Below are 72089 nucleotides of genomic sequence, written 5' to 3'. Positions count from 1 at the left end.
CTAACCCGCATGTCTTTGGATGTGGGAGGAAGTCAGAGCACCCAGAGGGAACCCACGCAAACACAGGGAGAAGATACAAACTCCACAGTAAACAAACATTAAAAAAAAAAAAATTCCAATCTCTTATTTCAAACATTTAATTATTGTTCCATCCACAGTATTTTGCCAAACTGGTGAATAATTATACTGTGTTCAGCCAGTGGGACACAGAGGACTGTGCGCACAGTTGTCTGTATGCGTTCCACCAGCAGAAAGCAATCTAGACTCCCTTGTTTACTGTAGTACAAGAATAAAGAAGGGATTTTCTTCTTCTTCTTGTTTGCCCCAGTTGCCACAGTGAACTGATTCCAGATTCACATGAAGATTTGCAATGTTTTAGACCAGATGCCCTTCCTTATGCAACTCCTATTGGAGAAACACATATATAGCTCCTGGTCTTCCCAAGCAGTCTCTCCCAGTCAAGTACTATTCAGAACCTACTCTGGTCAACTTCTGAGAGCTGACAGGATCAGGTGTGCACAGAGAGGAACAGCTACTCCAGTAGACTATTGACTAAGTCGTGGCCACGTCACTGTCAGTTTACTTCTGTGGCTGATATGAAAGTACGCGGTTGTTGATGTGTTTTACCACAGAGATACACTGTGTATTTACTCTTGAATTCCAGATGTAAGTAATTATTTGTTTGAATTTAGTTATATTTCTGGTGTTGGGACCTTAGTGTGGCCTTCAGCTATTCAGATAATATCGGCCGGGACCGATATGAAACCAAATTAGAAGCAGCAGGATTGGCATCTTGTCCGCACCAACTTGAAGATGGACAATGGAAAAATGATCCTACACAATGGCCGGATGTTCAATATCAAATCAAAAATCAAATCAATTTTATTTATATAGCGCCAAATCACAACAAACAGTTGCCCCAAGGCGCTTCATATTGTAAGGCAAAGCCATACAATAATTATGGAAAAAACCCAACGGTCAAAACAACCCCCTGTGAGCAAGCACTTGGCGGCAGTGGGAAGGAAAAACTCCCTTTTAACAGGAATAAACCTCCATTAGAACCAAGCTCAGGGAGGGGCAGTCTTCTGCTGGGACTGGTTGGGGCTGAGGGGAGAGAATCAGGAAAAAGACATGCTGTGGAAGACAGCAGAGATCAATCACTAATGATTAAATGCAGAGTGGTGCATACAGAGCAAAAACAGAAAGAAACACTCAGTGCATCATGGTAACCCTCTATTCTATTGCTCTATTGGGGTGATATGGTACTATGAGGTCCCTAAGATAAGATGGGACCTGATTATTCAAAACCTTATAAGTAAGAAGAAGAATTTAAAATTCTATTCTAGAATTAACAGGAAGCCAATGAAGAGAGGCCAATATGGGTGAGATTTGCTCTCTCCTTCTAGTCCCTGTCAGTACTCTAGCTGCAGCATTTTGAATTAACTGAAGGCTTTTCAGGGAACTTTTAGGACAACCTGATAATAATGAATTACAATAGTCCAGCCTAGAGGAAATAAATGCATGAATTAGTTTTTCAGCATCACTCTGAGACAAGACCTTTCTAATTTTAGAGATATTGCGCAAATGCAAAAAAGCAGTCCTACATATTTGTTTAATATGCGCATTGAATGACATATCCTGATCAAAAATGACTCTAAGATTTCTCACAGTATTACTAGAGATCAGGGTAATGCCATCCAGAGTAATGATCTGGTTAGACACCATGTTTCTAAGATTTGTGGGGCCAAGTACAATAACTTCAGTTTTATCTGAGTTTAAAAGCAGGAAATTAGAGGTCATCCATGTCTTTATGTCTGTAAAACAATCCTGCAGTTTAGCTAATTGATGTGTGTCCTCTGGCTTCATGGATAGATAAAGCTGGGTATCATCTGCATAACAATGAAAATTTAAGCAATGCTGTCTAATAATACTGCCTAAGGGAAGCATGTATAAAGTGAATAAAATTGGTCCTAGCACAGAACCTTGCGGAACTCCATAACTGACCTTAGTCTGTGAAGAAGATTCCCCATTTACATGAACAAATTGTAATCTATTAGATAAATATGATTCAAACCACCGCAGTGCCTTTAATACCTATGGCATGCTCTTATCTCTGTAATAAAATTTTATGTTCAACAGTATCAAAAGCAGCACTGAGGTCAAACAGAACAAGCACAGAGATGAGTCCACTGTCAGGCCATAAGAAGATCATTTGTAACCTTCACTAATGCTGTTTCTGTACTATGATGAATTCTAAACCCTGACTGAAACTCTTCAAATAGACCATTCCTCTGCAGATGATCAGTTAGCTGTTTTACAACTACCCTTTCAAGAATTTTTGAGAGAAAAGGAAGGTTGGAGATTGGCCTATAATAGCTAAGATAGCTGGGTCAAGTGATGGTTTTTTAAGTCCTGGTTTAATTACTGCCACCTTAAAAGTCTGTGGTACATAGCCAACTAATAAAGATAGATTGATCATATTTAAGATCGAAGCATTAATTAATGGTAGGGCTTCCTTGAGCAGGCTGGTAGGAATGGGGTCTAATAGACATGTTGATGGTTTGGAGGAAGTAACTAATGAAAATAACTCAGACAGAACAATCAGAGAGAAAGAGTCTAACCAAATACCAGCATCACTGAAAGCAGCCAAAGAGAACGATATGTCTTTGGGATGGTTATGAGTAATTATTTCTCTAATAGTTAAAATTTTATTAGCAAAGAAAGTGATGAAGTCATTACTAGTTAAAGTTTAAAGGAATACTCGGCTCAAAGAGCTCTGACTCTTTGTCAGCCTGGCTACAGTGCTGAAAAGAAACCTGGGGTTGTTCTTATTTTCTTCAATTAGTGATGAGTAGTAAGATGTCCTAGCTTAACGGAGGGCTTTTTTTTATAGAGCAACAGACTCTTTTTCCAGGCTAAGTGAAGATCTTCTAAATTAGTGAGACGCCATTTCCTCTCCAACTTACGGGTTATCTGCTTTAAGCTGAGAGTTTGTGAGTTATACCACGGAGTCAGGCACTTCTGATTTAAGGCTCTCTTTTTCAGAGGAGCTACAGCATCCAAAGTTGTCCTCAATGAGGATATAAAACTATTGATGAGATAATCTATCTCACTCACAGAGTTTAGGTAGCTACTCTGCCCTGTGTTGGTATATGGCATTGGAGAACATAAAGAAGGAATCATATCCTTAAACCTAGTTACAGCGCTTTCTGAAAGACTTCTACTGTAATGAAACTTATTCCCCACTGCTGGGTAGTCCATCCGAGTAAATGTAAATGTTATTAAGAAATGATCAGACAGAAGGGGGTTTTCAGGGAATACTGTTAAGTCTTCAATTTCCATACCATAAGTCAGAACAAGATCTAAGGTATGATTAAAGTGATGGGTGGACTCATTTACATTTTGAGCAAAGCCAATCGAGTCTAACAATAGATTAAATGCAGTGTTGAGGCTGTCATTCTCAGCATCTGTGTGGATGTTAAAATCGCCCACTATAATTATCTTATCTGAGCTAAGCACTAAATCAGACAAAAGGTCCGAAAATTCACAGAGAAACTCACAGTAACGACCAGGTGGACGATAGATAACAACAAATAAAACTGGTTTTTGGGACTTCCAATTTGGATGGACAAGACTAAGAGACAAGTTTTCAAATGAATTAAAGCTCTGTCTGGGTTTTTGATTAATTAATAAGCTGGAGTGGAAGATTGCTGCTAATCCTCCCCCTCGGCCCGTGCTACGAGCGTTCTGCCAGTTAGTGTGACTCGGGGGTGTTGACTCATTTAAACTAACATATTCATCCTGCTGTAACCAGGTTTCTGTAAGGCAGAATAAATCAATATGTTGATCAATAATTATATCATTTACTAACAGGGACTTCGAAGAGAGAGATCTAATGTTTAATAGACCATATTTAACTGTTTTAGTCTGTGGTGCAGTTGAAGGTGCTATACGAGGTCTGTCAATAAAGTATAGGTCTTTTTTATTTTTTTCAAAAACTATATGGATTTCATTCATATGTTTTTACGTCAGACATGCTTGAACCTTCATGCGCATGCGTGAGTTTTTCCACGCCTGTCGGTGACGTCATTCGCCTGTGAGCACTCCTTGTGGGAGGAGTCATCCAGCCCCTCTTCGGAATTCCTTTGTCTGAGAAGTTGCTGAGAGACTGGCGCTTTGTTTGATCAAAATTTTTTCTAAACCTGTGGGCGGATTGCAGCGTCGGCTCGCAGCCGCCTCGACGATCCGCCACAGGAAAACACTCTGTTGGAAGCTTAAGGACGAGTTGGAACATGTCCAGCTGTTAAACAATTTCTCATATACTCACTCCACGAAAGCCATCAAAAGCCGCCGGGATTTTACAAATGGTTATCAACCATAGAGGTGTTTTTCCTGTGCCGCCCGCACCGCGCCGGCTGCGTCCCGATGACGGACCCGTCCGCACGTCTTTCATTAAAAAATCTCCTTTAACAGTGGAATATCGGATAAAATGCTAAAAACCAACTTCTTCTGAAAATTCTCTGTTCTCTCACGATGTCCTGAGATCAATAGAGCCTGAAATGTGGAGGTTTTCAGCTTGAAAAGGCTGACGACGGCGCCTGGGACCGCTGCGCGACGTCTCGCTCCGTGGGAAGTCCTTAAAGCGACAGTATCACCCTCAAAATCTCTCATCAGCTGTTAAAATTTTCACGGAAAACCAGCTTAATTTTTCGAAACCGTGTCCACTTCAATGTGCCTCACAGGTTTAGAAAAATTTTGATCAAACAAAGCGCCAGTCTCTCAGCAACTTCTCAGACAAAGGAATTCCGACGAGGGGCTGGACGACTCCTCCCACAAGGAGTGCTACAGGCGAATGACGTCACCGACAGGCGTGGAAAAACTCACGCATGCGCACGAGGGTTCAAGCATGTCTGACGTAAAAACATATGAATGAAATCCATATATTTTTTGAAAAAAATAAAAAGGACCTATACTTTATTGACAGCCCTCATATTATTTTTTCTTTTTGAATTTTTATGCTTAAATAGATTTTTGCTGGTTATTGCTGGTCTGGGAGCAGGCACCGTCTCTACGGGGCTGGGGTAATGAGGGGATGGCAGGGGAGAGAAGCTGCAGAGAGGTGTGTAAGACTACAACTCTGCTTCCTGGTCCCAACCCTGGATAGTCATGGTTTGGAGGATTTAAGAAAATTAGCCAGATTTCTAGAAATGAGAGCTGCTCCATCCAAAGTGGGATGGATGCTGTCTCTCCTAACAAGACCAGGTTTTCCCCAGAAGCTTTGCCAATTATCTATGAAGCCCACCTCATTTTTTGGACACCACTCAGACAGCCAGCAATTCAAGGAGAACATGCGGCTAAACATGTCACTCCCGGTCCGATTGGGGAGGGGCCCAGAGAAAACTACAGAGTCCGACATTGTTTTTGCAATGTTACACACTGATTCAATGTTAATTTTAGTGACCTCTGATTGGCGTAACCGGGTGTCATTACTGCCAACGTGAATTACAATCTTACCAAATTTCATGCTTTAGCCTTAGCCAGCAGTTTCAAATTTCCTTCAATGTCACCTGCTCTGGCCCCGGAAGACAACTGACTATGGTTGCTGGTGTCACTAACGTCACATTTCTCAAAACAGAGTCGCCAATAACCAGAGTTTGTTCCTCGGCGGGTGTGTCGCCGAGTGGGGAAAAAGCGTTTAGAGATGTGAACGGTTGGCGGTGTACATGGGGCTTCTGTTTAGGACTACGCTTCCTCTCACAGTCACCCAGTCGGCCTGCTTTCCGGCTGCTCGGGATCTGCCGGAGGAGAACTAACGGCAGCTAAGCTACCTTGGTCCGCACCGATACAGGGCCTGCTAGCTGTAGGATTTTTCCAAGGTGCGGAGCCGAGTCTCCAATTCGCCTAGCCTGGCCTCCAAAGCACGAATAAGCTACACTTATTACAATCAATCAATCAATCAATTTTTTTTATATAGCGCCAATCACAACAAACAGTTGCCCCAAGGCACTTTATATTGTAAGGCAAGGCCATACAATAATATGTAAAACCCCAACGGTCAAACGACCCCCTGTGAGCAAGCACTTGCCTACAGATGGGAAGGAAAAAACTCCCTTTTAACAGGAAGAAACCTCCAGCAGAACCAGGCTCAGGGAGGGCAGTCTTCTGCTGGGACTGGTTGGGGGCTGAGGGAGAGAACCAGGAAAAGACATGCTGTGGAGGGGAGCAGAGATCGATCACTAATGATTAAATGCAGAGTGGTGCATACAGAGAAACAAAAGAGAAAGAAACAATGCATCATGGGACACCCCCAGCAGTCTACGTCTATAGCAGCATAACTAAGGGATTGGTTCAGGGTCACCTGATCCAGCCCTAACTATAAGCTTTAGCCAAAAGGAAAGTTTTAAGCCTAATCTTAAAGTAGAGAGGGTTGTCTGTCTCCCTGATCTGAATTGGGAGCTGGTTCCACAGGAGAGGAGCCTGAAAGCTGAAGGCTCTGCCTCCCATTCTACTCTTACAAACCCTAGGAACTACAAGTAAGCCTGCAGTCTGAGAGCGAAGCGCTCTATTGGGGTGATATGGTACTACGAGGTCCCTAAGATAAGATGGAACCTGATTATTCAAACCTTATAAGTACGAAGAAGAATTTTAAATTCTATTCTCGAATTAACAGGAAGCCAATGAAGAGAGGCCAATATGGGTGAGATATGCTCTCTCCTTCTAGTCCCGTCGTACTCTAGCTGCAGCCATTTTGAATTAACTGAAGGCTTTTTAGGGAACTTTTAGGACAACCCTGATAATAATGAATACAATAGTCCAGCTAGAGGAAATAAATGCATGAATTAGTTTTTCAGCATCACTCTGAGACAAGACCATTCTGATTTTAGAGATATTGCGTAAATGCAAAAAAGCAGTCCTACATATTTGTCTAATATGCGCTTTGAATGACATATCCTGATCAAAATGACTCCAAGATTTCTCACAGTATTACTAGAGCTCAGGGTACTGCCATCCAGAGTAAGGATCTGGTTAGACACCATGTTTCTAAGATTTGTGGGGCCAAGTACAATAACTTCAGTTTTATCTGAGTTTAAAAGCAGGAAATTAGAGGTCATCCATGTCTTTATGTCTGTAAGACAATCCTGCAGTTTAGCTAATTGGTGTGTGTCCTCTGGCTTCATGGATAGATAAAGCTGGGTATCATCTGCGTAACAATGAAAATTTAAGCAATACCGTCTAATAATACTGCCTAAGGGAAGCATGTATAAAGTGAATAAAATTGGTCCCTAGCACAGAACCTTGTGGAAACTCCATAATTAACTTTAGTCTGTGAAGAAGATTCCCATTTACATGAACAAATTGTAATCTATTAGACAAATATGATTCAAACCACCGCAGCGCAGTGCCTTTAATACCTATGGCATGCTCTAATCTCTGTAATAAAATTTTATGGTCAACAGTATCAAAAGCAGCACTGAGGTCTAACAGAACAAGCACAGAGATGAGTCTACTGTCCGAGGCCATAAGAAGATCATTTGTAACCTTCACTAATGCTGTTTCTGTACTATGATGAATTCTAAAACCTGACTGAAAGTCTTCAAATAGACCATTCCTCTGCAGATGATCAGTTAGCTGTTTTACAACTACCCTTTCAAGAATTTTTGAGAGAAGGAAGGTTGGAGATTGGCCTATAATTAGCTAAGATAGCTGGGTCAAGTGATGGCTTTTAAGTAATGGTTTAATTACTGCCACCTTAAAGCCTGTGGTACATAGCCAACTAACAAAGATAGATTGATCATATTTAAGATTGAAGCATTAAATAATGGTAGGGCTTCCTGAGCAGCCTGGTAGGAATGGGGTCTAATAAACATGTTGATGGTTTGGATGAAGTAACTAATGAAAATAACTCAGACAGAACAATCGGAGAGAAAGAGTCTAACCAAATACCGGCATCACTGAAAGCAGCCAAAGATAACAATACGTCTTTACAAGTACCATTACTGCTAAGGAGGCCGAGGAATAACTAAACATTTCACACCCAGAGCAGAAAAGTGCGGGAGAGACAGGAGAAGCTGCCATGCTAAACCGGCTAAGAGCTAGTATCTGCGCTAAGCTTGCGGATTCCTAAAAACACACAAAGTAAATAATGTGTAAATAATTTAGAGGTGATTCAGCAGAGGGAGTGCTTTAGTTAAGGCACGTGAAGATTACACTGTGAAACAAATCGTTATCTAGGTAACTAGATCAATCTAACTGCGCAGATTAAACAGCTAACAGATACAGCAAAACACTGCTGTGCTCCGGAACAGGAAGTGATACAATACCGCAGTGAGAGCCAACCTGTCCAGCCAAATATCCTGATATTTATTCCTACCTCACAGACACACCAGGTATTTTTGTATTTTACATCATTTATGTTGTGTACACATTGTGAATTGCTGGTCTGCCCCAGGAGGGGGCCAGCTGCTGACTATTTCCCCAAAGTAACGCATAATACTGAGCGATGTGATGCATAATCCTCTGCATGATGGATCTTAATTTTCTTTCTCGCTTTGTTGGTACAACCCACTGCCTGGCATTGCCCAGGCATTAAAAAAAATGTGGTGAAAATGAAAAAAACTTGTCCGCTACTCATTGTTTACACCCCAGCCGACGCTGCCAAGAGCTCACAGACAGACTGCATGGACGACCGAGTCAATAGAAATACACGATACAATATGTCTTAATTGAACTTTATGAAAATCAGTGAAGCCTATATCAATACACATTTTTACAACATCCAAATGATACGTATTGTTATGTCACATAGGTTTAAATGGAACATTATTGCATTAACTAGCCTTTCCTTTGTGCCTAACTGGTTCAAGAGTGGTCATTTAAGGCGGAAGACAAAATTAGAACATGAAAACATGGATTGTGCTTGGAATGAACCAAACTGAAAAATAATCTAGTAGATAATAAGTGACTGCGCCCGGATCCAGCTCATCGCCTAAATGTGTTTGCATATAATTTGAATTTGCAAAAAAAAAAAAAAGGTTACTAGACAGTTGTTTGTTTCTGTGTTGTATGGTTCAGACTGTTATGTAACAGTTGTGTAACAGAGTGTGCAAATGTACTGATGTAACATCCTCTGTGTTTTTGCTGAAACTGTGTTGAAACAGACTTTTACTGAGTCACTCAGAGAATTGGATCATTGGGGTGATCAGGCAATCATTGCATGATTAACATCCTGGGGAAATAAAAATTCTACACTTCTTGTCAGACAAGCAAACATTATACATGAAGAAAAGAAGTGAGAATAAAGATTTACATGTACATACGTATAAAGACAAACCACTTAAATGATTAACATGCCACAACTCTGTGCACCAGCCTTTACCAAACTGCACTCATCCTTGTGTGCGTTTGGAAACGAAAATAGATGGGCAAAGTCACAAAATGTGAAATACACACACATAAACCAACACATTTGCCTTCACAGACATGCACAAAGCACTGACATGAAAGCATGATTTGGGGGTTTTAAGTGATTTATTTTTCTGCCATTTCTGCATGTGTCTGTTTGTGAGCAAGATAGCTCAAAAATAAAGAAAGAGGACATTAAATTTTAGTAAGACCTAGATCATTGATCAAAAGCAAGTGGTAGGAACTGAGTGACTTAGAGTAACTGTAGACGTAACAAACGTAACTGAGTCTTGTAACTGATGGGCTGCAGGTGACTGTGTAGACATAACTGGGATGAGAGTACCTGTAATTGAATGATGTAAAGAAATGACAGGTCTGTAACTATAGCGCATCCGGAAAGTATTCACAGCGCTTCACTTTTTCTTATGTTATAGTCTTATTCCAAAATGGATTAAATAATTTTTTTTCCCTAAAAATTCTACACACAATACCCCATAATGACAATGTAATTATTATTTTTGCAAATTCATTAAAATTAAAAACAACAAGAACAAACGTAAAGAGCTCAGGTGCATCCTGTTTCCACTGATCATCCTTGAGATGTTTCTACAGCTTAATTCGAGTCCAACGGGGGTAAATTCAGGTGACTGGACATGATTTGGAAAGGCACACACCAGCCTACATATAAAGTTCCACAGTTGACAGTGCATGTCAAAGCACAAACCAAGCATGAATTCAAAGGAATTGTCTGTAGACCTCCGAGACAGGATTGTCTTGAGGCACAAATCTGGGGAAGGGTACAGAAACATTTTTGCTGCTTTGAAGGTCCCAATGAGTGGCCTCCATCATCTGTAAATAGAAGTCATTCGGATCTACCAGGTCTCTTCCTAGAGCTGGCCACCTGTCTAAACTGAGCAATCAGGGGAGAAGGGCCTTAGTCAGGGAGGTGATCAAGAACCCAGTTGTCACTCTCAGAGCTCCAGCATTGCTCTGTGGAGAAAGAAACTTCCAGAAGGACAACCATCTCTTAGGACAACAATAAAGGATCAGCTGTCAAAGATGAGTGATACCTCATTGATCAGAATCAAAGGTCACTAATCATGATCAAATGTTAGGATTAATGGGCAACAATCAGGATCAAAGAAGAGTGATCAGGAACACTGATAGGAAGTACATCAATGGAATAACTGGAAGACATAAAGAGAAAACTGTTGGACCTTCACAAAGGAATGCACTCTCTGAGTGCCTTTGTAGTTACTATTAAAACTACATAATTACTAAATTGTTATTTGTTAAATTGCTACCTCATCCAGCATATTCAAAATCTCTTGTCGATAGTGATAATAAAGTTCACAATTCCCCTAAAATTCCAATTAACCAGATCATTAAAAACAATAAAAATTCTTTTTTTTAATCTCACAATATTTTTATTGGGAAATCCAAACAATCTAAAGTTTTACTATATTACTATTTACTATATTATATTATATTATATTATATTATATTATATTATATTATATTATATTATATTTTTAAAAAGTGGACAGGTTTTTAGTTGTTCTTATTTGGTTGAATCTAGTTTTGATTTGTCCCTGGAAGACACTGTGATGGGCATCCATTTACAGACAAAGAGGAAATTATTATCTATTTATGTAAACAAGAAAGTAGAAGCAACCTTCTTTGGGCATAGAAATAACGGAAGTGTCTGGCTGTGTCCCATGACAAATGTGATGTACTGGGAAAAATGCAATATGTAAAAAGAGAACTTTTTTAAAGGCTGATTGCATAAAGAATTCTGATAATGTATACAATGAACATCTGGACATCATGATTATGATCATGTTTTATGGTTTATGTTTGATTGGGATTCTGTCATGTAAATAGCACCTGTGGGCATGAAGACCTATAATACCTATGGGCTATGGTACATAGAGTAAGCGTAGCATCAATAAGGATGCCTTTACCTGGCTTAGGATCTAATATTCTAACAACAGAATTCATCCCCTGGTGGAAATATGATGTTTGAGCGTATGACCTTGACCTTAGACTTCAACAACACTGATCTTCACCTAAATGACTGACGTTTGGCTGACCTTGCATAGGTATTTCCAGAATTCATCTAGAAATGTATGCCACGTTTGGCCCAAATTGGACGAAAAATCTAATTTCTTTGACCTTTACTGAACTATCGAAGGGAAATTATAGGGTTGACCTTTATCCATGTACTAAAATTGGTAAAAACTGAGCAAAGGACCTGAGATGAGTAGGCCAAGTGACAGAGAGAAAGACGTTACCCCAATAATTAAACTTTGGCAAATTTGACCTCATTTGACCTGAGTTATGTGCCAAGCTTGATGCTGAATCAAAAGTTTCAGCTTTGACTTCCATGACCTTGACAAAGTTTTGTCATAGCCTGGAACAGAAGCACTACCATGCTTCTTTGCAGCCTCTGTTGTGTTTGAGTTAGTTGATGGGGCTGTTCTATGGGATATCTGACAATTTGTTGAATCCCCAAGAAGCTGCTGTACATCATAGCTCACCCTTGCACAGGTACTGTGAATGCTGGGAAGAGTGAGTACAGAGTCTCTGACTTTTTTCCAATGAATAATGGCATTCACTGGGGATGAGTTCTGGCTCTGACACTCTTCAATGCTCGCATAGATTGGGTATTTGGTAGGGCTGTGGAAACCAGCAGCTTTGGTGCCTTTGTTGGAGAGGAAAGGTTTAACTTTAGGGCCCCTTCACACATAATACGAATAAGTACAACTCAGGATGACTCACGGCAGAACAGCTCGTATGAGCGAACCATGAAAACATTGCAGACGGGCAGGCATGCATGATGCCTCTGCGACGGTTCGTGCATGCAGGAACACAGTACGAGCAGCTGAGCGATGTGGTTACACATCGCGCAACTGCTGTAAAGAAAAAATTATTTTAAAAAATGACATGCTGCAATGGTTTCGCATAAGCGGGAACACAGTGCAAGCCAAATAAAAAAAAAAATACATGCCACCCATGGGATTCAAACCTGCACATTCCAAAAGCTCTGATTGCCAGCCAGAAACTTTACCACTGAGCTGCCATCGCTGTCCTGTAATTGGTGCAGAAAAATGCCTGAAATCAACAAGGTCACGAAGGAGGTGCGCTGTGTCCAGCCGCTGCAGCCCAGCGCAAAGGTGAAAGATGTTTAATATATATCCACATGAGGACAGCAGGCAGAGACACACCTCAGAGGAATGTTGTAAGTTTATTTCCTTCCAAACATTTAGCGTGTCCTCCAGTTGGGACATCCAGGAGCAGAGATCTTTACAGCCGCAGCTGTTGACGGACATGCCCCCCCCCCCCCCCCCCGTCCGTTCAGCACCCAGACCACCGTGTCACCCTGTGTTATGTGGTCATTCATTTTTGTTATTTGTTATGTAATTGCGTATGTAGGTATTGTTGGAATTATTTATATAACTGTCCTGGGAGTGGATTCTGTGTTTGTGTGCACTGAGCCGTCATCCAGCTGTCAGTCTGCTGTGATCAGCTGATGGACCCCTCCCCATGCTGTGTGTGATCATACCTCACTGTCCGGCCCCCATTTGATCAGATCTGTACATACATATAAGCATTTTATGCAAGTGTGCATAAAGTGGGGTACGACACACGCTCACATGTGCGGGACACATGCACCACATGTGTGTGGCTTTTTGCAAAGCCACAGTCTTGGGACACTTAGACAAGTTTCTCATCTAGCTCAGAAGTGATCATCTGCTGACTGTTGTCATGCTAATAGTGCGCATGGCCACACGAGTGCCAAACGAACGGTGTTAGAGATGTTCATCCATGTCACCTGGAATTTGGCCGACACCTGCCGCGAGAGGGTTCGATGGGCTCTCACAGCGCACACTCTGTCTTTCAGCCGCTGGTGTGCGCAAATACACTCAACAAAAATATAAACGCAACACTTTTGGTTTTGCTCCCATTTTGTATGAGATGAACTCAAAGATCTAAACCTTTTTCCACATACACAATATCACCATTTCCCTCAAATATTGTCCACAAACCAGTCTAAATCTGTGATAGTGAGCACTTCTCCTTTGCTGAGATAATCCATCCCACCTCACAGGTGTGCCATACCAAGATGCTGATTAGACACCATGATTAGTGCACAGGTGTGCCTTAGACTGCCCACAATAAAAGGCCACTCTGAAAGGTGCAGTTTCATCACACAGCACAATGCCACAGATGTCGCAAGATTTGAGGGAGCGTGCAATTGGCATGTGACAGCAGGAATGTCAACCAGAGCTGTTGCTCGTGTATTGAATGTTCATGTCTCTACCATAAGCCATCTCCAAAGGCGTTTCAGAGAATTTGGCAGTACATCCAACCAGCCTCACAACTGCAGAACACGTGTAACCACACCAGCCCAGGACCTCCACATCCAGCATGTTCACCTCCAAGATCGTCTGAGACCAGCCACTCGGACAGCTGCTGAAAGAATCGGTTTGCATAACCAAAGAATTTCTGCTCAAACTGTCAGAAACCGTCTCAGGGAAGCTCATCTGCATGCTCGTCGTCCTCATCGGGGTCTCGACTTGACTCCAGTTCGTCGTCGTAACTGACTTGAGTGGGCAAATGCTCACATTCACTGGTGTTTGGCACGTTGGAGAGGTGTTCTCTTCACAGATGAATCCCGGTTCACACTGTTCAGGGCAGATGGCAGACAGCGTGTGTGTCGTCGTGTGGGTGAGCGGTTTTCTGATGTCAATGTTGTGGATCGAGTGGCCCATGGTGGCGGTGGGGTTATGGTATGGGCAGGCATCTGTTATGGACGAAGAACACAGGTGCATTTTATTGATGGCATTTTGAATGCACAGAGATACCGTGACAAGATCCTGAGGCCCATTGTTGTGCCATACATCCAAGAACATCACCTCATGTTGCAGCAGGATAATGCACGGCCCCATGTTGCAAGGATCTGTACACAATTCTTGGAAGCTCAAAATGTCCCAGTTCTTGCATGGCCGGCATACTCACCGGACATGTCACTCATTGAGCATGTTTGGGATGCTCTGGACCGGCGTATACGACAGCGTGTACCAGTTCCTGCCAATATCCAGCAACTTCGCACAGCCATTGAAGAGGAGTGGACCAACATTCCACAGGCCACAATTGACAACCTGATCAACTCTATGCGAAGGAGATGTGTTTCACTGAATGAAGCAAATGGTGGTCACACCAGATACTGACTGGTATCCCCCCCCAATAAAACAAAACTGCACCTTTCAGAGTGGCCTTTTATTGTGGGCAGTCTAAGGCACACCTGTGCACTAATCATGGTGTCTAATCAGCATCTTGATATGGCGCACCTGTGAGGTGGGATGGATTATCTCAGCAAAGGAGAAGTGCTCACTATCACAGATTTAGACTGGTTTGTGAACAATATTTGAGGGAAATGGTGATATTGTGTATGTGGAAAAAGTTTTAGATCTTTGAGTTCATCTCATACAAAATGGGAGCAAAACCAAAAGCGTTGCATTTATATTTTGTTGAGTGTAGTTGTAGCAACAGGTGTACGAGGTGTTAGAGGCAGCTACAATTTTGCACGTATTGCATACAATTCCTGCTTCATGCGTACTTCGTGCATAATTCGACCACATTCGCACTATGTATGAAGGGGCCCCTAGAGACTGTTCCTGTTATCTCTGTGGAATCAATGGATTCCTTGATTGATTGTCCAGTGTCAAGATTAAGATCCAGGCAATTACTTTGTGGACTCAACTATCAGAAACATATCTTTATGTAGTAAAAGTGGCAAACAGAGACATTTACAGATCTAAGCAGTGACACTCATGTCTCTGGGTCCTTGGCCTTTAAGAATCGAGAGAGAGGCATGAAGTCATAGTGCAGAGGTGTTTGGTGATGCTAATACCTTTACAGAAGAATGAACATCATTCTTTAGGGCCATGGTGCTTCCTGTCTTATTGCATTGTTATGACACTTGGCCAATCACCAGTGACCTAAGCCAGTGACTACTGTAGATGTCTTTGGTATTAGCTCCATTCAGAGAATCCCTGGGTGAAGCTGGAGTTGCTGTCTTAAATGAACAGCTACTTGGAGAGACTCAAATGAATTGTATCACTTGGATTGTGAGGGAACATCAGCTTTGGCATTCTGGCCATGTGGCGCATATCTCTTGAAATGATCTAGTGTGCAAGTACCTCTGTGTTGAGGACCAAAGTGGCTGGAGAAGGCCAAGAGGACTTCGACTGGCTGTGGCAGACAGATGGCTACTTTCGAGAGGTGGAGATCTAACAGTTCCCTGCATGGGTTGTTGCCAACCAGCACTCAGGATAATTCTGTGATATGATGGAAGCAGTGACATGGCATTTCGTCTCCACGGAACCGTCATTTTTCGTGGCCAAAAATGCTACTTTTTGAAAACAGGTCCCAGAGTGGATAAATCTGAAAACACATCTTTGTGTGGACAAGTAAGACGGAACATTTCTGAAACAGTGATGTCACAGCCCCACCTCTCTAATCTCAGCCACTCATAATGAATGACACGTTGTTGTCTTTTTTGTTGTTGTTGTTGTTGGATCCTTAATGGGATTTTTCTTTTTTTTTTCATTGCTAACAGAATGCTGAAGAGACAAAGAATGGCTGTGGTGAATGTGATAATGATGAATAATAAAATAATTGAGAGAAAAGATGTTCAGCTTTTAAAATGTTATTTTTTTCTTCTCGATGGTGGAGGGACAAAGCGATAGCTTCCTCTGGTTCAGGTTGAGAAACTAACACGGAGCAGACAAACACAGAGGGACTTCTGTAAAATCCTGTTTATTCACAAACAGTCTCCACAATAACAAATTAAAGTATTTCCAGACGTCATATTCCAAAACAAGGCTGTCTTATATTATTATTCGGCTGATTATGAATCTGGCTGAATGGATGCAACAGGTCAGATTATAAGACGTTATATTTACTCGGTGTGCGCATGTTCCACATCTTCATTCCTGTTTTTTGTGGAAGCGTTACAGTGTCATATGCAGCCCTGGCATATGTAATTCTCAATTTCAATTTCATTTTTTTATGTAGTAGAGTGTTTTCAAGTAGTTTCACTCGGTTTTATGTGGACAGGGATATTTCTTGAAGTGGTGCCGTGTTTATGAAGCACTTTCCTAAAATGACAAAGAAGAAGATCGTGTAGGGAAAGTTCGGTTTCCATGTGTACAAGGCCTGAGTTTGTCTAAAGGTGTAGTCACACTGTGTCAGATTGCGTTACCTGATTATTAAGAGATCAAAAATAATTTGTTCAGTGGCAAAAATCGCCTAATCTGTTTGTCTCTGTTGCATTTGGGGCTCTGATGACATGAGTGGACAACCACCAAATGCGGGTGCACATCACTTCCAGATGTGAACAGAAGATGAACAGATTACATGTACAGACAAAACTAACGTATACTGAACGTCCACTGGCAAGCTAACAAACAAGTACAGGATAAATAAAACAGTAAACAAATGTGCAGAGAGGCTCTGCATCAGCTGACAAGGAATGCATGAGAAAGCGATTTGTACAGGACAAAAACGGATATCTGTATCTTGTTTCTATTGATCATACGTTTCCTCGATCTGTCTCAATGTGACAGCTGCCTTCCTGAGCAAGCATGAGTCCACATATGGACTTCTTCTGAAAAAATTGTACATGCATAGTTAGACAACTGTGGGACTTTTGAGCATTTTAACAAAAAACTCCAAACACTTTTAACCATAAAAGGTAAACATAAGTCCCTTTGACTACTCCCTTGTTTGGACTCGGGGTTACCACAGCAGAGTCAAGGTGATGTTGAATTGGCACAATTTTTACACAGAATGCCCTTTCTGACGCAACTCCACATTACATGGAGAAATGTGGCAGGGGTACATAGGTAAATATATATATATATATACACTCAACAAAAATATAAACGCAACACTTTTGGTTTTGTTCCCATTTTGTACGAGATGAACTCAAAGATCTAAAACTTTTTCCACATACACAATATCACCATTTCTCTCAAATAATGTTCAGAAACCAGTCTAAATCTGTGATAGTGAGCACTTCTCCTTTGCTGAGATAATCCATCCCACCTCACAGGTGTGCCATACCAAGATGCTGATTAGACACCACGATTAGTGCACAGGTGTGCCTTAGACTGCCCACAATAAAAGGCCACTCTGAAAGGTGCAGTTTCATCACACAGCACAATGCCACAGATGTCGCAAGATTTGAGGGAGCGTGCAATTGGCATGCTGACAGCAGGAATGTCAACCAGAGCTGTTGCTCGTGTATTGAATGTTCATTTCTCTACCATAAGCCGTCTCCAAAGTCGTTTCACAGAATTTGGCAGTACATCCAACCAGCCTCACAACCGCAGACCACGTGTAACCACACCAGCCCAGGACCTCCACATCCAGCATGTTCACCTCCAAGATCGTCTGAGACCAGCCACTCGGACAGCTGCTGAAACAATCGGTTTGCATAACCAAAGAATTTCTGCACAAACTGTCAGAAACCGTCTCAGGGAAGCTCATCTGCATGCTCGTCGTCCTCATCGGGGTCTCGACCTGACTCCAGTTCGTCGTCGTAACCGACTTGAGTGGGCAAATGCTCACATTCGCTGGCGTTTGGCACATTGGAGAGGTGTTCTCTTCACAGATGATGCGAAGGAGATTTGTTGCACTGCATGAGGCAAATGGTGGTCACACCAGATACTGACTGGTATCCCCCCCAATAAAACAAAACTGCACCTTTCAGAGTGGCCTTTTATTGTGGGCAGTCTAAGGCACACCTGTGCACTAATCATGGTGTCTAATCAGCATCTTGGTATGGCACACCTGTGAGGTGGGATGGATTATCTCAGCAAAGGAGAAGTGCTCACTATCACAGATTTTGACTGGTTTGTGAACAATATTTGAGGGAAATGGTGATATTGTGTATGTGGAAAAAGTTTTAGATCTTTGAGTTCATCTCATACAAAATGGGAGCAAAACCAAAAGTGTTGCGTTTATATTTTTGTTGAGTATATATATATTCTGTACAATATGACTCTTAATAATCTGCTTTTTTCACACAGCATTGGCATTAAAAAAATCTGACTGTTGTCATAAGTTCCTGTAATTTTCTTCGTATTTCTATGCTCTTTAACTAACATGACTGCAAAAGGAACAATGAGTTAATCACTCATGCCTGGTTTGGCAAGATTAAATGTGTACATTTTGGAAATCCCCCGTGTCCATTCAGCTGGTGGATTCTGTCCAAATTGAAGTAGGAGGTTTGTGGTTTGATGTAGGTGGGGCGAAGAGCAGTGACTCTGACAAAATGAAGCATAAATACAAGGACAACTCCAGCAAAGAACATAAAGCGCAACAACAACAAAGGCCAGACAACGCAGACGGCAGAAACTATTCATCTTCAAAAAAGAGGCGCTTTATTCTACTTGTTTTATTTGCTAAGATTTTGGTATTATATTTGACACCAGCCTAGGTCTCATTATGAGATACTGTGCTTTAGCTGTGTGTTTATTTTGGGGGATGATTGTGCAGGATGCATGGAGCCTTCCCTTGACGTCCACCGTTGTCACTTTCCCAGGAGACATCATCAAAACCATGAGTGATACAGAGCTGGCAGAAGTGAGTAGCAGATGGTCTATTCTGTGATGATAGATTGAAATTCTCTCAGGACATCAAGCTGTGCAGTGACGATGCCTTATAGTAATTACCTGAACACAGAATACCTACGCCGATGTTCATCTCAGTTCGAACTACAAGTCACAAAAATGAAAGTCAGAAAGAGATGTTTTATATACAAAAGTATGAAGATACAAATCCCCACAAATCCTTTTTAAATGGAGACAAATGCAAATAAAAAATTAGAATGTAAGGAAAACATTAGAAAATGAACACATTTCAGTCAACAGAAGGAAAGTGGTATCTTCAATTTTTTTTAATTTTGCAGATTGTTATGTATATTATGTGTGTGTGTGTGTGTGTGTGTGTGTGTGTGTGTGTGTGTGTGTGTGTGTGTGTGTGTGTGTGTGTGTGTGTGTGTGTGTGTGTGTGTGTGTGTGTGTGTGTGTGTGTGTGTGTGTGTGTGTGTGTGTTTCTTGTGTGGACTTACTGATTTGTTCCTCCTCCAGAGTTATCTGAACAAGTTTGGATACACAAAGACGCTACACCGCAGTGGTTTTCAGTCCATTGTGTCCATGTCCAAAGCTTTGAAAAGGATGCAGAGACAGATGGGGTTGGAAGAGACTGGACTACTGGACACACCCACACTTGAGGCCATGAAAAAGCCTCGCTGTGGAGTCCCTGATGTTGCCAACTACAAAACCTTTGATGGAGACCTTAAATGGGATCATCAGAACATCACTTACAGGTATGAGTGGAGAAATTTCCAAATGTTTGTGTCAAAACGTTTTGGTGACATCATAATGACATGTTGTGCAGATGTGTGTGTGTGTGTGTGTGCTCTTGACTGTTATTGTGAGGACCAACATAAATGTATAACGTCTGGAGGTCGGCCCCCCCACATACACACACACGCGCACACACACACTGAAGTGGCCTCCAGAGACTATTCGTATACTCCTCTCATTGTTTCAGAGAGGTCCTTATAAAGGTAACAAAATGAGAAAAATTGATTTAAAAAAAAAATAATAATAAAAAAAATCTGGGTGTGCATCATAGTCATTTTTCTCTGAAAACACACTATAATTCTCTTCTTCTCAGGGTCTTAAACTATTCTCCGGACATGGAAGCCTCTTTGATTGATGATGCCTTTGCCAGAGCTTTCAAAGTGTGGAACGATGTGACGCCTTTAACATTTACCCGCCTGTCAGACGGCACAGCTGATATCATGATTTCATTTGGAAAACGCGGTAAGCGGTCACCACATCAATGTAATATCCACTTGTACGAAGCTAAAGTAAAAGAATTTACTTTGTTTTTCTCAGACCATGGAGACCCGTACCCTTTTGATGGTGAAAATGGACTCCTGGCCCACGCCTATCCTCCTGGTGAGGGTCTGCAGGGTGATGCCCACTTTGATGATGATGAACACTGGACTCTGGGGAAGGGACAAGGTAATCACATCTTTAAGGATACAGCATAGGTGTTATCCAGTTAACTGTTATTGCTGCTCCTTTTTGCCAACTCAAAGATGAAACAATATTCAGTATTTTTGATGTGACCTAAATATATTTATAAGAAGTAAATTAGATATTAAAATTGTTTCTTCGTCTTATTACCTATAATTTGACAAATGTTATGCAATTAATTCACTTTCATTTTTTACAAAATTCTACTAAATATTTTTAGTTTATATATATATATATATATATATATAGTGTATGTAGGTGTACTGTTATGTTCTTGTAAGTAAACTGTGTAATGACAACCACCCTGTTACATCTTTTGCATGACGTTGTCTCCCCCTAGTGTTCACTTTACTCCCCATAATAAATGAATAATTTTCTTGTCTCTCAAGTTGTGAAGACTCGTTATGGAAATGCTGATGGCGCCTTGTGCCACTTCCCCTTCACTTTCGAGGGCAAACTGTACCGCACATGTACCACTGACGGCCGCTCGGACAACCTGCCCTGGTGCTCTACCACAGCCGACTATGCAAGGGACAAGAAATATGGCTTCTGCCCAAGTGAACGTAAGTTATACTCTTCATGAAAGCGCTAAGGTCAAAGGTCAACTGAATGCATCTACTTTTGGGAGAGAATTCCTTCAGCCATCCTCTGCTCTGATTTTTACAGTTCTGTACACATTTGGAGGAAATGCAAACGGGGCCGAGTGTGTCTTCCCCTTTGTCTTTCTGGGGAAAGAATATGACAGCTGCACCACAGAGGGTCGTAATGATGGATACCGCTGGTGTGCCACCACAGGCAATTTTGACGAGGACAAAACATATGGCTTCTGTCCGACTCGAGGTGAGTGACAGTCCACAGCACAGACACGCTGCAGGAATGGAGCCACAGCGAGCATCGGATGGCTGATGTTGCATGTTTATTGGTCTGCAGATACTGCTGTAACAGGGGGAAACTCTGAGGGGGAGTCCTGTCACTTCCCCTTTGTTTTCCTGGGTAAGACTTATGATTCCTGCACCAGCGAGGGGCGAGAAGATGGCAAGTTGTGGTGCAGCACCACTGACAGCTATGACGAGGACAAAAAGTGGGGCTTCTGTCCTGATCAGGGTGAGAAACATGATGAAAAGACAGACACTTAAGAAAGTAAAAGTTCTGTGGATTCACATTTACCCTCATCATGCATTAACATGCCATATCTGCTCCAGGTTATAGTCTGTTCCTGGTGGCAGCCCATGAGTTTGGACACGCCCTCGGTCTGGATCACTCCAACATCAGAGATGCCCTCATGTATCCCATGTACAGCTACGTGGAAAATTTCTCCTTACATGCAGATGACATCGAAGGCATTCAATATCTCTATGGTATGTTGTGGCATACTGTATATACTGTATATACTGTTTATTTGTGTGTGTGTGCATTTAAACCACATATTTAACCCTCTGATCCAATTCTGTCTGACAGTTTCTTTTAATTTGATGTAATTTTTAAGTAAGACTTTTTAATATCCAGTGAAATGACAGTTTAGACTATAGTCCTGCTTTTAAATGTTCTCTGACAGAGTCCTAACTAGAAGCTTGGTTTTGAACAGGGCACTCAGGTGAGCACACACTTCTACTGAGGTGAAACACGACGACCTAGACTGGATAAATGTACTTAATGACCAGTTTATTTTGGATTTGTAATGATAAAATCATATATAACAAACATATAAATGAGTATAATAAGCATAAATAAAGAAATATAAACCAAAGTTTTTGGTTTTTTTTTTAGTATTTTTTCTTTGTTTTGAAATTTTTTATAAAAGTAAACAGGAATGCAAGTCCACTAGTCGCCATTTTGACTTTATTTAGCATGGAATTAAAACAGCATCGTAAAGTGGAATTAAAATGCAGGTGTTGTGGGCGGTATTGGAGCTTAGTGGTTAGCACTGCAAAGAAGGTCCTGGGATCGCTTCCCTCCTGGTCCTTTCTGTGACACTTGCACGTTCTCCTTGTTTGTGTGGGTTCCCTCTGGATGCTCTGGCTTCCTCCCTCCTCCAAAGACAGGCAGGTTAGGTGAACTGAAAACTTTATTGACTGTAGGTTTGTCTGTTTATTTGTACTGACCCTGCAATAGACTAGCGGTTTGTTCAAGGTGTCAAATCGCATCCATGATGACTGTGATAGGCTTCAACTCCCCCAACCTCCCTCATGACCCTTAATTGGAATTTGCAGGTATAGAAAATGAATGAATTCAGGTATTGTCATTCACAATTTTGCATTGACTTTTTTTTGGGGGGGGGGGGGGGGGGGGTAGGATACCTGAAATGCTGTAAGCATTTGGTGCTTGACAAGATCACAACAAATATTTTTACAACATTGACTATTATTAGCTGAGCAGTTATGGCACCTGAAAATCTTAACATATCTATCTGTCTACTGTGTAGAAATAAATACAACCACACTGAGAAACATCACATTGTATCTTATTCAGGAAGTAAAACAGGCCCGACCCCACACCTCCTCAACCCCTGACACACCACCTCCAGCCCAGAAACTTGATGAGACTGAGCCCCACAGATAAACCTGAACCTACTGATTCCATCCCACGACCTGTAGTATCCAACCAAAGATGCCTGCCAAATGGACAAGTTGACACCATCACTGTGATCCAGGGACAGTTACACTTCTTCAAGGATGGGTAATTAAATTAGACACTTCTTTCATGAAGATAACAGTGCAAGAGTCGCCGTAATTAACTGATGTTTTAATTATCAGGACTTTACTGGAAGATGCCAGTGAGGAGAATGAGGATGTCAAGGGCCATTTCGGTTCTGAGAGGTGCCAGCTCTGCCAGCAGTCATTGATTCTGCTTTTGAAGACCTTCTGACCAAGAAATTATACTTCTTCTCAGGTAATGCAGCTTAATTCAATTTCAATTCAATGTATTTTCATTTATATAGCACCAAGTCACAACAAAGTTGCCTCAAGGTGCTTCACACAAGTAAGGTCTGACCTTACCAACCCCCAGAGCAAGCACACAGGCGACAGTGGTAAGGAAAACTCCATCTGATGATTTGAGTCAAGCAGACCAGACTCAAAGGGGTGACCCTCTGCTTGGGCCATGTTCCCAACACACTTGACAATACAAATATACAAGAAATTTTGGGAGTCCATGCTGGTGCACAGGACAGGAGGCCTGCAGAAGAAGACACCCACTCCCATCAATGGATGGAGCCACACCTCAAACAGAGAGAAGAAAACAGAATCAGGCAGCAAAACGGCAACAACTACAGTATAATTTGTCAGCATTAAGCAACAAGAAAAAGAGAAGAAATACTAAGGTGATCGCCGGCCACTAGCCCTAAGCTTCACTAAAAGACCCAGAATTTAGGGAAAGTTGAGGCTGCAGCCCCGCTCTCTTGTACTAATAAAATGAATTTAAAGAGTAGAAAGCATAGTACCATGCTATGCCAGTATGCCAGTCATACGAAAGGGAAAAATAAGTGCGTCTTAAGTCTGGACTTGAAAAGTCTCTACAGAATCTGACTGTTATTGATGCAGGGAGATCATTCCACAGAACAGGGGCACGATAAGAGAAAGCTCTATGACCCGCAGACTTTTTATTCGCCCTAGGGACACCAAAGTAGTCCTGCACTCTGAGAATGCAGAGGCCTGGCCAGTACGTAGGGTTTAATTAGGTCAGCTAAGTAGGGAGGTGCTAGTCCGTGAACAGTTTTTATGGGTTAGTAACAGAACCTTAAAATTTGATCTCACAGGGACAGGAAGACAGTGAAGAGATGCAAAATGGGTGTAATGTGGTCAAACTTTCTGTCAAAAGTCTGGCAGCAGCATTTGAACCAATTGGAGAGCCCTAATGCTGGACTGCGGTAAACCAGAAATATAGAACATTGCAGGAGTCCAATCTAGAAGAAACAAATGCATGAATCAGCATCTCAGCATCAGCCTAATTATGTTAAGTGGCCACCACTAACAGGACGCAAGAAAACGATTTTCATGTTTCTCATTTTGTTTTCTGTAGGAGCCAGTTCTGGTAGTTACACGGGCAGAGTGTGCTGGGACCCCGCAGTATAACAAAACTTGGATTACCAGCAGCATTGAGAAGGTGGAGGGGCTCGCAGAGAGGAAAAGGCAAAGTGTGCTCTTCAGTGGGGAGAACTTCTGGAGGTGAATTTTAGTTGTGAATTTAAATTTGTACATATGCAGAAAGTAGAGATACGCAGAGATAGTTACGGATCAGGGAGCATTAAATGCACTATTTCTGCCATGCATTTTGTTAATTTCAATTTTGTGGAATCATTATCCCTCTCATCAAACAGGCTGGATGGAAGGCACAGAACATTGAACAGAGGGTACCGCGATACACAGACTCCATTTTGGTGGCGTCCCCATTGATGCACATGATGTTTTCCTGTACAAAGGTACACTTCTCAATTTGAACATACGTGCAGTACTCTCAAGAAATAACATCTGTAAGTGTGTCCATTGTGAACTCTGTTGATTTAATGAACACTTTCAATTAGGTCGCATGTACTTCTGTCACGATCGCTTCTACTGGCGTGTGAATTCCCGCAGGCAGGTGGATCGTGTGGGTTATGTGAAGTACGACCTCCTCAGCTGCTCTGATTCCCCAAGAGTTTCCTACTGAGAAATCACCACAGGGTTGAGCTGAAATAATAGATTGTGTAGGAAGTGACTTGTCTCTCCTGGGTGAAGAGGAAGCGGTATCAGTATTTGTGTAAAATGGCTGTTGTAATGATGTCTGCTTTCTGGCATGTGAGTACTTATAGGCATCATTTGTTTCAGCAATTTGTAGCTTTGGCCTGCAAATCTTTCAAAGGCTAAATTCAGGAAAGCCAACTGTGTTCTTTGGTACTGTCCTGCTCGCAGTACTGTATTCTGTGAACAGAAGAGTTGCAGCGGCCTAAAATTTGAGACCCATAGCCACAATTTAAATTACTTCAAGAGCTATGACTGTCTGGATCAGATTCCAGATTATCACAGTAATTTGTCTGACAGGTTCAGACTCATATCAGGATTAGAATATTCTTGTATTTATAGCAATATCTATATGTTGTGTTTTAATGCTTGTTGGTTTTGTATAGGTCTGTGTATTTTTGAAAAATACTGTAAATTCCGTAAAAGCCACTTATTTGCACTGGACAAAACTCCATGTTCCTTCACTGAAATAATTTATGAAACTGATATATTTTGTATTGAATTTCTGAAAGCTTAATGCAATAAACATTCTGTGAGAACAACATATTGTGTGCTTAAGCCTGTCTCTAAAGTAACCAATTCTTTACTGCGTTTCAATCATTCTGAATTGTTTGTGCCATAAAATAGCAACAGAAGCAAGCAAAATACATAAAATATGGTGTTTATGTATTTATGTAAACTGTTTTTATGCTGAACTGGTGGCTTAATATTACAAACAGCAGTTTCCTTAGTGGCCACCAGACCTAGGCTTTGGAAATGAAAGAAACTAACAAGCACATTTCAAGGTACATGTAACATCAAAACAATGCACATTGAGAAATGCAGAGAATGAACAAGTGTCTGCTTCAACTATATTCATACAAAATCCTTTCTGCTGGGTTGTGACTAAGCAATTAAGTTTTAGAATATAATTACTGTTAAAGGACATGTCACATCAAAATCATAGCAATTAAGAGTTAGTCTGTTAATGACCATCTGATGATCCACCAGGATTACTTTATGCACTTCCAAAGTAAATGGTATTCGCAACAAACAGCTACGGAGATGTCTGAAAACAAAGTACTCATGAGTACTTGTGTGCTTCCAACAGGTGACGTAGCTACTAGAAGTGTCCCAGCGTGCGCTTGAATGGAATGTAATTACTAACGTTAAGAACTGAGGCAAAGATTATTTCCAAAGTTTGCATAAGTGTGATGTCGTGTTATGACGACTTGTTTTAAGTGAAAACGGTTCATTTGATGCATTCACAGTAAAAGCTGCAGTTCCGAGGAGGTTTAGCGCACCTACAGCCACGAGTCATAAATGCAGCCTGTCAATAATAATCTCTGCTCCAGGATAACCTTTGTTCATGATTAATTATGAGTGTTGTTATCAATAAAATAATAATAAAAAAATACATCTGCGCCAGGGGGAAAAAACGTCTCATCAGCTGCACAGTGCGCGCACAAACACACACATTCCAGCTCACACTCTCTCAAAGTAAAAAACAAATATTGCCACAAAACACAAATGGGGTGAAATCCTGAACATGACAGACTTACTGTTATAGATTTAATTCTGCTGTTAATCAGTGAAATCACCTGAACCAATTGCCCTTGATGGCAGTGAGGTGTGGAGTCCACGTGCAAACCAAGAAATCAACAAACTGGGAAAGACAGCCGAGACCTTGCATGCAGAGTTCTGCAAAAACATCTTAAAACTGCACAGAAGTGTCATTCACAAACAGCGCATGCAGGGCAGAATTAGACCCTTCGACTGCTCCCTTGTTTGCACTCGGGGTCGCCACAGCAAATCCAAGGTGGATCTGCATGTTGAATTGGCACAGGTTTTACGCCGGATGCCCTTCCTGATGCAACTCCACATTACATGGAGAAATGTGGCAGGGGTGGGATTTGAACCCGGAGCCTTCTGAACTGAAACCAAGCGCATTAACCACTTGGTCACCACCCCTAGGGGCAGAATTAGACCAATATTCATTAATCATAAAAATACAGACATGGGCAACAAGTACTGGAAACACCGGAAAAGTAGTGACCCTGACTCAATCTATTATGAAGACCTACAATACCAAGAGCTGAGCAAATACATAAACATCACTCAGATGGTCCCGAACCTTTGTTCATCTGACCAAGAGTGCTTACATAATGAGGGTGGTGACGTTCAAATTCCCAGGGTTTTTACTGACAAGCACCGTATTGTTTCCAACTCCAGAGCCATTGCACATTGATCAAATTGTAAATCAAACATATTTAAACACAGCAGGCTATTGGATACATGCTTTTACTCTCCAAAAACTTTCAAAATGACAGAATGTTGTCCATATGGATGCAAAAATTGATCTGAAAAGAGATCTAACATGTAAAGGTTTCCTGTAGATACAGACGTGTGGGTGCTACACTTCATTGTTTATGTCTTTGGAAGTGGAAGGGAGCCAGAGCACCCAGAGGTAACCCACGTCAACCCATGGCCAACATGCAAACTCCACACAGAATGGACCAGGTGGGAAACGATCCCATAGCCTTCTATCAGAAGAATGTGATGTACTTAGTTCTATAGTTGCTATTCTGCCCTTTATAAGTTCAGCTGAGTGATGTGGTTTTGTACGCTGCTCTGGGGCGCCCTCTGGTGGTTGCTTAGCGTTAGTGTTTTGTTGATAGTGGAAGGAAAGAAGAAGAATCCAAGATGGTGGTACGCAACTCCAGGCTGTTCATGTGTTGAGCCGATGTTAACTTATAACGTTGTTGCCTTGAACAAGATTTGTCCTTTTAAGACGGCCTAAAGAGGGCAATGGTCAGAGGCCATTCTACAAATAAACCAGCACAAAGGGATATAAAGTCTGATTATTTGAAGCGTCGTTAACTCGCTGTCTAGCTGGTGAAAACTCCACACTTCAAAGTGAGGACAGCACAGTTGCCCAGACTGTCAAAATAATGGGATAAAGAGTAGGTGACACGACATGTAATGTATTTTGAGTATTTAAGGCTAAAATCAAACAACAGTTTTGCATCGCAGCCATATAATAATGTGCTATATTTTTCAGTACGATTAGAGCTGCTTTTTTTTTTACCCCTTGTGTAAAATTTCAATGGCCCCTACCTGCTACAACTACGACCCTGAGATGGCCAGCATATACAGTTTTGTGTAGGCCACGGTACACTGAGGCTGGACTATTATTTAGGCCTCCTAAGTGGTACCGAAAACCTGCTCAGCCCATGTACTACATACTGAATTACCAGATAGTTCGTAAATGTACCAAGACAACAATTACACACATTTGCCATAACTCAACTCCCACTTTCCCCACAAATATCACTTTGGGAGGGCTCCAAATAACAAAAGGTTGGGAACCACCGGTATATGGATTAACACCCAGAATTTTCCAGGAATTTGACCTACAACAAATGGCGAACACTTCCAGGCTTATATTGTCTTAAGATAGTTGCTGGTTTTAATTATTAACTCCAGCGTGTGTCAGAATTGTTTTTTTTTTCTATTTATGTTTGCTGCTCACACATGTATTTAACAGTAATTTATTGCTTTCAGTTGTGTGCCATCATTTCTGGAACAGATGAGCACAGACGCCAACACGAGCTTCCATGGTTCTGTTTCTCAAACAGCTTGCTCGGTATTACTCCGCCGTCCTCTGAAAACAATAGTCCACCTAAAAAGATGGAGAAAAAAAATGCGACTTTCCTGAAAAACATTAATTAAATATTCCATGCGCGTTACGCTCAATTATATAAAGCCGCATACATCGGCAAATACGCCTAATGTGTTTTAAACGATAAGCCGATAAACAACAACAATAAAGAAGATCCGGTTGCACCGGCAGGAAGTGAGGAGACGCTCATGGTGCCCGGCCAGAAAGAAGCGACTATAATCGGTTAGAAATTTCTCTTCTGTTCCGGACACTTAAACGAACGGATAGAGTTCTGTTCACGAACATACGGTAAGGAAAAATCTGCTTTGTTTATCGTAGCGGAGGAGTAAAATGTTTTCATTTTCTTCAGGAAGAGTATTTGGACGGTCTACGACTGCTAAAGCCCTCGAGGTCCCCAGTAGAGCCGAGAGAACGCCTGAGTGGAAAAGAGTGCTGCGGCGGAGCAGGCAGGACGAAGGGCAGCCAGGCCCCACTTTAAAAAGGCGTCCATCTGCCGCACTCCGCTACAACACGCTGTCATAACGAAGCTAACGTTACGTACGCCGTGGTGTTTGTTAAAATATACAAAAACATGTTCGTGAAACGTGACGGTTAGAGTTCTGATAAGTTAGCTGAGGGCTAATGCTATGTGACATCATTAGCTCCCCGTCAGCTACCTTAGCCTCTTTAGCTCCACTTGCAAATTGCTGGTGTTTGGCGGAGCTGGTGTCAATAAAGAAGAAAAACTGTGACCAACGCACTATTCGTCTGAAGTTTGTTATGAAAGCACTGAGCTCATGCTTCAGTGACTCCAACTGCATCAAGTTGCCTTGTATTTTCTATATAAATAAAACAGTCAAATACATGACTGCAGTTTGTGGTGTCAAGAAGCAATGAAATGATTTAGAACTGAACGTAGAATATACACAAGTGATAATCCTAAAGGTGTGTGTGTGTGTGGGGGGGGTGAGATTACACAAAACACTCTTAACCTCTGAAAATTTCCATCATAACATGGCCATAAGTAGCACTGCGGTTAGTACTGTTGCCTCAGCAAGAAGGTTCTAGGTTTGCTTCTTACCTGGTCCTTTCTGTGTGGGGTTTGCATGTTCTCCCCTTATTTTTGTGGGTTCACTCTGAGTGCTCTGGCTTGCCCAACCACTTCCAAAGACGTGCAGGTTAGGTGAATTGGAAACTTTCAATCTGAGATCATGGTTCTCTGCTGGAAAAAGATGGATTGATTGTCCCCTTTTGTACACCAGTAGGGATAAGTTGGAGTGTGAGATCGATAGACAGCTTAGGGCTGCATTTGATGTTTTTTGCAGACGCTGTACCAGACCATCGTAGTGAAGAGAGCAGAGCCAGAAGGCGAGACTCAATTTACCATTCGATTTACACATTTATCTTCACTTATGGTCATGAACTTTGGGTAATTATTGAAAGATCAAGGTTGCGGATAGAAACGGCAGAAAAGAATCTTTCGCCAGGTACCTCGGCTCACACTCTGGTACACGGTGAGGAGCTTAAAAGGAGACGGCTGAGGTGATTCAGGCTTCTTTTTTTTTTTTTTTTTTAGGAGCACCTTAGTATACACTATTAGAGTTCCACCTTTAGAAGATATATCTTACTGAATTTTCATGTGGTGGGGATGCTCCCTGGTTGTCTCACTGGGGAGGTCCTCCAGGCACATCCAACTGTGAGGAGGCTTTGGGAAGACCCAGGACATGATGGAAGAATGCTGTTTCCTATGTAGTGGGGCAGCATAGCAAAATAATTGTGCATTTTGTAATAAAAGCATGAAATTTGGCACACATTCTAAATTAACTGTTTACTTTCAGATGTTGAGCCATCCTGGAGCTGACCTCTCATGCTCTACAGGGGTTAATGAAGAATTACACAGGGGTCAGAATTTAAAAATGTTCCAATCATATTGAAAGGTATACCACATTATTTGTCTGATCATAAAGATTCTAAAAAAGGTATAGTTTGGACTATCTATAACCAAATGTTATGGGGTGAAAACAAATGGAATAGTTTTGACTGTGTTGAATGCTTGGTCTCCAAAGCAAAGGTCAAACAAGGTCAATGTCTATTGGATTCTATAACATACAGTGCATCCAGAAAGTATTCGCAGTGCTTCACGTTTTCCACATTTTGTTATGTTACAGTCTTATTCCAAAATGGATGGAATAATAATACCCCATAATGACAATGTGGGGTTTTTTGTTGTTTTTTTTTTTTAGATTTTTGTAAATTTATTAAAAATGTTAAAAACTAAGAAATTACATGTACATAAGTATTCACCAGCCTTTGCCATGAAGCTCAAAATTAACCTCACATGCATCTTGTTTCCACTGATCACGGGGAGGTGATGGTCTAGTAGTTAAGCATTGGGCTTGAGACCAGAGGATCCTTGGTTCAAATCCCAGCCTGATCGGAAAATCACTAAGCGCACTTGGGCAAGGTCCTTAATCCCCTAGTTGCTCCTTGCATGGCAGCAGCCTCACATCGGGGTGAATGTGAGGCATTGATTTGTAAAGTACTTTGAGCGTCTGATGCAGATGGAAAAGCGCTATATAAATGCAGTCCGTTTACCATTTGATCATCCTTGGGATGTTTCTACAGCTTAACTGGAGTCCACCTGGGGTAAATTCAGTTGATTGGACATGATTTGGAAAGGCACATGCCTGTCTACATATAAGGTTCACGGGTGACATTGAATGTCATCACAACCAAGCATGAACTCAAAAGAATTGTCTGTAGACCTCTGAGACAGGATTGTCTCAAGACAAATCTAGGGAAGGGTACAGAAACATTTCTGCTGCTTTGAAGATCCCAATGAGCACAGTGGCCTCCATCATCCATAAATGGATGAAGTTTGGATCCACCAGGACTCTTCCTAAAGCTGGCCACCTGTCTAAACAAGCAATCGGGGGAGAAGGGCCTTAATCAGGGAGGTGACCAAGAACCTGATGGTCACTCTGTCAGAGCTCCAGCACTCCTCTGTGGAGAGAGGAGAACCTTGCAGAAGGACAACCATCTCTGCATCAATCCAGCAATAAGGCCTACATGATAGAGTGGCCAGAAGGAAGCCACCCCTTTGTAAAAGGCACATGGCAGCCCATCTGGAGTTTGCCAACAGGCACTTGAAGAACTCTGACCATGAGAAACAAAATTCTCTGGTCTGATGAGACAAAGTTTGAATTCTTTGGTGTGAATGCCAGGTGCCATGTTTGGAGGAAACCAGGCACCATCCCTAAAGTGAAGCATGGTGGTGGCAGCATCATGCTGTAGGGATGTTTTTCAGTGGCAGGAACTGGGAAACTAGTCAGGATTGAGTGAAAGATGAATACAGCAATGTACAGAGACATCCTGGATGAAAACCTGGTCCAGAGTGCTCTTGAGCTCAGACTGGGGCAACAGTTCATCTTTCAGTAGGACAGTGACCCTAAGCACACAGCCAAGATATCAAAGGAGTGGCTTCAGGTCAACTCTGTGAATGTCCTTGAGTGGCCCGGCCAGAGCCCAGAACTGAATCCGATTGAGCATCTCTGGAGAGATCTGAAAATGGCTGTGCACTGACACTCCCCATCCAACCTGATGGAGCTTCAAAGGTGCTGCAAAGAGGAATGGGCATAACTGCCCAAAGTTAGGTGTGCCAAGCTTGTCAAGAAGACTTGAGGCTGTAATTGCTGACAGAGGTGCATCAATAAAGTATTGAGGAAAGGGTGTGAATACTTATGTATGTGTGATTTCTTAGTTTTATTTACTCCATTTTGGAATAAGACTGTATTTGAGATTTGAGATACTGAGATGAGATTTATTGTTATTGTCATTACATGAGTGCAACAACAATGAAATTACGTTTACACTCCAGTTACCTCAGACAAAATACAACAATTAATCCACAGTTATTACTAGATGAACGTAATAATAGCACACATCAGAATTAAGACAACACATATACGTTTCACATTGTTTATGTGCACTAAACTTGAAGCAGTCTGTCATCCGAATTGAGGCAAAGTGGGTGAAGGCTGCAGCAGGAGGACACGTGGAAAAAGTAAAGTGCTGTGAATGCTTTGTGGATGCACTGAATGATACCCTATGACATAACTAAGTGTGACAGATGGTGCAAACTATTCTTTTTTTAAAACCTTATTAACTCATAATTTGCATCACTTTTTACCAAAATTGGAATAACTTTAACTTCTGTCCCCTGTACCAACTTAATTTGCACTTTGTCATCCTTTTTGCTGTTTTTAACCCCATAAACCCACAACATTCAGTCATAGATAGTCCAAACTATACCTTTTTGGAATGTTTATGATTGGGCAAATGTGGTATAATTTTTGTCAATATGATTGGAGAATTTTTCCATTTTTGACAAATGGCTGCCATGGGTGACATATTGAAATTAATGATTCATCAATGTAAAGTTGTATTTGAAATACCCTTGCCTATATGTGTACCAAATTATATGATTTTGTCACAAAATGCACAATTGTTATGGAAATCCTCACTAAGTTGCACTTCTAATGCAACTTAGGAACTCCTCTGGATTCCCCAGGAACGGTTTCAGGATGTGGTCATGGATAGGGACTGAACTCTACATAGTATAGAGTTCAGTGGATGAGTTGCTTTGTCTTCTGTCACTGCGAACCAGACCCAGACATGTAAAAGAAAATGAATGTGAACGAGACTGTTTGTCTAAAAGCAATTAATTACTTAAAAAAGGCCTACTACTAAGATTTATGTATTTTAGTTGCATATAATATTTTTGCATTATAGCTTTGATATTAAAACCAGTAAAGTTAATGTGAGGTTTATGTCAGACAAGCATTAGATTTTGACAGTAATGGGCTTCTAATGAACGGTTTTAAATATATAACGACATTTATGTATTTGTCACAAATACATCCAGTTTGCTTTAAATTTATATGACCCAGTTTAACTGATAAATATGTCTAAAAATAAGTTGATTAGTTTGTTGAAACTGCTCCAAATGGATGAAAATGTTACATGCAAATAAAATACATAAATTTGCCAAGTTGGCCTAATTATATTTATTTATTTTTGAGTGTACATTAACAAACAGCATTACATGTGTTGATGTGTTATGATACCAGAAAAGAGAGGTCAGACATGGTTTTTCTGTTTCTTGAAGAACTGATGTAGAAGAGTTGATATAGAAACACAATATGCCATAGAAATGTTTGTCAGGAGAGGGTAATTTTCTGTTTGAGTGTTGATGTTTTTCAGTAATTTATTTGAACAATTCTAGGACCTACCTTAAACATGTTTGCACATCATTTAGGAGAGGATAACTCAACTATTCTAGACTGATATGACCCCAATGAACAACTTGGGATATGTGCCAAAATCTCCATGCGGGACAAACAGCCCGAAAATGACCACACCCTTTGTTGTCCCGCATAGAGATTTTGTTTTGTTTGTTTGCTTAAATTATGTCCATACATGTTTGGAAATTTCCCTGATAATCTTTAAAACATTTAAAACTTCTAGATACTGCTGTCTGCTAAAGAAACATGTTTTGTTTTGTGTGTGTCAGTTTAAATCAATATTCCATTGATAACAGTATGACTGAAAATACATTTTTATTATATTTGGCAAGTGTTTGTTTTCTTTTGACGTACAGTAATAAGTTGACCCACTTATTTTAACCATGTTCTCTTAAAATATCAAAATAGAAATTTTACACTTTTCTATGACCCTCCCATACATGTATTGGTAATAGAGATTTTGGCACATATCCTAAGTTGTTAATTGGGGTCACATTAGTCCAGAACAGTTGAGTTATCCTCTCCTAAATAATGTACATGTCTCAGCTAGGTGCTCTACTAATATACTTTCAGTTGTGGACAGGTTTTTGTGTGTGCGTGTGTGTGTGTGCGTGTGTGTGTGCGTGTGTGTGTGCGTGTGTGTGTGTGTGTGTGTGCGTGTGTGTGTGCGTGTGTGTGTGTGTGTGTGTGTGCTGGACCTTTTTTTTCCATTGGCAGCTTTTTATAGAACATCAGTGATATTGAGCATATCTCCAAGACAAGAACTAAAAATGCAGAATGCAGACTTTTGATTGCCATCTCTTTTGTGGTTAGATATGGATTCAGAGGAGAATGAGGTTGAGAGCAGCAGTGATGCAGGCCCATCAGGAATGGAGGAGCCATCAGAAAGTGGCATGTTTATGGAGTCATCAGAGGCCATGTCTGCTGACAGCAGTGATGCTGCAGCCTCACATCCACTGGCCTCAGAGTCTGACTGCCATGTGGGACAGAGTTCAGAGGGACTTGTGGTAAGACTTTTGATTAAAGCCAACAGCACTGGTTTGTCATCAAACAATTTTTCATTCCAATATTGTCATAATTTAACAGTTGTAAAAAGACATTTTGTCTTTTCCCTTCACTATCCAGGTGTTCATCCCCGAGACCAGCTCCAGTACAGACATTAGAGTTTCCTCTGTTCTCCTCCCAGACTCCTCCTCAGTGGCCCAGTCCACAAGTGTGTCCAGTGTCTCAACGGTGACTCAGTCAGTTCTGGTGTCTGAGTCAGCTCAAGTGTTGGTCCACTCCAGTGCTGTGTCTGAAGGAGCCATGATGGTGTCTGACTCAACTGCTTCGACTTCATCAGACTTGGGGTCGGCCATTGACAAGATCATAGAGTCCACTATTGGACCTGATATAATGAATGGTATTCTCTTTTATACTCAGTCATTGTCTGTAGGCTCTGCAGTTTTAACATTGTGCTAGCTTGTTTCACAAAATATCAGATTAGCAGGTTTTTTTAGCGTGTATCTCATCATTGCTACTGCCCTTCTATTAGGCTGCATAGCTGTGACCAGCGCAGAAGATGGTGGTGCAGAAACAACCCAATATCTTACATTACATGGACCAGACTATGGTTCATATGGTAGATATCTATACATAGCTGAAAGTTCTTGTGATGTCAAGAGGAATGGTTCATCATATTTACAGTGTTTGTGATGTCATAAGCCTCTACTGGTGGTTGGCTCTCACTGCGGTATTGTATCACTTCCTGTTCCGGAGCACAGCGGTGTTTTGCTGTATCTGTTAGCTGTTTAATCTGCGCAGTTAGATTGATCTAGTTAACTAGATAACGATTTGTTTCACAGTGTAATCTTCACGTGCCTTAACTAAAGCACTCCCTCTGCTGAATCACCTCTAAATTATTTACACATTATTCACTTTGTGTGTTTTTAGGAATCCGCTAGCTTAGCGCAGCTACTAGCTCTTAGCCGGTTTAGCATGGCGGCTTCTCCTGTCTCTCCCGCACTTTTCTGCTCTGGGTGTGAAATGTTTAGTTATTCCTCGGCCTCCTTTAGCAGTAATGGTACTTGTAATAAGTGTAGCTTATTCGTAGCTTTGGAGGCCAGGCTGGGCGAATTGGAGACTCAGCTCCGCACCTTGAAAAATCCTACAGCTAGCCAGGCCCCTGTAGTCGGTGCGGACCAAGGTAGCTTAGCCGCCGTTAGTTCCCCTCCAGTAGATCCCGAGCAGCCGGGACAGCAGGCCGACTGGGTGACTGTGAGGAGGAAGCGTAGTTCTAAACAGAAGCCCTGTGTACACCGCCAACACATTTCTAACCGTTTTTCCCCACTCGGCGACACACCCGCCGAGGAACAAACTCTGGTTATTGGTGACTCTGTTTTGAGAAATGTGAAGTTAGCGACACCAGCAACCATAGTCAATTGTCTTCCAGGGGCCAGAGCAGGCGACATCGAAGGAAATTTGAAACTGCTGGATAAGGCTAAGCGTAAATTTGGTAAGATTGTAATTCACGTCGGCAGTAATGACACCCGGTTACGCCAATCGGAGGTCACTAAAATTAACATTGAATTGGTGTGTAACTTTGCAAAAACAATGTCGGACTATGTAGTTTTCTCTGGGCCCCTCCCCAGTCGGACCGGGAGTGACATGTTTAGCCGCATGTTCTCCCTGAATTGTTAGCTGTCTGAGTGGTGTCCAAAAAATGAGGTGGGCTTCATAGATAATTGGCAAAGCTCCTGGGGAAAACCTGGTCTTGTTAGGAGAGACGGCATCCATCCCACTTTGGATGGAGCAGCTCTCATTTCTAGAAATCTGGCCAATTTTCTTAAATCCTCCAAACCGTGACTATCCAGGGTTGGGACCAGGAAGCAGAATTGTAGTCTTACACACCTCTCTGCAGCTTCTCTCCCCCTGCCATCCCCTCATTACCCCATCCCTGTAGAGACGGTGCCTGCTCCCAGACCACCAATAACCAGCAAAAATCTATTTAAGCATAAAAATTCAAAAAGAAAAAATAATATAGCACCTTCAACTGCACCACAGACTAAAACAGTTATATGTGGTCTATTAAACATTAGATCTCTCTCTCTTCTAAGTCCCTGTGAGTGAGATAGATTATCTCGTCAATAGTTTTACATCCTCATTGAGGACAACTTTGGATGCTGTAGCTCCTCTGAAAAAGAGAGCCTTAAATCAGAAGTGCCTGACTCCGTGGTATAACTCACAAACTCGCAGCTTAAAGCAGATAACCCGTAAGTTGGAGAGGAAATGGCGTCTCACTAATTTAGAAGATCTTCACTTAGCCTGGAAAAAGAGTCTGTGGCTCTATAAAAAAGCCCTCTGTAAAGCTAGGACATCTTACTACTCATCACTAATTGAAGAAAATAAGAACAACCCCAGGTTTCTTTTCAGCACTGTAGCCAGGCTGACAAAGAGTCAGAGCTCTATTGAGCCGAGTATTCCTTTAACTAGTAATGACTTCATGACTTTCTTTGCTAATAAAATTTTAACTATTAGAGAAAAAATTACTCATAACCATCCCAAAGACATATCGTTCTCTTTGGCTGCTTTCAGTGATGCCGGTATTTGGTTAGACTCTTTCTCTCCGATTGTTCTGTCTGAGTTATTTTCATTAGTTACTTCCTCCAAACCATCAACATGTCTATTAGACCCCATTCCTACCAGGCTGCTCAAGGAAGCCCTACCATTAATTAATGCTTCGATCTTAAATATGATCAATCTATCTTTATTAGTTGGCTATGTACCACAGGCTTTTAAGGTGGCAGCAATTAAACCATTACTTAAAAAGCCATCACTTGACCCAGCTATCTTAGCTAATTATAGGGCAATCTCCAATCTTCCTTTTCTCTCAACAATTCTTGAAAGGGTAGTTGTAAAACAACTAACTGATCATCTGCAGAGGAATGATCTATTTGAAGAGTTTCAGTCAGGGTTTAGAATTCATCATAGTACAGAAACAGCATTAGTGAAGGTTACAAATGATCTTCTTATGGCCTCAGACAGTGGACTCATCTCTGTGCTTGTTCTGTTAGACCTCAGTGCTGCTTTTGATACTGTTGACCATAAAATTTTATTACAGAGATTAGAGCATGCCATAGGTATTAAAGGCACTGCGCTGCGGTGGTTTGAATCATATTTATCTAATAGATTACAATTTGTTCATGTAAATGGGGAATCTTCTTCACAGACTAAGGTTAATTATGGAGTTCCACAAGGTTCTGTGCTAGGACCAATTTTATTCACTTTATACATGCTTCCCTTAGGCAGTATTATTAGACAGCATTGCTTAAATTTTCATTGTTACGCAGATGATACCCAGCTTTATCTATCCATGAAGCCAGAGGACACACACCAATTAGCTAAACTGCAGGATTGTCTTACAGACATAAAGACATGGATGACCTCTAATTTCCTGCTTTTAAACTCAGATAAAACTGAAGTTATTGTACTTGGCCCCACAAATCTTAGAAACATGGTGTCTAACCAGATCCTTACTCTGGATGGCATTACCCTGACCTCTAGTAATTGGCCTCTCTTCATTGGCTTCCTGTTAATTCTAGAATAGAATTTAAAATTCTTCTTCTTACTTATAAGGTTTTGAATAATCAGGTCCCATCTTATCTTAGGGACCTCATAGTACCATATCACCCCAATAGAGCGCTTCGCTCTCAGACTGCAGGCTTACTTGTAGTTCCTAGGGTTTGTAAGAGTAGAATGGGAGGCAGAGCCTTCAGCTTTCAGACTCCTCTCCTCTGGAACCAGCTCCCAATTTGGATCAGGGAGACAGACACTCTCTCTACTTTTAAGATTAGGCTTAAAACTTTCCTTTTTGCTAAAGCTTATAGTTAGGGCTGGATCAGGTGACCCTGAACCATCCCTTAGTTATGCTGCTATAGACTTAGACTGCTGGGGGGTTCCCATGATGCACTGAGTGTTTCTTTCTCTTTTTGCTCTGTATGCACCACTCTGCATTTAATCATTAGTGATTGATCTCTGCTCCCCTCCACAGCATGTCTTTTTCCTGGTTCTCTCCCTCAGCCCCAACCAGTCCCAGCAGAAGACTGCCCTTCCCTGAGCCTGGTTCTGCTAGAGGTTTCTTCCTGTTAAAAGGGAGTTTTTCCTTCCTACTGTCGCCAAGTGCTTTCTCACAGGGGGTCGTTTTGACCATGGGGTTTTTCCTTAATTATTGTATGGCTTTGCCTTACAATATAAAGCGCCTTGGGGCAACTGTTTGTTGTGATTTGGCGCTATATAAATAAAATTGATTTTATTTGATTTGATTCAAAAAAATCTGGGATCTGCTAGCTACCTAAAGCCCACCAATCCACCAATTTCCACTGAAATTTATTCAAATATTTTGAGATATCCTGCTGACAAGCAGACAAAAGCAGATCAACACCTAACTTCCTTTGCAGAGATGATATACTGTTAACACATTATTTGTTTTTGTGTGTTCATCTCTAGGTGCACCAATGGTCGCCCAGATGTCCTCTTCAGCCCAGATATCTGATCACGTTGCCATAGAAGCACTCGGTGAAGGCCCCACATCCACTTGTGTAGACCAGGGAGATCTGCATCGCAACCTTGAACCTGACCAACCTGATGATCACCCCGGACACTCAGGGTACCCAGAGGAGAGCAGCAGTCAACCTGACCAACCCCAGCATTCGCATCCTTCCCAATACATGGACTGCAATGCTGATGGTCCAGACCAGACAGGGGAGTCCTCATCTTCCTATGTGGAATGTTCAATAGAGGAGCCGGATCAAACACGCTCCCAGTCAGGCTTTGCTGACTACGCTGGGGATAATAGTGACCGTGACCTTCCTGGGTATGTGGAATGTAGTGGGGCAGATTCAAACCCTGCCAGTCAAGGTCACTATGTGATGGAGTGCAGTGGGTACGTGGAGTGTGCAGTGGATGATGGAGAGCAACAGCATCGTTCACGTAGTTATATTGACAGTAGTGCTGACCACCGGACATCTCAAACATGTCGGCAGTATGTGACTGAGTGTGTGGCAGCTGCAGACTCTGAGGAACCAGGTTGTTCTCAGTATCAAATTGGAGATGATGATGAAGATGATGACCCAGACAAACCTCAGCACTCCCAACAGCACTCGTGTTACATGGAGAGCAGCAATGGACCTGAGGCATCTCTGTATGCTGATGAAAGCTCTTCATCAGACCACCCTGTTGCAGACACCGCAGGCTCAGGCGGGCTTCCGGAAGCGTTGGAGTGCGGCGAGAGCCAGCCTGGGCCTTTCATCAGCAGCAGTGGGACATACATCAGCCAAGACGAGCCCCAGGGTTCTCAGGGGCCTCAAAATGATTCTGAGTTAGTCAGCCACATGGCGACATCAGGGGTGGCAGAAGGCCCCGGGAATCGACCACCAAACTTGGCTGAGTTGGAGGATCTAATGGAAGTAGTGATTGTACAACAGTTTAAGTGCAAAATGTGTCCATACAAGAGTACCTCCAAAGAAACGCTCATTAACCACATGAAAGACAAACACTTCAGACCTGCTGGTAAGATCACTCAGTGAGGAAGCATTGCACTTTAATGTCTCATTGCAGCAGGGTGGTGACTTATTAGTTTAATATTATGTTTATAGGCGATATGCCAAAGAAACGCAAACGTGGGCGGCCGCCTAAAAGTGAGACAATTGCCCAATGCCAAGTACAGCAAAAGGAAGCAGAAGAGAGAAAGTGTGTGAAAGTAAAGGCTGAATCCCAACAAGAAGAAGAGGAGGATGATATTGTGGATGCTGGTGCTATTGATGATTCTGAAGGTGAGCAAAGATTTTACTATTAATTTATTTAGTTGGTTAAAATTCTGCCAAACCTCGTAAATATGCATCAAACGTAATTTTGAAGTACGGAATTGGTTAGTTATTCAGGTATAAAATGATCATGTTTGCGTCACTTTGTTCTTGATTATCGTTTTTTGTTTTAACCACACAGAGGATAGTGATTACAATCCAATGGATGAGGATTGCAAAGGAAGACCACCAGCCATTCTGAAAAAGCCTTCTCCTCCCATCTCCTCCTCTGCAGGGCGTCCTAGGCGGAAAGTTGGACGGCCTAGAAAATACTGCATTATGGAGCCAGGTTACAACAACAAAGGTGTGTTCTGATTGAGGAAAATCATTGGTTTGCACACAGTTTCTCTTTGTAAAATACACCTTAGGATGCCATGTTATTTATTTTTTCATACGCATGTTACAGAAGCAGAGAGCATTGCTGAGAATCCAAGGGTTTGCCTGGACTCTAACGTATCTGAGGTGGCAAGCTCTTCTGAATTAGGTAGCGCTACTGCTATGGTGGTTAATGGAGACACAGCTGAGATGTTAATAAGCCAGTCAGACTCTGAAAACAAAGATCCTTCCTCTAATAGTCCTCCAGAGGAAGAGTCATTCATCAGGAAACGTGGGCGGCCATCCAAGCGCTTCCTTCGCAAGAAATATAAGAAATTTATAAATCGCAAGTAAGGAATTAATCAAAAAAGTTATATGAAGTATTTTTCATACCATTGTAGTTGCCAACTACACTTCATAATTTTACAGCCGGTATTACAAATCCCTCAAACCACTCCAGAGACCTCACAACTGCTTGATCTGTGGCTCACGCTTCCTCACTGAAGAAGACCTGCATTTCCATGTGGATTCCCATGAAGGAAATGACCCAGAGCGTTTCAAGTGCCTCCAGTGCAATTATCACTGCAAGCGCTGGTCCTCACTTAAGGTTACTCATTAAACACGACACAATGTGCAGGTATATCAATTTATGTCCAGTGTACAGTGTCCTAAAAGTAGCTGTGGCTGTTTTGCAGGAGCACATGTTCAATCATGAGGGGACCAAACCATTCAAATGTGAGATGTGTGACTACACAAGTGTCTACAGGAAAGATGTGCTCCGGCACTCAGCAGTTCACAGTAAAGAGAAGTATGTTGATTACTCAACCTATGTTAAATGCACAAAAACACAGAAATGTTGTGTAGATTTTTCTCATACTATTTTTACAACCCTTCAGGAAAAGAAAGACAGAGTTGGTAAGGCATTCAACTTTGCAGTATTTTTTGCCAATTGGCTTTCTAATAAGAATCATACCCTGCTTTTTTAATACTGCAGCAGAAATGCTAATGCTGTGCTTTGACTAACTTTTTGCAGGTACCAAAGGCGTCAGAATTTCCTTGCCCCATCTGCCACAGAGTTTATCCTATGCTGAAGAGATTGACCCAACACATGAAGACCCACAGCACAGAGAAACCACACATGTGTGACAAGGTCAGATATGAATGAAATCTCTTGGAAAACTTGAGCATGAACAATACACTAAGGTCATGCACAGGTTGAGAGCAAAAAAAGAAAAGTGAGAAAAGCATTCATAACACGCATGGCTCTACCATGTCCTGAAGATGCCCAACTTCATTATTTTAAAGAAAGATTTAAAAAGGGGGTGGGGGGGAGGATCCCCTTTTTTAATGGGTTCCTCATCTGGTTAATGCAGAGGTGGTGGCTCGGTGGGATAGGAGGTGGACTACAAATATATAGACGTGTTCATTACCACCTGTGTCCTTGGGCAAAACACTTCATCTACATTGTCCCAGTCCACTCAGCTGTAAATGGCTATCAGGACTGGCTGGAAAAATAACCTGTGATGAACTGATGTTCCATCCAGTAGGAATTGTAGCTTCTCAACCACTTCATGCTGCTATTCATGTGGATACACAGCGGCCCAGTGGGCGTCAGGACCTGTGTTGGACTTACTTCTTCTTGATCTAGTTAAGATTAAGACCACCAGGTTTTAAGGAAATGGCCTGAAAGCTTTTGGTGTAATCCTGTTAAGAACCTGACACACAAACTTGTCTGAAGTACCTGTTTGACAGAGGAAAATATAATAGTAACATCACTGTGTTGGAGGAGCAAAATCCAGACCAGCCATTACTCTCAATCTCCACCAAGAGGATCGAAAATGGTATTGTCCTAATTGTGCAAGTCTGTCTACAGTACTGCACTAAAATATTTAATGGCAATGATGATTTCAACAAAATTATGAAACAAAGATGTGGCATAAATACAGTGAAAACATATAAAACTTTCTTACGTATTAATAGCCTATCAGACTGTCCATCAGGCTCTGGACTGCTGTGTTTTTATCTCAAGGATGAGACGTCCTAAAACAGCAACCTGGCAAAGACTGCTGAAATGACATGCACACACTGCTCACAGGATCAGGACATACTCAGCCATGTTTGAACAGTGCTCTCATTGTGTCATGACCTGTAAATTCCAGAACAAAAGCTCCTAATTTGCAGTCATATTGTGTAGTTAAACATTTACAGATTGCAGTTATTGTAGTAGCATAACAGCACACAGCTGTCACCCACTCATGACTAGTAATCAGGTTTTTTTAATCTGAAAATAATTCTCACTTTTGTTAATATACTGTCTCATGACTGTCCTCCATTATCAGCTTATTTAAAAGAAATTGCCTTACTGTACAGAGGAGGTAAATATCATTTTTCTGGATTGTGTGTCTCATTGTGTTTTGTTAATGTCTTTCTGTCCTTACAGTGTGGCAAATCCTTCAAGAAGCGGTACACATTCAAAATGCACCTACTGACGCACATCCAAAGTCTCGGAGACAGCAAGTCAGTTTATCAAGCTGTTACTACCTACCTCTCTTATCAGCTCAATGAAATCAGCTTTAATGTTTAAAAAAAGCATACAAATATTTCAGAATACTTTAAGATATGCTTATAAGGAGAATTTCAGCAAATTACAACCTAGACTGTATTTTTAAATGTTTGAATGTGGGGGGGTCATCTTTTCACTAATGACAAAAATGAATTTAATTGGTGCATTATTTATATAGAATGCAAACACTGTTTTAAGGCCCTGTCACACCTTGACGATTTAGCCAGCATATGCCGACTGTATTAAAAAATGCTGGCGTACATCTAATATGTTATGGGTAAGTTTTGTGCAAGTTAAGAGCACATTGAAGCATGCTGATATACATCGTAATACCGCCAGCACCTCGAAAAATTTTTGGCATGCTTTCAATTTTCAACGCATGCCAGCATATGACTCATACATCCCGCACATGCGGGACATAAGTTGTTGGTAAGTTATGCGATTGTTGACACACGTTTCTTATAATTTACTCATAACTTGAAATATGTCCATTAATGCTGTCCACTAATTGGCTGAAAGCCGCAATCCTAACAGTGTTTCAAATATTAACCTGTTTATGCCCAGATTTTCTATTTTATAAGTGGAAAAAGTTGCATTAGTACCTTTGAGATTTTTTTATTGTGAGTAGAAAATGACAGCGATACACTTCGGCAACAATTGTTGCCAGTGGGGCAAAACGAGTTAAACCATCACACACAGAGTAAATATAAAGTCTTCCCAGTCTGATTCATCATCGCAGTCTGATGAAAACATATCCACATAAAGCCTCCTGATTTTCAAAAATGACATCTGAAAATACTTTAATTCCTTGTCGTAGCTGAAGAAAAGTCCCTCTGTGACACCGGCACTTTGCACCACAGTTGCTCCGTCAGATCATGGTTTGTGCACCAGAAGTTGTCCTTCAAGTTGTTGAGTTGCAGCGCCAGGTGTGGCTGGGCCGATCCGCGACCGGCACAGACTCCTACAGGTGTAATCCGTTGGTTGGGGGTCTGTGGGTGCTGGCTCAAGTCTCTGCTGTCAGCGGAGCCTTGATCCTCTCCCCCCACTGGGCCTTGCTCTTTGCCTCTTAAGTTGAAAGACTCACAGCACCTCATTCATTAATGTCTCAGTTACCACAGGCATCAGTCAGTTCTGTCTGCATGTGATGAAATTATTCCATAATCCACAAAGAAAAAAATATAACATTAAAATAATATTAAATTTACTCAGTTTTGCCTCCATGTAGAGTGGAGATGCTGTTCAACACCGTGTGCACGCTCAGTGCCATGCTCGTCAATATTTAAGTGTTCCACCTGCCAACCAAAAGGTTCTGCCTATGGTGGAAATGTAAACCAAGCCAGACTTAACCGTTCTGACACGTATAATACTGTGTAGCACCAACCCGTACCACTCAGTGGAAACGGGGCTGTCAGTATAAGCTAGTTAAGTCATCAAGGTGTGATAGCTGCATTAATATATCAGACGTATGCCCCCATATGCCAGTGTTTTTAATACAGTTGTCATACGCAGACTAAATCGTCAAGGTGTGACAGGGCCTTGAGTAAGCAGAACGTAACTGTAATTTATCTTGTAACTCCCACATGGTGTAATTTCTTATCACAATTTAAAATATTGTTTTTCTTTTGGATGAACATTTTCAGGTTTAAGTGTGAGTTCTGTGATTATATGTGTGACAACAAGAAGCTGCTGCTCAACCATCAGCTGTCCCACACCAACGACAGGCCCTATAAATGTGATTACTGCAAATACTCCACATCTAAAAAGGAGTTCCTGGTCTCCCATCTGGCCATCAAGCACACAGGTCAGTGTGGTGTGAAGACTGATCGCATTTGTGTGTTCAGTGTCATACTGTGGACTAACAGCCTACTAATGTTGTCTCTTTTTCAGGAGAGAAGCCTTTCTCCTGTGATATGTGCCACTTCATGACGAAACACAGAAAGAACCTCCGTCTACATGTGCAGTGTCGTCACCCTGAGACGTTCGAAGAATGGTGTGCGGCTCATCCCGAGGAGCCTGTTAGGAGACGACGCAGGCCCTTCTTCACCCTGCAGCAGATAGAGGAGCTCAAACAGCAACACGAGGACACGCAGGGAATGCAGGGCAACATCGTGAGTTTATTGAAGCATCACTGTTCAGCTCGGGTCACATTTGTTTTTTTAATACCCTCTCAATGCTTCCCTCCCCCCCATCAGGTTACAGTAGATCCTGCGACGATACAAGCCATGCAGGGCGTGGCTAATGCTTCAGTTTCCCAGGATGCATTGGGAAACACCACTATCATCTATCAACATGGTCAGTGATGACTCCACAAGAAACATTTTACTATTAATTGTCATGTGTCAGGTACTGAGTGTTTCTTCATGTCCTCTTCAGCTGATTCCAGTGACCTGTCAGCCCAGAATGCTCTCGACCTTCTGCTGAATATGAGCAATGCCCGGGAATTAGTTGGAAATGCCTTACAGGTAAAAAAAAAAACTTCAGAGAAAAAAAATCAACAATGAAGCAGTATTTATTACAAAGAAGCTGCTTTCTGTCACTCAAAACTGACTTTACTTGTTTAAAGAATCATGCAGACATTATGGGAATCAGGGAAACACTGTGCAGATACTATCAGTGTTCTCCTCAGGTGACTGTGCTAAAAGCAGAAGACAAAGCTTTGGAAAAGGGCGCATGGAGTGCAGTGACTTCAGTACCAGTCCAGTCCCAAAAGTTGGTGACCTTGCACGTGTCTGAGAATGGTGAAACTGTGCTCCAAGAGGCCTATCAGGCAGCCACATGTGAAAAAGCAGAGCTCTCACAGATTACAGTCCAGGCCTGCGAGGGCGGAGGAGACTTCCCTGTGGAGGAGCTGGCCACTGAAGAGATCCACAGTGCTGGGTACAGGTCACGCTTCTTTATTAGAGGATTTACACTGAGAAAGTCTCATTTGGCAAATGGCACATCATAATGAGACGGTTAGCTTGATACTTTTTTCGGTGTAATAATAGTAATAAAAACTCTGTTGCACTGATTTTGCAGTAACAGTGGGAGCAGTCCATCACAAGCTGTTGAAGTGTCCAAGACAGAGAACCTAACGAGTGATAAGTACTACCTTACTACAGGGCTGCCTGTTGGAGGTTTGCAGCAGGTGGAGGTAACTATGAGTGACTGTCATCGAATATTTGTAAAAATATATTTCCTGGCCCTCTCCTCGCTAACGGTGCTGTTTTCTGTCAGCTGAGCAGTGAGGCTCCAGCCTCTCCGGCTGCAGTGAGCTCTCCTAGTGTCAACGCCAAAAGATTTTCCTGCCGCATCTGCATGGAGTCATTCCAGGGCCGCTCTGACATGGAGAACCACAAGAGGGCGCACTTGGATCCCAACACATTCAAGTGTCCAGACTGTGACGTCTACACATCAAACTCCTGGCCTGATGTCAAAGTGAGCCTCTCCTTTCTGTTGCTGTGTTTTTTGTTTGTTTGTTTAATCAAAATAGCATTTATATTTTACCCTTCTTTAAACCAAAAAGCTTTAATTTTTATCATTTTTAGACATGATTTTATATTTTAAATGTGATTGCTATCCCTTTCCACTTTTTCTGACCCTGACTTGTTTTATTATAGAACCACATGGAGCTCCATTCCTACCTACGTCCGCACAAATGTCCCAACTGTAGCTTTGCATCCAGAAACAAAAAGGATCTGCGTCGACACATGATGACCCACACAAATGAGAAACCATTTTCTTGCAAATACTGTGGGCAGCGGTAGGGACAGTAACTTAAATCATGTGAAATAGTGATAGATTTGAATTCTAAATCACAATGTCGTTCACAATGTGGTGCGTGCTTTAATGCATGTGGTAAAGATCAAGCATCCGCGATGTCACGTTAAATGGCTTTCTGTCTGTCAACACAGTTTTAACCGTAACGGGCATCTGAAGTTCCATATGGACCGACTCCATAACCAAGATCACCCCACTCGCAAAAACCCCACCGCTCCATCCCAGCAGGCCATCGTCGTCAACAGTGACGAGGAAGCCCTCGCCTCACTGCAGTGTAAGGGACACAAAACAAGATGGAGTTTGTGCTAAAATGTAAAGAATGTGACATGTCTGTTGGATCACAAGTGATACTGGCTGATAAATTACAGGCTTAAAAGTGTCTTCTTACTCCATATGTGTTCATATGTTTATTGCAGCCCTACAGGAACACCAGGCAGTGATCACTACAGAACACTTGCAGGCTGTCGGGCAGGAGCACATCATTGTATCTGAAGAGCAGGCACTATCAGACCACTATCAGATGGTTCAGCAACTGGTGACAGGGGACAACCAGGTGACTGAGGTCAGCTACATCTGTCAGCTACAAAACTTTGATTTTGTCTGTACATGAAATAAAAACCCACAATATAGAACAGGTTTCATATTCTTCAGGTGTCATTTAAACCAATATGTCCTGTTCCAGGTTCAGTATATCATCTCACAGGATGGTGTACAGCACTTAATCCCTCAGGAGTATGTGGTTGTAGCTGATAGTGAACCCATACAGGTAAGTGTATTACTGCAGCATGCAATTACTGATGGAAAAGTGCAGTGTCATTACAATAAGCACCCTTCTGTCTTTCAGATTCCAGAGGGACAGATTATTCAGTATGAGCATGATGGGCACATTTTGCAAGAGCAGCAGGTGAAGCATTTAATATACACAGTCATACAGTCAGATGAAGTGGTCTTGATGAAGCTCATGATTCTTGTTATTTGTGTGTTCAGATTGCTTTAAGCCACGATGGTCGGATCCAGTATTTACCTGTCAGCTCAGAACAACAAATCATAAATTCTGAAGATCTGGAGGCTGCTGCTCACTCTGCTGTTACAGGTTGGCTGTCTCAGAAACTGATTGCATGTCACTGTGGCAAGCTTATAGATGATTTGTCAGAAATTCTAATTTCCAGGTGCTTTCGGACCTCCCTTTTTGGTTAGGTCTAAATGCACCTTTAACCCTCAAGCGACCAAGCTATTTTAGCGACTAATATGGTAGGATAATTATAGCATCAAATATTGAAGAACCGGTGACTAGCAAATAACTTTAACACAAATCTCAATGAACCCATCAGTCATCCTTTGTGACAATCATGAGCCATTTTCATCCTCACTCTGGCCATCAAGAATCAGTCTCAATGCTTGTGCAGCTGTAAATCTTGTTATCCTAGATTTGCTGGCAATGCTTCCCTGCAAAACAGTAAAATATAATGACTTGATTTGGCAAGTTACAGTACCATCTGAAACTGTAATGTCGAAAATCTCAGATCTTCCCGGGGAGTCATAAGTGACCCCGCATACATTTGGATTATACTTGCCACACAGATCGGCCGATCCTTGCAAAATTCTATGAACAAATTCAGGACAAATAGATTGACAAATTCATGGCAGGAAACTATTTTCTGATGAAAATGAGAAAAATGGTGCACAAACATATATGCCCGGGGTCATAAATGACCCCAATGGTTGCTTGAGGGTTAAAACACTTACTTTTGGTCTGGTTGGTATAACTGGTTGGCGTATTTAATGGAGTGGCCCTTGCTGTGGCTCCTTCCAGTGCTGTCAAGTGTCACCCCTGTCTGATTGTATTATGAGGCTCAGACTCAAGCATTGACTGAGTGTTTTGTCAATTGTCTTAGTCTACACTTCGAGTGCAGTGAGTGATGCCTTGGTTAGGGAGACCTTTTGTTAGTAGCTTCTCTCTGATTTATGGCTCTTCCAGAAGTGACACGCTGCTGGTCATAGGTGATGTCACTGTAACCACTGGTATTGGCAGGGCTGGCTAAAAGGACCGCATCAGTCCTCATGGACGTGATAACTCTGGTGAAAATGGCTTAGTATTCCTTGTGTTTGCAAAAGGTCAGGGGCTATGAGTTGCTGTATCCTGGTTCCAACATTCAGAGCCATACTGTGGGACATGGTATTCTGAAAGCAGCAGTGTTGGCAAGGAGATCTACTATGTTATTGTATGAAAATGCTGGATACTTCCACAGAATTGTAGCCCTATAGGCGTGCCCAGTTTCTGAATTGTGACCACAGATTTGTTGTGTCTTCCTTGAGGATTCAATTGAAGTCTTGCAGACTGCCATGTACTCTGTACCCAAGATTAAATCTAGCCAGACTTCAAGATCGGACTGTGCAGACTGTTTCTCAGAAATTTGCAAGCAATATGGCTGAAGGACTTGCAAACAGAGTTGAAGAAAGGACTTGTCCCACTCTGAAAAGGAAATAGTAATTGCCTGTATTGCAGTAACTACAGATATACTGCACTGTTGACTGGGCTGGGAAAGGTGCTTGCAAGGATTACTCTCAACAGGATTCAGATCCAATTACTTGGAACTCAAGAGCTAGAAAAGTCTGGCCTGCCTACCATTTACCGCATTCTAGCTTTGCAAGTACTCATTGAACACAAACGTCAGTAGCGGGGGTGCTTCTTTCCAGCCTGTGTTGATTTTCTCAAAGTGTTTGATTTAATTTATCTGTGGACCATCATGATCATTCATGGGAGTGAATAATACTGCTTTTCAGGTATGGACTGCATGAACTGGGTGTTGGTAGTGTTCAAAGAGGTTAATAAGTACGAGCGTCCGCACTCCCAATGCTGCCTACTAAACATGCATGTCTCTTCATGGACAGCAACATGACACCTCCTAACAGGGCAAAATATTGACAAAGTGCCCGGATGTTGATGCATTTTCAATGCAGATTCGCGACTGACCACACTCAGAAAAACGCTTGCAAAATACGTGCTAAAATGCTGTTGTGACCTGGATATGGAGCCAGTAATATTAATTTACATTAAATTATGTAAGGGAAGTATTAAACTTACTCTGATTACCCACACATTCCCAAATATTAGTGTTGACAGTTACACAGATCTGATCTGTTCCAGCTGCGCTCCAGAGCTCAACTGCTGCTGCAGCGTAGCACGGCTCCTAAAACCATTACAATACATTTATATACATACATATATATACAGTAGTGTTCAGAATAATAGTAGTGCTATGTGACTAAAAAGATTAATCCAGGTTTTGAGTATATTTCTTATTATTACATGGGAATAAAGGTACCAGTAGATTCTCACGAATCCAACAAGACAAAGCATTCATGATATGCACACTCTTAAGGCTATGAAATTGGGCTATTAGTTAAAAAAAAAGTAGAAAAGGGGGTATTCGCAATAATAGTAGCATCTGCTGTTGATGCTACAAACTCAAAACTATTAAGTTCAAACTGCTTTTTTAGCAATCCTGTGAATCGCTAAACTAGTATTTAGTTGTATAACCACAGTTTTTCATGATTTCTTCACATCTGCGAGGCATGGAGTCAACCAACTTGTGACACCTTTCAGCTGTTATTCCACTCCAAGATTCTTTAACAACATTCCACAACTCATTCACATTTCTTGGTTTTGATTCAGAAACAGCTTTTTTGATGTCATCCCACAAGTTCTCAATTGGATTTAGGTACGGGGATTGGGCAGGCCACTCCAAAACATTAATGTTGTTGGTTTGGAACCAAGATTTTGCTCATTTACTAGTGTGCTTGGGGTCATTGTCTTGTTGAAACACCCATTTCAAGGGCATGTCCTCTTCAGCATAAGGCAACATGACCTCTTCAAGTATTTTGACATATCCAAACTGATCCATGATACCTGGTATGCGATATATAGGCCCAACACCATAGTAGGAGAAACATGCCCATATCATGATGCTTACACCACCATGCTTCACTGTCTTCACTGTGAACTGTGGCTTGAATTCAGAGTTTGGGGGTCGTCTCGCAAACTGTCTGTGGCCCTTGGACCCAAAAAGAACAATTTTACTCTCATCAGTCCACAAAATACGAGGGCTGTCAAAGTATAGGTCCTTTTTATTTTTTTCAAAAACTATATGGATTTCATCCATATGTTTTTACGTCAGACATGCTTGAACCCTCGTGCGCATGCGTGAGTTTTTCCACGCCTGTCGGTGACGTCATTCGCCTGTGAGCACTCCTTGTGGGAGGAGTCGTCCAGCCCCTCATCGGAATCCCTTTGTCTGAAAAGTTGCTGAGAGACTGGTGCTTTGTTTGATCAAAATTTTTTCTAAACCTGTGAGACACATCGAAGTGGACACGGTTCGAAAAATTAAGCTGGTTTTCAGTGAAAATTTTAACGGCTGATGAGAGATTTTGAGGTGATACTGTCGCTTTAAGGACTTCCCACGGTGCGAGACGTCGCGCAGCACTCTCAGGCGCCATTGTCAGCCTGTTTCAAGCTGAAAACCTCCACATTTCAGGCTCTATTGATCCAGGACGTCGTGAGAGAACAGAGAAGTTTCAGAAGAAGTCGGTTTCAGCATTTTATCCGGATATTCCACTGTTAAAGGAGATTTTTTTAATGAAAGACGTGCGGACGGGTCCGCGCGTCGGGACACAGCCGACGCGGTGCGGCGGCACAGGAAAAACACCTCCGTGTTGATAACCATTTGTAAATCCAGGCGGCTTTTGATGGCTTTCAGTGGAGTGAGTATATGAGAAATTGTTTAACAGCTGGACATGTTCCAACTTGTCCTTAAGGCTTCCAACAGAGGTGTTTTTCCTGTGGCAGAGCGTCGCGGCGGCTGCGAGCCGACGCTGCAATCCGTCCGCACGTCTTTCATTAAAAAAATCTCCTTTAACAGTGGAATATCTGGATAAAATGCTGAAACCGACTTCTTCTGAAACTTCTCTGTTCTCTCACGACGTCCTGGATCAATAGAGCCTGAAATGTGGAGGTTTTCAGCTTGAAACAGGCTGACGACAGCGCGACGTCTCGCACCGTGGGAAGTCCTTAAAGCGACAGTATCACCTCAAAATCTCTCATCAGCCGTTAAACTTTTCACTGAAAACCAGCTTAATTTTTCGAACAGTGTCCACTTCGATGTGTCTCACAGGTTTAGAAAAAATTTTGATCAAACAAAGCGCCAGTCTCTCAGCAACTTCTCAGACAAAGGAATTCCGACGAGGGGCTGGATGACTCCTCCCACAAGGAGTGCTCACAGGCGAATGACGTCACCGACAGGCGTGGAAAAACTCACGCATGCGCACGAGGGTTCCAGCATGTCTGACGTAAAAACATATGAATGAAATCCATATAGTTTTTGAAAAAAATAAAAAGGACCTATACTTTATTGACAGACCTCGTATTTCTCTTTAGGCCAGTTGATGTGTTCTTTGGAAAATTGTAACCTCTTCTGCACGTCTTTTATTTAACAGAGGGACTTTGTGGGGGATTCTTGCAAATAAATTAGTTTCACACAGGCGTCTTCTAACTGTCACAGCACTTACAGGTAACTCCAGACTGTCTTTGATCATCCTGGAGCTGATCAATGGGTGAGCCTTTGCCATTCTGGTTATTCTTCTATCCATTTTGATGGTTGTTTTCCATTTTCTTCCACTCGTCTCTGGTTTTTTAGTCCATTTTAAATCATTGGAGATCATTGTAGATGAACAGCCTATAATTTTTTGCACCTGCGTATAAGTTTTCCCCTCTCCAATCAACTTTTTAATCAAACTACGCTGTTCATCTGAACAATGTCTTGAACGTCCCATTTTCCGCAGGCTTTCAAAGAGAAAAGCATGTTCAACAGGTGCTAGCTTCATCGTTAAATACGGGACACCTGATTCACATCTGTTTGTTCCACAAAACTGATGAACTCACTGACTGAATGCCACACTACTATTATTGTGAACACCCCCTTTTCTACATTTTTTTTACTAATAGCTCAATTTCATAGCCTTAAGAGTGTGCATATCATGAATGCTTGTCCTTGTTGGATTTGTGAGAATCTACTGAATCTACTGGTACCTTGTTTCCCATGTAACAATAAGAAATATACTCAAAACCTGGATTAATCTTTTTAGTCACATAGCACTACTATTATTCTGAACACTACTGTGTGTGTGTGTGTGTGTGTGTGTGTGTGTGTGTGTGTGTGTGTGTGTGTGTGTGTGTGTGTGTGTGTGTGTGTGTGTGTATATATATATAATATATGTATATATATATATATATATATATATATATATAACATTTTTACAAAATTATCCTTTATTGACCGAGTTTCATTCATGAAGTTAGTGGTGTGGGTGCACATATCTGTGTGAGGCTGTGACTGAGTGCCACAGTCATTACAATCTCCGAGCAGCAGCTTGCTATTTAAGGTGCAAATTTAAACAAAAATTGTTGGTCTTGTCGAACAATTTGAATCATTAACGACAAGTATTTTAACTAGACATCGGTTTAGCCAGGGAAAATATCAGATAGACATAAGTGATGAGTTAATGGTCTGTGTCCTCAGAAGACACAGGCACAGCAGGAAACATACACCTGTTTATCAACCAAATGCTACAAAGTGACAAAAATAACCAAAACCACTTACTTATGGAAGGAAATATTGTCTCCTTTCTTCCTCCGTTTGTGGCTTTGCCAACATGTGCAGCTTTCCAGCATATTCCACCTGTTTCTTGACAACACTAATTGAGCATCTTTGGGTGCTGCCTACTGACTTGCCTGGAATTAAAATGGGGATCACGCCTCCTTGCCGGGGCATGACTTAGTGCGACTGCGGCCTATAGTACTCATATATAACCTCTTTGGTAGCGTTATAGAAACCAGTGGCTTAGGTGTCTTTGATTTTAAGGAAATGTTTACTGACCTTGACTTTGTTGCTAATGTTGTGATCTTTGTGGAATCAGTTGATACCCTGATTTTAGCACTTAAGGAGCGGAGTGTGAAATTGAGGAAGTGCCTGAGTTGGGATTGCATTACTGAGTTCAGCCTGACGACAAATCAAATTGGATCATCTCTTTCCTCTTGCAGCAGTAGCAGATGCAGCCATGGCGCAGATGCAGGCCGTCTACACTGAAGCTACGCCAGAGCAGCTAGAGCAACTACAGCAACAGGGCATCCACTACGATGTCATTACCTTCGCCAATAACTAGATTGTGTGTTCAAATGTATCGGCTGGCACGAAGCTGTGCACAGTTGGACTGATATCAACCCCTATGAGCTCATAAGCGACCTCAACCTGTTTGTACCTTCACCTTGCTGTGACGCAACAGGGTCGTCACCTCCTCCATGTCGTCTGTTTTGGGGCATTCCACCATTAAAGAAAGCAGCAGCTTTTTTTTTGTAAATTGAGATTATTGCACTCATTGCTTGTAACTGAATCCTGGGGGCTGTGAGTTTAAGCGCTAATTTAAAATGTCATGTTCTGTTCTGTTATGTGCCTCTGCATTGATTTGCAAGACAATGTTGTTAAATAAAATTAAATAAGACACATCATGTTTTATAAAATATACAAATTTACAAATGGAAAGAAATGAAAAAGGGTCTTTTTTTATTTGTAAGAAGATTTTTATTATGAGAAAGCTGTATCATTGTGTTTGGTGAGTATCTGAGTGTACATAACGTTTGCTGTTGTTTTCTGTTCAGTGAAGGAGGAAATGTTTGGTTTTGGAGTGCATGTTGGATTAATAAGGATAAAAGCTGCAACCAAATAAATAGCTGATACTTTCTCTATATTCACTAATGTGTCTCTAAATGTAGTGACTTTAATTATTTCATATATTACTGCTTAATGTCAAGATTTTGCACACATTACCTGTGGCTTTGCAGGGATGATCTTTGCTTCACACAAGAAAAACAAATGTGATTAAATTTTAATTAATCTCCACTCAGAATTAGGAGAGTTGATTTAACTTGTTTGTTGACACAGTACTTTGTATGATGCTGTATTATTCAGGATTCCTGCAGATCCTTAAAAGTCTTAAAAGGCATGGAATTTAAAAATAATTCTTAATATAATAATTCTTAATTGGTATTAAAATGCCCTAAATCAGTCTTTCAAAGGTCTTAAAATGCCAAGAAGGATTCTATTTATGTTTCATTCTGACATTGCAGTTAAAAATATCACAAAAATGGCAAAGTCAGTTTAGAATTCAGTGAAAGCCTCTCGTAATGCCAACCAAAGCTTCTTGTTTCTGGAATACTCAGAGTAGACACACTTTCAACTAGATCTAATGCACAGGTCTGACACCAGGTCAACTTCATGCCAACTGATGCTGAGCTCCAATAAAAGGTTTTATTACCCTGCACACTGGTGAAACAACAAAGCAGGGTATTTTTTTTTCTACTGGACAAGATAACATTAAAAAAAAAAACAGGACAGGGACAATTACTGAGCTATCTAAAGGTGATTAGATCTCTAGACGTGATTAGATGTTGGAGTAGTTTGGTCAAAGGCAAAAGTAATGAATTAGAGCCCAATGATATGTCTGTTGGCTAGTAATACTAACAGTTATCAAGTTCTTCACCAATGAATATGGCTTTATACACCCTGAAGAAAACCATACACCCTGAGGCCGAAGGGTGTAAAAAGCCACATTCATTGGTAAAACAACTTGATTGTTGTGAAAGTGTAGGAACACGGACCCACAACAGGGGGCGCAAATGAACGGACAATGGAGTAAGTCAAATAACAAAGCTTTACTGTTGTGAATGTGCACAACAAATACAACCAATCACGGAAATGGACAACAGTCAATTCACAAAAGTGTCGTGTGGGCAGGCTCGAAGATAGGAGACGCCTCTCCAAGGTAAGACCGGAACCATACGGCTTCCTCCGCCACAGGACCCCGGGAATACTGGAGCCGCCAAGTCCCGAACTCCCAGGTGGCCACTGCCTCCGCGTGTCGGACCTGGTACTGCTGGCGAGGAACAAAGTACAGTTAGATGGGGGCGCGTTTGCACCCAGGACTCCGAACAGCAGGGAAGTTACCTCCACCTCTCGTTGGAACAGTAATCCACAAACTAAGCACAAATCCAAAAGAAATACACTCCGTCAGCTTTGATACGTTACCTCTCAGGTAGAAACGATATCTCGGCATTGAGGCGGAGATGCCGTCCTGCTGATATACCCCACTGATGATTGCTGTCAGCTGTCTCAGGTGATGGGTGACAGCTGTCACCTTGGCTGCTCCTGTGAGGCGGCGGCGCCCTCTGGTGCCTGGAGCCCGCACTCCAGGCAGGGCGCCCTCTGGTGGTGGTGGGCCAGCAGTACCTCCTCTTCAGCGGCCCACACAACATTGATAATGATTTTATCATATACCTGTAAATGATAAATGTATGGTTTTCTGAAGGGTGTAAAAAGCCATATTCACTGGTGAAAACTTGATAACGATTTTATCAATCAATCAATCAATCAATCAATTTTTTTTATATAGCGCCAAATCACAACAAACAGTTGCCCCAAGGCGCCCCATATTGCAAGGCAAGGCCATACAATAATTATGTAAAACCCCAACGGTCAAAACGACCCCCTGTGAGCAAGCACTTGGCTACAGTGGGAAGGAAAAACTCCCTTTTAACAGGAAGAAACCTCCAGCAGAACCAGGCTCAGGGAGGGGCAGTCTTCTGCTGGGACTGGTTGGGGCTGAGGGAGAGAACCAGGAAAAAGACATGCTGTGGAGGGGAGCAGAGATCGATCACTAATGATTAAATGCAGAGTGGTGCATACAGAGCAAAAAGAAAAAGAAACAGTGCATCATGGGAACCCCCCAGCAGTCTACGTCTATAGCAGCATAACTAAGGGATGGTTCAGGGTCACCTGATCCAGCCCTAACTATAAGCTTTAGCAAAAAGGAAAGTTTTAAGCCTAATCTTAAAAGTAGAGAGGGTGTCTGTCTCCCTGATCTGAATTGGGAGCTGGTTCCACAGGAGAGGAGCCTGAAAGCTGAAGGCTCTGCCTCCCATTCTACTCTTACAAACCCTAGGAACTACAAGTAAGCCTGCAGTCTGAGAGCGAAGCGCTCTATTGGGGTAATATGGTACTACGAGGTCCCTAAGATAAGATGGGACCTGATTATTCAAAACCTTATAAGTAAGAAGAAGAATTTTAAATTCTATTCTAGAATTAACAGGAAGCCAATGAAGAGAGGCCAATATGGGTGAGATATGCTCTCTCCTTCTAGTCCCCGTCAGTACTCTAGCTGCAGCATTTTGAATTAACTGAAGGCTTTTTAGGGAACTTTTAGGACAACCTGATAATAATGAATTACAATAGTCCAGCCTAGAGGAAATAAATGCATGAATTAGTTTTTCAGCATCACTCTGAGACAAGACCTTTCTGATTTTAGAGATATTGCGTAAATGCAAAAAAGCAGTCCTACATATTTGTTTAATATGCACTTTGAATGACATATCCTGATCAAAAATGACTCCAAGATTTCTCATATCATCATCATATATCATATATATATATATATATATATATATATATATATATATATATATATCATATCATTTATCATATACAGTGGTCCCTCCTTTATCACGGGAGTTACGTTCTAAAAATAACCCGCGATAGGCGAAATCCGCGAAGTTGTCAGTGTTATTTTTTACAATTATTGTGGATGTTTTTATACAATGGGCCTCATGTATCAATGTTGCGCACTTGTGGCGTAAATTTACGGCGTAAACTTGAAATACACCAAAGTCACCGTGACATGTATCAAGCAGTGCGCACCTGACCATTTCTGGCGTACGCCTGACGTGATCTTGATAAATGCGGCGGGTGGAAATGATCGTAATTATAATAAACACACCCATAAATATTCAGACTCCGCTTCAGACACACCCATTCCATTTTACGACATGGAAGCCGGGAAGACGGCAATGAAAAAGAACTCCACCAATCACGACGCGTGCCAATAGAGCGTCAAAAGTGGCCGTCGTATCAATTGTTTTGTAGTATATAATTAATAAAGTGTTACAGTGGTCCCTCATTAATCGCTGGAGTTACGTTCTAAAAAATAGCCCGAAATATGCAAAACCGCGACGTAGTCAGCGTTATTTTTTTACAATTATTATAGATGTTTTAAGGTTGTAAAACCCCTCACTACACAGTTTATACACTTTCTCAATCAGGCATGAACATTTTCTCACTTTTCTCTCAAACGCTCTCAAAGTTCAAACCTTAGTAGGAAAATAATACCAAACTGTTTTCAGGCCCAAACATTTGTTTGAGAAAAAAAATAGAACGTTTTCCTATAAATAATTATGATGGCATTTAGAACTAATGAATTAATTTTAACGATCAACGAACGAGGTTGGACACATAAGAAATTATTAATAGTGACTCACCAGTATGTCACAGATCGGGCCTCTGCGTCCTGGTGCTGCGCCTTTTCCCACTCACACCTGGCTGCAGCAGGTGTTTGTTTCCATGTGACAAACACAGTTATGAGTCGTTGTTGGCGCTCTTTTCTCTTCTGGGCAACAAGATTCTTATAAACAGATACGCAGAACACAGAACACTGTAAAAAAAAAAAAAAAGGCATGCAAAATTGGACTAAATACTCCGCGAGACTCTGAGGCCACGACAGGTGAACGGCGTTATAGCGAGGGACCACTGTATTCTCTTTTCACATGTCAATAATTCTTGACGTGGATATTTGCTCGCTCAGTTAATAAGACACGCCTAATCTGTCAGATTTCTTTATTTTTTAAATGTATTTCTGTATTTATTTTATTGTGACAACCGAATGGAGACGACAAAACCTGGCTGCAGCACGGGCGAATTAAGGGAATGACGAAACTACAGTTGTTATTATCAATTTCATAGTTTAAAACGATCACACCACATGAAGTTAAGCTCAGCTTTCCTTCCTGTCAGCGCTGTGATCACGGATCGTGCTCCATAACAATCCCGCAAAGGCGGGATTTGTATTGATTATTATGTAGTATAATCAGGAAAGTGTTATTTATGTAACATATGCATTGATTTGTATAATGGCACTGTTTATCATGTTGATCATCTTCATTTTTGGTGGATTCCAGCGCTGGTTCATTTTGGTGTATAATTTACGCCACCTCTCGACCTGGTGTATATTTTCAGCGCAGCGTACGCCAACGACCACATTGATAAATGCCAAGTAGCGCAGCCGTTTTGGTGTACACCCCATATACACTCAAATATCGCCTTACGCAATGTTGATACATGAGGCCCAATGTCTTTATACAATTTTCTCAAACAGGCATTAACATTTTCTCACTTTTCTCTCCTGTGTAAACACTCAAAGTTCAAACCTTAGTAGAAAAAAATAGAACGTTTTCCTATAAATAATTATGATGGCTTTTACAACTAACGAATTCAATTTTAACAATCAACCTATAAAGTTGGACACTTACGAAATTATTAATAGTGACTCACGAGTATTTCACAGTTCCTCTGACCGCGCCTCTTTGTCGTGGCGCGGCTCCGCTGTCCGGATTGGCTGATTACTCGGGTGGTATGAAAAATATTACCCATTTGCGAAAAGGGTGGATTGCTATTTATTCTTTAGTGTTTTATCCAATCATATTGGCATATCGATCATTTATAAGTATATGATAATGGCTGATATGAACCTTTCACAAACATCTGTGTTATTTTTGCTGATATGAAAACTTTTATTTCATCAAACAAATAATACAGAAAAATAGTGTTGGAAATGGTGTCACTAGATAGGTTGTCCAGCAGAGGGTACTCCTACGGCAATGTATACAATGCTTTATAGCATGGCTGGGATGCCCATTTCCCCTTGGTCACATTAGCTACAAGAGACAGAGGCAAAGTGTGGTGGCTGGGAAGTGCAAAAACACTACACTTTTACAAGAAGTCCTGCAACAAATTTACAAAGTCCCAAAAACAAATTTACAAATGACAGATTCTGACAGAAGGGGAATGTACCAAATGACAGACATTCCCCTTCTGTCACGTTCGGCATTTGGAACATTCCTCTTCCGCCAGAATCTGCCATTTGTAGATTTGTTTCGGGACTTCTTGTAAAGGTGTTCTGCTGTTTGTAAGTGTTTTTGCATTTCCCAGCCAAAGCAACCAAGTGCCATTCATTTTCAATCATAGTGGCCATTTTACAGTGACAAAAGACAAGTGGTTGCTATGCAACCAACTAGAGGGGGTCAAAATAAAATAAGACTTCGTAAGAAGTCAATTTTATGCAAATCTGAGTGATGTGACATTGCAAATGCCAATCCGAGTGAAGGCAGCATGAGTTACCTTGGTTGGTTGTTGGCTATACGAGGTCTATTAGAAAAGTATCCAACCTTTTTATTTTTTTCAAAAACCATATGGATTTGAATCATGTGTGATTGCATCAGCGAAGCTTGAACCTTCGTGCGCATGCGTGAGTTTTTTCACGCCTGTCGGTTGCGTCATTCGCCTGTGAGCAGGCTTTGTGTGAGCAGTGGTCCACCCCTCTCATCGGATTTTTATTGCGAATAAATGTCTGAACAATTTGGAGCTTTGCTGCATCAATTTTTTCCAGAAACTGTGAGAGACCTCCAGGTGGACACCATTCGGAAAATTCAAATGGCTTTGAGGGACGATTTTATGGGGATTACACAGATTAAGGAGTGCTCCAACCGGTTTAAAGACCGCCCACAGCTGCTGAGAGCACGCCGTGCTCCGAGCGCCGATCGACAGGCTGACACCCCGCTGAAACAACCATATCATTTCCAACGTGAAGGCTTTGTTGATCCGGGACGTCGTCTGACTTACACAAAAATGGCAGGAGACATGGACATCAGTACTTTTTCGGCACATTCCACTGTTACAGGAGTTTTTTTCATGGCTGTGATGAAGCCTCACAGGACATGTTCTGGCATGTCCAGGCTCATCCACAATTTCTCGGTTAGTCACATGACTGAAAACCCACCGACAGCCATCTGAAAGCCATCTCAAAGCCGTCCTGTGAGACCAACACGGAGGTGGTTTTGTGCCGCGCAATGAGCAGCACGGTGGCGCATCCGTCCACTTTTCTTTCCATGAAAAAAACTCCTCTAACAGTGGAATGTGCCAAAAAAGTCTTGATGTCCACGTCTCCTGCCATTTTTGTGTAAGTCAGACGACGTCCCGGATCAACAAAGCCTTCACGTTGGAAATGATATGGTTGTTTCAGCGGGGAGTCAGCCTGTCGATCGGCGCTTGGAGTATGGTGCGCTCTCAGCAGCTGTGGCCGGTCTTTAAACCGGCTGGATCACTCCTTAATCTGTGTAATCCCCATAAAATCGTCCCTGAAAGCCATCTGAATTTTCCGAATGGTGTCCACCTGGAGGTCTCTCACAGTTTCTGGAAAAAATTGATGCAGCAAAGCTCCAAATCGTTCAGACATTTATTCGCAATAAAAATCCGACGAGAGGGGTGGACCACTGCTCACACAAAACCTGCTCACAGGCGAATGACGCAACCGACAGGCGTGAAAAAACTCACGCATGCACACGAAGGTTCAAGCTTGGCTGATGCAATCACACGTGATTCAAATCCATATAGTTTTTGAAAAAAATAAAAAGGTTGGATACTTTTCTAACAGACCTCGTATTTGTAATTATTTTGAATGAAATTCATGTTTAAACTGTAAAACATCAAACCTGAGCTAAATTTCTTTGTCATACAGGTTTTATAATGAAATGTTAGGATTCATTGAGTTTTTATGCATACGTATTTCAGCATATATTGGTATTTAAATTTCTGTTGCTTCGTAAATCTGTATCATACCGGCCCCCAAAAAATCCAAATTGGTCAGGCTCTTATGTGAATGACTTCAAAGTGAACTCACACAAAAATCATATGATCAAAAACACCATGACAGACCGATGTCTATTTACTTATACATTAGTATTGTCGTGTGTAGAGCACACAGGGTATAACATCAGCCCACTTTCTTTTATTATATCTGCCAAGGACATAATAAAATCATCGGCGTTTATTTGTCTGTCTGTCTGTTAGCAGGATTACATCAAAACTACTGCACAGATTTTGACAAAATTTTCACCACAGATAGATATTAGGCCATGGAAGACTCCGTTAAATTTTGGAGGTGATCTGGATCCAGATTCTGGATCAAGATTACCCTTTGAAGGATTATGTCAAAACTACATCACAGATTGTCATCAGATTTTCACCACAGATAGATATTAGGTCATGGAAAACTCCATTAAATTTTGGAGTCTGTATCAATTCTTAAATTTACACCATTTTGAGAATCATCTCAAATCAGCTTGATGGATCTTGACAAAATTTAAATCACATGTGGCTATTGTACAAAGGAAGACCCTATTAGTGTTGGATGTTGGGAGTGATCTGGATCAACATGTAGCTTGTGAATTAAATATCACATTGCACCATCTTAATCAGTCGGACCATGCTGGATCCATATGCAATTATTGCATTGAGTTGTGGAATCTGGATCCAGGTAAAGTCTGGGTCACGATGTGAATCACATATCTTTTATTTTCAGTCCTCATCAACCTTTGGTGCACATCAGAAATCTCTGATTGCTATTCTTTTTTAACATTACATTTAGAACATATCTCAAAGTGCTACAAGATTTTAAAAAATCATTAAAAAGGTAGATTAAAAACATAATACATCATTAAAAAAAACAGCAAAGTTAATTAAAAGTTATTGGATTTGCTAAAAAGAAGAAAAAGAAATGTTTTAAGTCCTTTTTAAACTTTCAGCAGTCTGTGATGCCCTCAGATAATTAGGGAGAGTCAGTTGTCATCTATGGTTTGGCTTTGAAGTTTGTGACATATGTCATCCAAATGAACACTATCTGATGTCTTGCTTGATGCACCCATTGCTTATGTAGACACAGTGCTGCTGTGAAAGTAAGTAAGGCTGATTCTGATGATTTTGGCAACATGATAATGTCAATAATTCACATAATCCAGTCATGTGATAACAGGAGTATCATTCAAAGTTTCTTTCATTGTGAATGGTTTCAGGCTGTGATCGCAGATTAATGTGATTTCGTGTCACCATGTTATCGTGTACATCTGTGTTTGGCCTTATCTGCCTTACAGCCCTCGCTCACTGCGCTATTTTTGTTCTGAGCTACCTTTCAACGTCTTTGTCTTTTTTGTATCCTCTATAAGGGGTCAGGTTTTTGTTAAAGGAAAAGGGTTGAAAAGACCAGTGAAATTTTTAGCACAGCACTGTGATAAGAAAAAGTGACAAAAATGTTTTTGCATTTTGGAGAGAGTTTTACAGACTAATTCATGTAGAAATCACAGTCAGACACATATGAAAGCAAGTACACAAGACGATTATAAGTTGCTGGAATTTAATCTTTGAAAAGTAGCTCCTGTGTGTTCCGTCAATTTTGTTTATTTATTGACTTATTGTGTCATTTATTGTTTCATTTATATAGTTTCATTACGTGTATTATTTGATTATGCAATATTCGCCAGACCAACTTTCTTATTCTGGGTATCAAAGATGGCATAGAATTGCCTGATGAACACATCTCCAAGGATCCAGAGTTGGCTTGAACCACCTTGTCCAAAGCCAGTCTGACAGGTCTGGTAGTTCTGTGGGTAGGAAATGGCAAGTTTGGCATATAGCAAATTTGTATACAAATAGTACAGGACATGCAACACAAGGCCTTAAAACATGTTGTATTACAGCTCTGTGGTGTTGTCACTAAACAGCTGTGATTCAGTATCTGAAAGCTACACTTGGGTAAAAGCACAGATATCATATGAGAAAACGGCTGAGGTGAATGTTATCCTGACAATCAATTTCACACAGTTTGAAGCATGTAATCTGAGCACAAATTAAGGTACAGGATGCAAGGGGGCTGTACTTAGTTACTTCATTAATGATGGATGTGTTTGGGGTGGATTTGCGTGCAAAATGTCAGAGTACATGAGTGGATAAATTATGGGAGCAGCCACCAATGCTCCCTGAGGTGAAACAATATAATGCCTGATTCTGGCAACACCTCCTGATTCTCCATGCCCATCCACCTGATCTCATTCATCTCATGAGGCAGAGACATGACCCCCATCCATCCCCACTCCCCACCCCCCACATGCTTGATTTACTAAGATCCCATATAATGAGAGCTAAATCATATGGGCATTTCACATACTTTTGTGCGTTGGGTTGGTGTACATTTGGCAAGCGATTTACTAAGCGTGACACATGACAGAGGGTGGTAACGTGACATAGACAGCAGTACATAAATGAGGATTTTGCGTGTACTAATAACCTTCAACAAAGTGAAATTCAATCAGCCAGTTGCAGGTATGCGCAACATAAGACAAACACACATTTTAAGTGAAAATGTGCCAGCACGGACGGACTCTGACTGTTGTTTGTGAGTATGCACCGAACAGCAGTTCGGAGTATTCAGTCTTCTTGGAGTCCCTAGCTGGAATCCTGCACGGGACTCCAGTGGGGGAATCCATTGTTCTGCTGGCGGACTTCATCACACATGTGGGCAATGACAGAGACACCTGGAGAGGCATGATTGGGAGGAACAGCCTCCCTAATCTAAACCTCAGCAGCTGTTTGTATTGTTATATCCAGAAAGAACACCATGTTTGAACATAAGGATGTTCATAAGTGTACACGGAATCAGAGCACCCTGGGCCAAAGGTCTATGATCAATTTTGTGATCATATCATCTGATGTGAAATTACATGATCTGGACACTCGGGTAAAGAGAGGGGCAGAGCTGTCAGCTGAACTGATCACCATCTGATAGTTAGCTAGATCAGAGGATGGGGAGGATAGTGCAGATGAACTGCGAATGTCTGGAGGAGCCCACTATTCGAGAGATCTTTAACTCACACCTCCAGCAGAGCTTTTCTGGCATCCCTGTGGAGGTTGGAGCCAGTGGTCACAGAAGACATGCGACTGAAGAAGGAGTCTTTCCATGATATTTTATCTCAGAGGACTCTGGAGACAGTTGCAAGGTACCAACAGGCCTCAAAAGAGTGTGTGCCAACTACAGGGGCATCACACTACTCAGCCTCTCTATTAAAGCCTACTCCAGGGTGCTGGGAAGGAGGGTTCAGCTGATAGCCGGGCCTCAGATTGAAGAGGAACAATGCAGGTTTTGTCCTGGTCATAGAACAAAGTATCTGGAGGGGGCTTGGGGAGTATTCCCATCCAGTCTACAAGTGTTTTGTGGACTTGGAGAAGCCATATGTTTGAGTACCCCGGGAAATGCTCTGGGAAGTGTTGCAGGAGTATGCAGTGAGGGGGTCCCTTCTCAGGGCCATCCAATATTTGTACTCTCAAAGTGAGAGCTGTGTTTTGGTTGTCAACAGTAAGTCAGACTTGTTTCCGGTGAAGGTTGGCCACCGCCAGGGCTGTGCCTTGTCACCAATCCTGTTTGTGATACTCATGGACAGGATATCAAAGCATAGTCAGGGGGAGGAGGGACTTCAGCTTTTTGGGCTGAGGGTCTCATCACTGCATTTTGCAGATGGTGTTGTCCTGTTAGTATTATCGGTCTCTGACATCCAACACTTACTGGGTTGGTTTGCAGCCAAGTGTGGAGCGGTTGGGATGAGGATTGAGGATCAGCACCTCTAAATATGAGGCCATGATGCTCAGCAGGAAACCAATGGACTGCCTACTCCCCAAGTGAAAGAGTTCAAGTACTTTGGGGTCTTATTCACGACTGAGGGGACAATGGAGCGTGACAATGGCCAGAGAATCAGCACAGTAGGGATGGTATTGCATTAAGCTTTACCATATTCTTGTCACAAAAAGAGAGTTGAGCTGAAAGGCATACCTCTCCATCTACCAGTCGCTCTTCATTCCTACTCTTACCTATGGTCATGAGGGTTAGTTCATGACCTAAAGAACTATAATGTGGGTAAAAGCAGTCGAAATGGGTTTCTTCGAGGGTGGCTGGGGTCTTCCTTAAAGATATGGTGAGAAGCTGTCATTTGTGAGGAGCTAGGAGTAGAGCCTCCTCACAAATGACAAACTCCTTCACATTGAGAGGAACCAGCTGAGGCAGTTTGGGCATTTGGAAGGATGCCTCCTGACCGCCTCCCTAGGGAGGTGTTCCAGACCCATCCAACTGGGAGGAGACCCCAAGAACTAGGTGGAGAGATTATATCTCCACACTGGCCTGGGAATGCCTCGGGATCCTCCAGTCAGAGGTGGTAAATGTGACCCAGGAAAGGGAAGTTTGGGGTCCCCTGCTGGAGTTGTTGACTCCGTGACCTGATCCTGGGTAAGTGGTTGAAGATGAGTGAGTGAGTGAGTTGGACATTCACCAATTAAAAAAAAATGTGTCTTGAAAATGGTTTGTCACAGAGGTGCACAATGTTTGGCACAAGTCCAAATTCAGCACCCCTCTCCCTAAACTGGTGGTTTAAGGCAATAATCCTCAAATGAGCTTTCGCCTGATAAGGTTAATATATTCTCTGCACTGTCACATAATTGTAAAGGATGTGATATAGAAAGAGAATTATTTATGTATGTTTTATATGTAGTTGGTTGTCCATGGAGCTATCCACGGCCCTGACCACAGACTGCTGTGCTAACTGCTATCAGCCTCCCAAGCATGGTTGTGTATGGAGGCTACATTGAACAGACATGCACAGGACTTTCTATGAATATTTATATTACATAGTGAGACATGGTAAATTTTATTTAGGCAGTTAATCAAAAATAGCCCACTATAAAATTCATGTTTATTGTGGTGTTTTCTGTGTTAAAGAAGATGACTGAGTGAAAATAACGAAATGCATAACCAAACAGCTCACAGGGAATGACTTAGAATCAGATGTCTGCAGCTAATGACTGCGCAGCACTGGGTAAGTTCACATCAACGTTTAAGACATGTAAAATTACAGACACAATTTAATCCCCTGAAATTGCTTTTAACCTTGATGGATTGTGTTGCATGTGCAAACCTCACCTATTTGCATGTTCAACACTCACAGTCTTGTTCACTCAGGTTGATACTCCCCAAAATACTCATTCATGAAGGCAAACATGTCAAATGACACTGCACTATTTTACACATTGGAAAGATGCAATACTCAGTGTGCACCATTACTGCGCACATTTATACACTTGCAAGCATTTAATAATTCAGGCACTGTGTGTTTTAAGTGATCAACCGAGCTATTACATATAATTAAAAGGGTAAATATTAAAATAACTAACCTCAGAGACGTAGACATATGCTGGTATAGTGAAGGCCTGTCCATTGAGAGTGAAGGTCACTTCAGGCATGGTCTGGATGCTCTGGCAGTTCACTGTAGCCTGAATAATATCACACACAGAATGGAGGATTGCCAGGCAACACCAGTTTGATATATATATATATATATATATATATATATGAAAATTCTCTTAATTCATTTTGTCTGAGAGCATTGGTATTGGTTTTTCTGTCAACTAAGTTGTTTTTTCCTGGAAGTTGGAGCTGCAGATATTTAATAATTACTTGATATATTATATGACTCACTTCTCCATATTGATTCATTGCTGCTCCAACCCAAGAGTTCATGTTGTTGATTTCCGTGTTTGGGCCAACAATCAGGGAGGTACCGGTGTCAATGATGGCCTGACAGCCTCCAGAACATGCCACAATCTGTCCGTTGATAGTGACACTGTAGAATGGAATGATAGAATGTGGAAACAGTGGCATCAGGACTTTTTGTGACACTTTGTGACATAGTTGTGGTTACCATTCTGCTGAAGTTCAAATGGTTTTCTTGGTACCTGTCCATTTGGACCTGATAGTAAGTGGCAGAGGTCAAAGGGAGCCAGGTGATTTGTCCGGTGTAGTGGCTGCTGTCAATCCCCCCAAAGACAATCTCACTGCCCTGCTCACTGTTACTATGGCACACAAAGATTTGTAAATTATTTTACTGTCATGAAAAATAAAACCAACACCCCAAAAATGTTTTGTTCTATTTCAATACCTGCTTAGGTAGACTGAGAAAAGAGACTGGGGCACCAGACCCTGCTTGACCATATTGTCAAAAACAGGAACCACATTATCTGCAGCAATGGACTGGAAGGCCAGTCCCAGGATGCCATCAGCGTGCATGTAGGCCATAAAGGTAGCTTCTGACGTACTGATTCCAAACACCTGGTTGGCCACAGTAAGGCCGCCCACCTAGAGACACAAGACAGCTGGAACTCACATTTCAACAAATGCTGGTGCCAATGTTCTTTGTTTCCAAGAGTGTTTGTTACCTCTACGTTGTCACTCCCCAGATATCCTTGCATATAGCCTGTACCATATTGGATTTGCAGAGACTGCTGGCCCCATTTGAAGGTAGAAGACTGTTGTGGATTGAATCTCTTGTGGTTTTCTGAAAAGCGAAGCCATTTTCATTCAATGTGTTTTTAAAGGCAAGAATAATTTACCCCATGGTTGATCTACATGTGTGATTTAACCTTTAATGACTGAATAAACAAAGGCTGATTGATGAAAGCTGCTGCATGCAGAATTAAAACATTTCCAGCGTTTTAAAAAATGGCCATTAAAACTGATGACTAGAGTAAGCTGTTTTGCCAAAGAATGCAAGAAAAAGGCTGTAGAGTTCTGTAAATTTTTCCTGGGGGGAGAAGTGTGTGTGTGTGTGTGTGTGTGTGTGTGTGTGTGTGTGTGTGTGTGTGTGTGTGTGTGTGTGTGTGTGTGTGTGTGTGTGTGTGTGTGTGTGTGTGTGTGTGTGTGTGTGTGTGTGTGTGTGTGTGTGTGTGTGTGTGTGGCGGTGGGGGAGGGAGCATGGGTCTAGCTGCAAACCTCAAGCAAGTCATATTCACTTGAAGCTGAATGACACTGTGACATCACTGATGCACCTTTTGAGGCAACCATTAGAAAAGGTTTATTTTTGCTGTCTACAGCCAGCTTCATGTGTCCATCAAAACCTATCACAATAGAAATAAAAACTCATCTCTGACAGCAGATTGGACAGACACTATGTACCTGCTAAGGGTGAGTACTTCATAATCACTATACTTTATAAGCTTATTTTAGCTGTATATTGTTGTCAAATAAACAAATCCCAAATGCAATACCCCCCACCGAAAGCAGTTAAACTGCTGAGTTGAAGCATTTCTGGGTGCTCTCATGGCATTTTTTGTCAGGAAAATAAAATGTAATATGAACACGGGACCTTGGTGAACATCTGAATCTTGACTTTTGCTAAACCTCAGATATTATGGCTTCTGTTTATAATTTTAAGTCCTCTATCTTCCAAAGTGGCTCTCCATTTTGTTTCTTTCTCTACTTTATGGTGCTGTCAATTTGATTATCCAACAACTAAAAATAATGTCATCATTCAAATGACTCACCGCAGGCCTGGTCGCTGCAGTAGACAGAAGGCACCCACAAGTTGGAGGATCCTGTGTCAAAGATGACGGAGAAGGACTGTGGAGGGTTACCAATGGAGATCACGCCAAAGTAGGACAACTAGGAGGACAGACAGAAGAAGCATTGATGTGAAACATTATCATCAACTATGTGACAGATCCAGTGGGACAAGACGAACTGTACAAGTTTTGTTGTGTTTTAACAACAGTCACAGATGTTGAGACGATATAAAAAAAAATGAAGTTTTCCTAATTACATCTACAGCTCAGCTGTGTGTGTGACAAATATGGTATGTAGTGAATATGATCAGATGAGAGTTAATACATCCTACACTGGGCCTGTGCTTATACCCGGGGAACTTTAATTATATCTGGACTTACGTCAGCATCGTTGGTCATAGACTCAGTCCCATCCTGGATGAATTTGCTGAGTGGTTTGTATGGATGTGTCCTCCTGAAATGATCCCACAGACCTTTCTCCTGCAGGCTCTCTCTGGCAGTCTTACCCTTGATCAACGGAATTCTGCAGAGCACAAGAATATAAAATCAATTTATTTCAATCAGCTTTGCTAACGTTGCTTTTGCATGTGTTTCCAGCTAAGTAACAGCATTAAAGACAGTTAATAAATGAAAGTAATAATAACATTCTAGGTATTAGTTGATAAAATATAGTAATGAAATAGATCAATTAAATAATGTATACAAGAGCATCCGGTGTAAAACATCTGCTAAATCCCTATGTGGTGACCCTGAACCAAAAATCGGGAGCAGCCATAACACAAAAACAACATACAATATGGAATTATTATAAGTGATAAGCATTCAATATTGTTAAATACAATTTTAAAAATGTGATTACAATTCCAATGAGAAAAGATGTTAGTACTATAACACAGAATCACTATAATACAGATTTGTGCACCGTTTTTCTCAGAAACTGTCTTTCAGTCTGTACTGTTTACACATTCAGGTAATGTCACACAAATCAAAGAACACGTTCCTTTTCAAACATCCAGCTCAGACTTACCTATAGGTACATTCAGAGAGAGCCACCAGGGCAGACAGAACCATGAACCACTTCATTGTCGATGGTGACTTTACTGTTTCACTTCAGAGTGAACTTCTAAGGCACAGAATCCACCTTTTATACACCTAATCAAGGTTGTGTCTCCAAAACGTCCTTTTACATAACCACCTTTTGCTAGTCACTGATAAGAACTATGTGATAATAAGTGATAAACTGCTTATTAATTATTTTTATATCTAGAAATAAATATTGTGTTAAACAACTGCTTAATAACTGTTTTTGTAATTTGTACTTGCAATTTAAAAGCAAGTGTATTTTAGTAAGACTAATGTTTTATTGTTTTTAATGTTGTATGACAAACAGGAAAACTTTGTGCAGTATTTTGTTGCACATATCATACTTCATTTAAAAGTCAGCCCCGTCTCACTTTTTTTTTTATTTCATGCCCCTTCATGAAAAGCGCCCGCTTTTCGTGACATAGTGACACTTTTGTATTTAGAGTCTTCCCCTTCTCCTAATTTGAAGCATAACCATAGTGTAAGTGTATACTGTATGACCCCCCGTCCTTCACCCTACATTCTGTGCACCCTGTCACAAAATGAATTTGTGCTCCCATTATGAAAAATGCCCCATTTTCGTACCCTTGTCACAAACCCGTAGATTAATTTACTTTCATTACCCAGTCCCATGAACTGCCATGAGACTGGGTTGATATTAGTACTGTGTTATATACAAGTACATATTCTCACACTGTTGGGTTGTTTCCCCGGAGCACAAGAATGAGTTAAAAAAAAGTCTACAATGTTTCACAGGACTGACTTAAATGAGCTGAAAAATCACTTGAGGTGTAAGGTGTTTAATACAGTATGTAATTAATGTGCTGACATTCTGACAAGGAGATCTGATAATGGTTTGTGTTGGCAGAAAAAGTTTTTCCATGTTTGCCAAGGTGTGACCTTACAGTACACTGCCAGGGTTAGAT

At 41.5% G+C, this 72089-nt stretch overlaps 3 protein-coding genes and 1 long non-coding RNA gene across 7 annotated transcripts; 3 read left to right on the top strand and 1 right to left on the bottom strand.

The window, feature by feature from the left end:
* The first annotated feature begins 18765 nt into the window (after positions 1–18765).
* On the top strand, positions 18766–23199 carry mmp9 (matrix metallopeptidase 9). Its single transcript, XM_034172282.1, has 9 exons — positions 18766–19059; positions 19566–19804; positions 20158–20306; positions 20382–20510; positions 20915–21088; positions 21192–21365; positions 21456–21629; positions 21728–21883; positions 22995–23199. Exons 1-9 carry the CDS (start codon positions 18922–18924, stop codon positions 23033–23035), a joined length of 1374 nt encoding a protein of 457 aa, XP_034028173.1. The 5' UTR covers positions 18766–18921; the 3' UTR covers positions 23036–23199.
* Positions 23200–23280: 81 nt separating this feature from the next.
* On the top strand, positions 23281–25784 carry LOC117512272. The gene is made up of 4 exons (XR_004561259.1): positions 23281–23414; positions 24543–24688; positions 24841–24942; positions 25045–25784. It is a non-coding gene; the product is annotated as an uncharacterized LOC117512272 (long non-coding RNA).
* Positions 25785–28851: 3067 nt separating this feature from the next.
* LOC117512270 (zinc finger protein 335-like) lies at positions 28852–55464 on the top strand. Of its 4 annotated transcripts, XM_034172277.1 has the most exons (27): positions 28852–29189; positions 34997–35190; positions 35309–35585; positions 35718–35795; positions 39668–40729; positions 40816–40992; positions 41165–41326; positions 41429–41687; positions 41767–41944; positions 42033–42145; positions 42234–42252; positions 42371–42487; positions 43778–43854; positions 45541–45701; positions 45788–46008; positions 46093–46192; positions 46274–46362; positions 46464–46783; positions 46919–47033; positions 47117–47317; positions 47500–47642; positions 47794–47933; positions 48076–48221; positions 48342–48425; positions 48504–48563; positions 48647–48752; positions 54756–55464. In XM_034172277.1, exons 2-27 carry the CDS (start codon positions 34999–35001, stop codon positions 54875–54877), a joined length of 4719 nt encoding a protein of 1572 aa, XP_034028168.1. In that variant the 5' UTR covers positions 28852–29189; positions 34997–34998; the 3' UTR covers positions 54878–55464. The 4 variants fall into 4 exon arrangements, with proteins under 4 accessions (XP_034028168.1, XP_034028171.1, XP_034028170.1 ...); XM_034172280.1 differs by lacking the exon at positions 35718–35795 and having other exon boundaries at positions 28853–29189; XM_034172279.1 differs by lacking the exon at positions 28852–29189 and having other exon boundaries at positions 34999–35190; positions 46527–46783.
* An 8495-nt stretch (positions 55465–63959) lies between these two features.
* Positions 63960–71215, bottom strand: LOC117512269 (pepsin A-like). The gene is made up of 9 exons (XM_034172276.1): positions 71108–71215; positions 70462–70603; positions 70063–70180; positions 68959–69077; positions 68682–68878; positions 68479–68595; positions 68222–68366; positions 67918–68016; positions 63960–64307 (listed from the first exon to the last, which is right to left on the bottom strand). Exons 1-9 carry the CDS (start codon positions 71161–71163, stop codon positions 64170–64172), a joined length of 1131 nt encoding a protein of 376 aa, XP_034028167.1. The 5' UTR covers positions 71164–71215; the 3' UTR covers positions 63960–64169.
* Positions 71216–72089: the final 874 nt, after the last annotated feature.

Source organism: Thalassophryne amazonica, chromosome 6 (assembly GCF_902500255.1).
Source record: "Thalassophryne amazonica chromosome 6, fThaAma1.1, whole genome shotgun sequence".
NCBI classification, from domain to species: domain Eukaryota; kingdom Metazoa; phylum Chordata; class Actinopteri; order Batrachoidiformes; family Batrachoididae; genus Thalassophryne; species Thalassophryne amazonica.
Note: the sequence above shows the minus strand (reverse complement) of the source record. Positions and strands in the feature narration are given on the sequence as shown.

Bases quoted from the DNA above. Each gene is read 5' to 3' on its own strand.
- LOC117512270 (XM_034172277.1), top strand. From the start codon at position 34,999: ATGGATTCAGAGGAGAATGAGGTTGAGAGCAGCAGTGATGCAGGCCCA. The intron at 45,702-45,787 runs GTCAGTGTGGTG...TCTCTTTTTCAG, and splicing joins TCTGGCCATCAAGCACACAG to GAGAGAAGCCTTTCTCCTGT. The intron at 47,318-47,499 runs GTGAGCCTCTCC...GTTTTATTATAG, and splicing joins ACTCCTGGCCTGATGTCAAA to AACCACATGGAGCTCCATTC.
- mmp9 (XM_034172282.1), top strand. From the start codon at position 18,922: ATGAGATACTGTGCTTTAGCTGTGTGTTTATTTTGGGGGATGATTGTG. The intron at 20,511-20,914 runs GTAATCACATCT...TTGTCTCTCAAG, and splicing joins GACTCTGGGGAAGGGACAAG to TTGTGAAGACTCGTTATGGA. The intron at 21,884-22,994 runs GTATGTTGTGGC...TATCTTATTCAG, and splicing joins AGGCATTCAATATCTCTATG to GAAGTAAAACAGGCCCGACC.
- LOC117512269 (XM_034172276.1), bottom strand. From the start codon at position 71,163: ATGAAGTGGTTCATGGTTCTGTCTGCCCTGGTGGCTCTCTCTGAATGT. The intron at 70,604-71,107 runs GTAAGTCTGAGC...TGTGCTCTGCAG, and splicing joins CTCTCTGAATGTACCTATAG to AATTCCGTTGATCAAGGGTA. The intron at 68,879-68,958 runs GTAACAAACACT...TTGTGTCTCTAG, and splicing joins TGGGGAGTGACAACGTAGAG to GTGGGCGGCCTTACTGTGGC.